The sequence below is a fragment of the Schistocerca gregaria genome, chromosome 3 (assembly GCF_023897955.1).
Source record: "Schistocerca gregaria isolate iqSchGreg1 chromosome 3, iqSchGreg1.2, whole genome shotgun sequence".
NCBI classification, from domain to species: Eukaryota; Metazoa; Arthropoda; class Insecta; order Orthoptera; family Acrididae; genus Schistocerca; species Schistocerca gregaria.
The window spans coordinates 332,243,235-332,315,323 of record NC_064922.1 but is presented as its reverse complement, the minus strand read 5'-3'; the positions used below and the strand labels follow the sequence as shown (position 1 = coordinate 332,315,323).

The 72,089-nt window shown below is 38.6% G+C and overlaps 1 protein-coding gene across 1 annotated transcript; it reads left to right on the top strand.

Moving 5' to 3' along the window:
• The first annotated feature begins 14,434 nt into the window (after positions 1 to 14,434).
• Positions 14,435 to 64,677, top strand: LOC126354857 (cytosolic Fe-S cluster assembly factor nubp1-like). The gene is made up of 9 exons (XM_050004846.1): positions 14,435 to 14,670; positions 26,108 to 26,212; positions 26,313 to 26,449; positions 39,382 to 39,450; positions 41,586 to 41,618; positions 41,856 to 41,946; positions 44,300 to 44,565; positions 49,169 to 49,355; positions 64,413 to 64,677. The coding sequence occupies exons 1-9, from the start codon at positions 14,583 to 14,585 to the stop codon at positions 64,460 to 64,462; spliced, it is 1,026 nt and encodes a 341-aa protein (XP_049860803.1). The 5' UTR covers positions 14,435 to 14,582; the 3' UTR covers positions 64,463 to 64,677.
• The last annotated feature ends 7,412 nt before the right edge of the window (positions 64,678 to 72,089 follow it).

Sequence of the window (72,089 nt, the reverse complement as noted above, 5' to 3'; positions counted from 1 at the left end):
ATTGTAATTATGTCAGAGATAGCAAAGGAATTGGAAGGGCAGTTGATCGGAATGGACAGTGTCTTGAAAGGAGGATATAAGAACAAAAGCAAAAAGAGGATAATGGAATGTAGTCGAATTGGCTCAGATGAAGCTGAGGAAATTAGATTAGGAAATGAGATGCTTAAAGTTGTAAATGAGTTTTGCTATTTGGGGAGCAAAATAACTGATGATGGTCGAAGTAGAGAGGATATAAAATGTAGACTGGCAATGGTAAGGAAAGCGTTTCTGACGAAGAGAAAATTGTTAACATCGAGTATAGATGTGTCAGGAAGCCGTTATTGAAAGTATTTGTATGGAGTGTAGCCTGTATGGAAGTGAAACATGGACGATAAATAGTTTGGACAAGAAGAGAATAGAAGCTTTCGAAATGTGGTGCTACAGAAGAATGCTTAAGATTAGATGGGTAGATCACATAACTAATGAGGAGGTACTGAAGAGAATTGGGGAGAAGAGGAGTTTGTGGCACAACTTGACAAGAAGAAGGGACCGGTTGGTAGGACATGTTCTGAGGCATCAAGGGATCACAAATTTAGCATTGGAGGGCAGCGTGAAGGGTAAAAATCGTAGAGGGAGACCAAGAGATAAATACACTAAGCTGATTCACAAGGATGTAGGTTGCAGTAAGTACTGGGGAATGAAAAAGCTTGCACTGGATAGAGTAGCATGGAGAGCTGCATCAAACCAGTCTCAGGACTGAAGACCACAACAACAACAACTTTAACCAATGTAACACTATTTCCTCTGAAGATATCATGTGGTAAAAGAGATATAATACATGGAAATTACCTCTAAAACTTTGATTGTAATTGCTCAAAAAATCTCAAGCGTCTATGGATAAACTGCAACATATGTTAACTTATATGACTCCTCTTCCACCGAGCATAGTTTTTGGAAATTCGAATTATGTCAAGTGCCATCATGCTCTCCCAACAAGTGAAAAATAACTATGTCCTCCGTGTTTGAATCTCAGGACTGAATTTATTTGATAATGACGCTAAAAAGAGGCAATACACTATGATGTAAAAATGCAGGATCTCACGGCAGTAATGTTGAATTGCATGTTCTCTGGCTTCTAGCTGTTACAAGTGGTTAAATTGTCATTAAATTTCGACCAAGTTCTTCTAAACCATTGTCAAGTGGTATATTTTCAATCTTTCATTCCATCTCTGAGGAATATTGAGGGATGTTCATGTTATCATCGTGTCACTGGATATTTAGAGCATGAAAAATTTTCGTCCCAGTCTGTACACATTGTCTGAAATACAATAGCATAATCAATTGTTTTTCTGTATCACACTGGTAAATTATCCCAATTCTTGTGGCTACCTTTGGTCTGTTGACTATGTCACTGACTTCTTCATCATATTGGTGGAGTGAGTCTGATATGGCTTTTAGAATGATATAGGAAGGGAAAGAGTACTTGAATTTTGGAAAGTTGTAGGATAGTGTTGTAGGGATTCTGTGTGTGTCTGTCATGGATTAGCCTGTTAAGTACAAATCTGAAGCATTGTTTGTTGATTCTTTCCAGTCTGTTTCTGGTGTTAGGAGTTTTGTTTAAAGAATTTTTAGGGACGTCATGACATAGATTTCCAACGATATGCAGCATCCTCCCGTAAGCAGACAAAATTAATTTTCTTGACTTGTTGGAATGATCCATTCTTCAGATCCATATTCGAGAAAGAGACAGACAAAGATTGTATATGCTAGAACAAACGCTGACTGATCAGCTCCATGTGTTCTGTTTTTCATGAATCACGCTAGGTTGGGTCTGCTTTTGGCTTGTTTAATGATCTGTGATACGTTTTTCCGCCAATGTAGAAGTTTGTCTAGATTTCAAGATATTTTACATTAAATTGAAATATATTTTCTTGTCCTGAAAGGAGACTGTTCAGGTTGACTACCAATGGGTAGCTGTAAGTGTCTGTATACACTAGCTGCCAGCTATGGTGTCATTGGTGGTCACAGCATCGCCATAAATGCGCAAATGTTGGCTTGGTATTGGATGGGCTTATTTCAACATCAAAATCACTGGATCCCAAGCTGGGCATAGCCACAGGCTGCTGTCTTTATTAAGGGTGTTGTCAGCAATTTTTATTTCAATAGCTTATTTAATTTCACAGTCCAAGAAGCCATTAGTGCAATCCACAACAGAAGTTTCTTCAAATTAGATTCAGTAACTGTTTTCTAGAACAAGGTCAACTAAAGTGGATTTTTCACAGTAAAGAATGCAATAAAATCTCTCTTCCAGCATTGTTCTACAGTGTGTAATGTTTACTCCAACGAAGGACAGGGCAATGTGACCCAACACTGAGAATAATAAGCAAGACATATGGGCTTCTTAAACACTCTTCGATAAATGACACTGTGGTCACCAATATTCTCACTCTGGCAGCTAAAACACCAATTGCTTAGTCAAAAATTGCCAAAATGTTTTAGCTAGTTTACTATATATTTCTGTAGTTTAACGTTTCATCAACCTGCAAACCTAAGAACTTTGAATTTTTTATCATGATTATTATTTGTTGGAATGGGATTTTTTTGATACTACAAATGTGAATGAGCTGTATTTATTCAATATTTGAGCCATCCCACTAGTACAAAACCAGTCAGTTATTTGATAAAAACATAATTTATTATTTATAATTTCTCTCAAAGTAGATTCTTTACTGTGTCAACAAGTATAATATTCGAAGATCCTAAGAAAAATATGCTAAAGAGCCATGGTGAAAATCATTAGAGGAGAGAGGATGGCTTATATATATTCCACTAATAAAACATTTGTATGCGAAATTCTCTACATGAAGTTCCAAAAGTGATTAAGACAGCTGCTTACTATGCAAAGATGGTCCAAGAGCGAATCCTGGTATGGCAAACATCTTCATTTGTAATGGTACATTCAGTACATAGAACCTAAAGCATTTCTTAATTAATTTCAGTTATGTAATTTAATTTAATTTCATTTGTAGCAGCCCAAGTAATTCCTATCACTTCAGTGAATGCAATTCATTTTTGCAACTGAGTACTGCCTAAAGGTAATGACTTCACTTCTCTTCACTTTATATGACTCCACTTCTCTTATAAAATTTTTCTCTCTTGTAAACGTTTGTGCTATGCTATAACTTTGATGAGCAGCTAGTTAAAGCGAAAAAGAACCTGCATGTTATTGTCTTTCATTACACCTTTTGTGTTATTCTATGCCACTCACTTGACTCGCTATTTTAAGTTGCAATGTCTCTTCTGTTTTGTGACACAGACATCAGTGCAAATATTGCCACAGATGCATGGAATGCAATACACAAGTATATGAGGGGTGCCCAATAAAGAATGATCATATATTTTTTGACAACATACCTTTACTCATCCTCATAATTTTGATAGTCCTTCTCAAAGTAGTGTCCCAGGAATGCGATGCACTTGTCCGAGCGTTTCTGCCAGTCTTCAAATACATGCTGGAAACCATTTTTTGAGAGGTTCTTCAAAAACACCTCTGCAGCCTTCACCATTGTTTCTGGTGATTGGTAATGCCTCCAAATAAACCGTTCCTTCATGTCAGGGAATAGAAAAAGTCACGTGGAGCTAAATCCGGACTATAGAGAGGGTGAGGGGTGCACTCCACTTTGATTTTTGCAAGATATTTAGCAACAACATTGGCAATATGCGACCGCGTATTATCGAGGTGCAGCATCCAGTCTGCTTCACGGAAATGTGGTCTTTTGCGCCTGATAGGGACTAGCAATGTTTTCAAGACATTCCTGTACTATTGTTCAGTTACTGATGTGTGTGCAGGTACAACATGCTGATAAAACACTCCATGAATATCAACAAATGAGATGACCATAACTTTGCCGGCAGAAACAAACACTTTTGCTTTTTTGGGGGTTAGTAATGAAAGAGGTTTCCACACTGGGCTTTGCTGTTTGCTCTCAGCACAAAATGATGTAGCCAAGTTTCATCAGCAGTGATTACATAACATCAACTTTAACTGCAAGCAGACCTGCACGTGAATGTCCTTTTGTTTGGGAATCAGCAGTCCTGGAACCCATCATGCAAAAACACGAGTGATGTGTAATTTTTCTGTCACCAACATGTGGGTGGCACCCAATGAAATGTTCATTATTTCAGAAAGTGAGCTTAAGTTAATTCGTCGATCCTCTCTCACAATGAAAGCAGGAGTGTTGATGTAGTAACTGGAGCACCAGGTTCCCCTTCCTTTGAACTTGATTATCTCCCCTTTTTAAACATTTACTGTAGGGAGAAAGAGACTCTCCATAGGCCTCCTGTAACATTATATAGGCCTCAGCTGAAGATTTATTGAGACGAAAGCAGGATTTCAAAGCCACATATTGTTCCTCGCGAGTTACCTCCACTGCAGCAGTAGGGCATACTGCCTCTCACAGGTGGGAACCAGGAGTTAGAACAACGAAACTACAACGGCGTGTTTGTTGCACATTAAGCTACCAGGATATCATAAGATTAAAATTTAGCGTGATAAATTATGACCATAATAATTATAGATTTACATTATAGACTGTGAACTCATTTTCTCCTTGAGCTTCATATTTCTTTCTTAATTTGCGTGTTGTCTTAATATTAGGTTTATCTCCATAGGAAAGGTACTGGTTTTCTCAACAATTACATTATCCAGAAAGTTTGTATCCAACTATTTATTTTTATGTCTCATTTATCCAGCCATTGAGATATCCAAAACTAACAACTGTAGTGTGATACTATACTATCTCTGACAAATGGTAAATCTAAATTGGATAGCGAGTTGTAAATGTGCCTCTGCATAACTCTAATCAATGACTACACTCTGAGGGTTACTATCATATTTATAATGGGGTGTGCATTCTGTTGTATCAAACATAATTTTCCATTTAAAGAAGGAACAGGGGACTAACAATTATTTGCACTCCTATGGAAGAGTTGTTAAAGGACTAATTATATGCATACTGAACTGAGAAATATTCACAGTTTCCTTCCAGACGTTTAGTCTATAGATTTTAAACAGGTTTACACAAGATACATGACACGTTTCTGCTGAGATCTTGCAGCATTTCTGTTATGGTCTTCCAAACACCAAACATTTCCTGAGGCTATTCATATAACTTCCAATGACTAGGTGCTTGAAATGAGAGAACAACTACATAATATCCTTTGTATAAACTGAATGTCCCCTGTTAATTCATATTAATATGAATATTTCTAAAATGGATAAACAAACACTTTTACAAGTAGTCGCTTCTCTACGTAAACAACAATTTTCCATTATTGTATCAATCAATTGAATCTTAACAATTTGCTGTACCTGCAACAGAACTCATTTGATAGTTGCATGTCATATGAAAGTAACAAGAAAATACAACCCTCTTGGACAGATCAGGCAGTTTTCTCACTGAATCATCTTCTGTCAGTGAAGAATTCATTAATGGTGTTAAATGGGATTCGATATTCTGCCCACTAATGTTCCTACTGTGTGCAAATGACTTACCATCTCATATTGAAACGGTAGAAATAGTTCTATTTACTGATAATTTAAACATAAATATTTCTCTTTAGTGGTGATTCAAGCGTCATAATCTATATATAGTTTGATATCATTTGTGCATAAGAAATCTTGTGTCATATTCCCTACTCAAAATGCTGTCACTCACATATTGATCATACATACGTTAATGATAATATTCCTCAAAGGAAGCATTGTCTTGGCAACTTAGCATTTCGAGGTATCTGATTCCTCTCAGTTCTGTAATGAGCTACCTGATAGTTTAATGTGTTGAGAGGTTTCTAACATATGTGTTAAATTGGAGACATCACTTTTCATTACAATACCCTAAAAACATCCTTTACTGAGAAACAAATGTCATGTTAGGAGAGATTTGTTGTTTAGTAATGCCGTTTTTAATTTCTGCTTACTAACTTCATACTCAAAAGTTGTACATTGTTTTAACAACAGCACACGTAAACATCTAAAGTTCACTGATAGCTTCCCTAATTGTTGTTTTTTATGGTGATATTATTTCAGTATAAAATTATAAAGTGATATAATTTGTTTTCAATACACATTCTGTAAGTTTTGTTACTTGACTATTAATTTGTAATCTGAAGAAAATACTGAAATCACCTTAATCATTATATTCACATGTATTTTTCTCTGGAATATGTGCTACACATATGTACAGTGTTGCAGAACTACTTAACACACATTTTATAACTGTTACAATATATATAAATGACCCAGTAGATAGTGTCGGAAGATCCATGCAGCTTTTTGTGGATTATGCTGTAGTACACAGAGCAGTTGCAGCATTAGAAAATTGCAGCGAAATGCAGGAAGATCTGCAACAGATAGGCATTTGGTGCAGGGAGTGGCAACTGACCCTTAACATAGACAAATGTAATGTATTGCGAATACATTGAAAGAATGATCCTTTATTGTATGATTATATGATAGTGGTACAAACACTGGTAGCAGTTATTTCCGTAAAATATCTGGTAGTATACCTACGAAACGATTTGAAGTAGAATGATCATACAAAATTAATTGTTGGTGAGGTGGGTGCCAGGTTGAGATTCATTGGGAGAGTCCTTAGAAAATGTAGTCCATCAACAAAGGAGGTGGCTTACAATACGTTCGTTCGGCCTATACTTGAGTATTGCTCATCAGTGTGGGATCCGTACCAGATTGGGTTGATGGAGGAGATAGAGAAGATCCAAAGGAGAGCGGCGCGTTTCGTCACGGGATTATTTGGTAACCATGATAGCGTTATGAAGATGTATAGCAAACTCAAGTGGCAGACTCTTCAAGAGAGGCGCTCTGCATCGCGGTGTAGCTTGCTGTCCAGGTTTCGAGAGGGTGAGTTTGTGGATGAGGTATCGAATATATTGCTTCCCCCTACTTATACCTCCTGAGGATATCACGAATGTAAAATTAGAGAGATTCGAGCGCTCACGGAGGCTTTCCGACAGTCGTTCTTCCTGCAAACCAGTGAAACAGGAAAGGGAGGTAATGACAGTGGCACGTAAAGTGCCCTTCGCCACACACCGTTGGGTGGCTTGCGAAGTATAAATGTAGATGTAGATGTTACTGAAAAGATGGGGTTGTCAGGTTCTGTAGATGCTGCTATGGAATACCTCAGACCAGACATTTCAAGTAACCTCCATAATATGATTTTGATCCTCACTACCCCAGCAGAAATAATGTCCATTATACAATCTTTAAAATCAAACTCGTCTAGTGGGTTTGATGAAATATCAACAAAGTTGATTAAAGAATGTGATTCTGAGTTAAGTAACTTATTAAGCTAACTGTGTAACCAGTCGTTTATCAGTGGAATATTTCCTGAATGGTTGAAATATGGCTGTAGTTAAGCCACTGTTTAAGAAGGGAGATAAAGAAATAGCATCAAATTTCCGTCCAATTTCACTTTTGCCAGAATTCTCAAAATTTTTAGAAAAATTAATGTACAATCGGCTTTATAACCATCTTACCTCAAACAACATACTGTCAAGGTCACAGTTCGGGTTTCTAAAGGGTTCTGATACTGAGAAGGCTATCTACACTTAACAGTGAAAATGTCCTTAATTCATTAGACAAAAAATTGTAGGCAACTAGTATATTTTGTGATCTGTCAAAGGCATTTCACTGCGTAAATCACAATATGCTTTTAAGTAAATTAGAATATTATGGTGTAATAGGAAATGCTGCAAAATGGTTCAAATCTTATAACTCTGGCAGTAAACAAAGGATGTTATTAGGAAAGAGACAAGCTATCAGGCATCATCCAACTGGGAACTAATTACATGTGGGGTCCCACAAGGTTCCATTTTAGGGTTCTTACTTTTCCTTGTGTATATCAATGACCTTTCATAAGCAAATTACCAGATACCAAGTTCGTTTTGTTTGTCGATGATACAAACATTGCAATAAATAGCAAATCAAGTGTAGTTGTGACGGTATGTGACATAAAGGACATTTGGAGAAAGGGTAAGGAAGTTCTTGTTGTGCGACTTGTGAATTATAAATTATTTCAAGACTGTATATGTGTGAACGACGTATAAGAAAGATTAAGAAAGTTAAATACTGCCATCAAAAATCATAAACAGCGATGTGATATAAAAGTAAAAGAACAAATTTTTTATGTGTGTAATGAAAATGAACATGACCAGAGACCATTGCTTTATTGAAAGTTCTCCTGTTTTGTTTCATCTAGGAGTGGGCCACTATTGTAGTACTGTCTGATAATTAATGTAAGTTGTATCTGTATTTTGGAAAAATATAATACAAATTGTTATTAGAAAGTGTGTATTATTGACTTTGTTGTCAACTCTCATGATCGCAAGCATTACTTATAATTAATAAAGTTTTTACAGAACGTTGTAGAGTAGGGAGCTCATCGCCCCTAGCAGGATTTAGTCGGCCATTACACTGACGATTCATGTTATTAAATGTAAATGCGAGAGACTTCTCAATTTTGATATTTCGTTAATTTCAAAGTTAAAGACAGTAGTGATAGATTTCATTTACTAAAATCCACAGCACTGAATGAGTTCAGTATGTTTCATTTTGGGCGCCTAACGGCAAGCGAGATTCTCTCCAGTTCTGCCTTACAAATAATGAATAAGAAATAATGAAAATCATTATATTCCGTAATATCTCAGTTAATCTTTATGTAGTTTGGTACATAAATAACCAGTAGCTCCTGAGAATCATAATAATAATTACAGTCAGCGTAAGAATACGCATATTTTCATTTGTAATTAGCAGCGCTCACGCAAACTATTTATTAGAAGGCGGTGAGTCCCGCTTTGTGTTTAAAAAATATTATATCGCACGTACCTCGGGGCAGCCGATGTCTGTACGAGTGTTATCGCGGTATAAGTTAACAAAAAGTCTCATACTAGCACACAATATTTAAAGCCACCCCAACCAAAACCATAAAATATAATTATAAAAACAAAAAATATAATTATCCCGTGATGAAGTGGCCACACACACATACACATATACACTTATACTGTGATATAGTCTTAGAAAGATCGGTTAATAAAATATTTGTGGACATTAGTCACTGGTTCCTAGCCAATTCTTTGTCACTTACCTTTAAAAAAATACACTACTTGCAGTTCAGAACTTGTAAGGTGTGTCCTACGAATATATGCCTAACATACAATGACAAGCAGATAGAAGAAGTGGGCAGTAAAAATTCTTGGGATTACAGCTTGATAATAAATTCAACTGGGAGGAGCACACCACAGAACTGCTGAAGCATCTTAACAAATCTCTGTTTGCAACGCGAATTGTGTCAGACATAGGGGATATAAAAATGAAAAAGCTGGCATACTATGATTACTTTCATTCCATAATGTCATATGGGATTATTTTTTGGGGTTATTCATCAAGCCAAGCCAAAGTTTTCTGGGCACAAAAACGTGCAGTAAGAGTTATATGTGGTGTGAACTCAAGAACATCCTGCAGAAGCCTGTTTAGGGAATTAGCGGTACTAACTACTGCTTCCCAATATACTTATTCCTTAATGAAACTTGTGATTAAAAATATATCACTTTTTCATATCAACAGCTGAATTCATGGAATCAATACAAGGATCTAAAGTCACTTAGTCTTGTACAAAAAGTTGTGCATTATTCAGGAAAACAAATTTTCAATAATTTGCTAGCAGCCATAAATGCTTAACAACCAATAAAATTCAGCTGATGAAAAGCCTAAAGGATTTATTGGTGGCAAACTCCTTCTACCCCATTGATGAATTTCCCAGTAGCACCAACCACTTTTGTGATATATATATATATCACAAAATTTGTTGGTATATATATATATATATATATATATATATATATATATATATATATATATATACTTCTGCACAATTTCAGTGCAGTAATGTGTTCACTGTAAATAAGTATTATAGTAGTTCTATTACGTGTTTATTACCTTATAAATACATAAAAAACTTTTTGATTTTAAATTCAGTGCATTAGTATTTGTAAAATGATTCTTTTATATAGTGTTTATTTTTAAAAAATGATGATCATTCCACTTGGGCCCTGTGGAAAGGTACATCAACTTATTTGTTTGAGTTGTAAATATTTGTCATGTATTATCATTTTTCTGACATGTTCTACATCCTGGAAGGCCTCCTCACTACGAATCAATTGCAATGAAAGTAAATCTAATTTAATCTAATCATAATACTTGCCTGAAGAGGTACTGTAACTGTATTTCTTTATTGACATCTGTGTATCACATGGTACCAGTGCATGAGATGAAGAGAATTCTGCTTATCTTTGTTTAGTTTAATCACATTTATATCTTACTGCGATTGTGAATTTTCTATTTGGTTTAAAAATATAACAAATTTTCTAATTAACTTTGCCTTTATGTGGACCACTTATATGAGCAGCTTTTACATTAACCATATGCTGGATTTGGGTTTATTTACAGGGTGTATACACAAATTATTCTTATGGATAATAAAAGCTGTGAAACAAAAATTATTTCATTTACTGTTTACTGATTCCGTCGGTATCTCTGTTTCGAAAAAGTAGTGGTAAGATATTTTTAGTGCTACTTGCATTCATCTGTTCTGTGTAAGAGTTTGTTAATTCATAAATACTGAAAGTCTCTTTGTTCATGGTGTTGTGTGTGTGTGTGTGTGTTTTATTATTGCTGTGAAACTGTGTCAAGATCTAACGAATTTTGTTAGAGAGTGAATGTTTTAGATCTCTGCTATTAGGATGCCTAGTTCTTCAAATGGGTACATACATGAGGTTTCTTAAAATGACCTATAAATTATTCTTCGTGCAATTTTATATTAAATGACTATTTATGGTCTATGTAGGCAATTTAAGTACAATATTCTTTCATCTGAACTCAGTGAACGCAGCTATGGGAAAGAATGTTTTCACCACAAAAGTCAGTAACCATACACTGCGAAAATGATGCTGTAAGTGAGAATTTGGCAATATCTATAATTTGAGAGTCGCAATTCAAGTTCATGCCAACACATAAATTCAAAATTTTAAGTATTCGGTTTTATGTATTGCCTTTGAACCTTACTTTGTTGTTAGAGATGATGTCACATAATGATATTTTCGTTACTGAATGAGCTTCTTTTAATTATGTTAACTAACAGACCATTTATAGAAACCCTATCAATAATTTTCATGAATACTCTGTATATGTTCCTCATTTTTAGGATATATATCAACAGAGTATGGTATAAAGGAAACATATAAAACTACATACTTAAAAATATATATATAATTTCATTATGATGCTTGAATCACCACTAAAGAGAAATATTTATGTTTAAATTATCAGTAAAGAGAACTATTTCTACCGTTTCAATATGAGATGTTAAGTCATTTGCACACAGCAGAAACATTAGTGGGCACAATATTGAATCCCATTTAACACCAGTAATGAATTCTCCACTGACAGAAGATGATTCAGTGAGGAAACAGCCTGATCTATCTAAGAGGTTTGCATTTTCTTGTTATTTTCATATAAAATGGAACTATCAAATGAGTTCTGTTGCATGTACAGCAAAATGTTGGGCTTCAATTGATTGGTGCAATATTGGAAAATTGCTGTTTACCTAGAGAAGCGACTACTTGTAAAGTGTTTGTTTATACATTTTAGAAATATTCATATTAATATGAATTGACACGGGACATTCAGTTTATACAAAGGATATTATGTAGTTGTTCTCTCATTTCAGGCACCTAGTCATTGGAAGTTATATGATAGCCTCAGGAAATGTTTGGTGTTTGGAAGACCATAACAGAAATGCTGCAAAATCTCAACAGAAACGTGTCATGTATCTTGTGTAAACCTGTTTAAAATCTATCGACTAGACGTCATGAAGGAAACTGTGAATATTTTACAGTTCAGTATGCATAATTAGTCCTTTAACAACTCTCCCTATGTGTGCAAATAATTGTTAGTCCTCTGTTCCTTCTGCAAATGGATAATTATGTTTGATACAACAGTACACACACCCTATTATAAATATGATAGTGACTCTCAGTGAGTAGTCACTGATTGGAGTTATGCAGAAGGACATTTACAACTCGTTATCCAATTTAGATTTACCATTTGTTAGTGATTATATTGTATCACAGTAAAGTTGTTAGTTTTAGCTATATCAATGGCTCTCCAAAAATGGTAATAAGATTCACACTCAATCACATATATAATATTAAAGTATGATGTATGTGGGTCACCTAAGGAAAACAAAAATTTTATATTGACTGATTACAAGAATAAAACGATGAAACTTTATAACCTGTACATATATTAACGATCTTTTAGCAGCAATTTAACATGATAATAAGTTATTGTTACATAATTCTTATTTTTAAGGTTATAAACAAGTGGCCAATGTTTAGCACACAAGGTCCATTTAATCCATCAAATTCCAGACTTTTTCCAAGTTATGAAGCCCGGTTAAGATTTATCCACCGTGATACAGTCAATCAACAGTGTATTAAACCTGTCACCTGACAAATAGTGATGTTCTATTTAGAGGAGAAGGCAAGTTCAATAACATAAAGCAGAGGTGAACTAATCTATGAGTTTCAAATATTCGGAAGGCAATATGCATGTAAAAATGTATACTTTTTTTCTAATCTGATGCCTGAGAATCACCACATTTAGTACATGTAATTACAACCCATTACTATTGTAAGTATGCAATCTCATGTTTAATCAATCACAAACTGATTAAACTATGAGACAATAGCAAGGCCTAAATTTGTGAGGACTGTAATAGTTGTTGCAGTAGTAGAATTATTAGTAGTAGTAGAACCAGTAGTTTGGAGAAGACTCAATACCAGCAACACACAACCCAATGTCAGAGAGCGGAGAATTACAAGTTCTACCAATGGCTAGGAGACCGAAACGAGAGAACAAATAAATAATAACGCAAAATGTTATACCAACATTACATGTGGAAAGACATGATTCTGGGTAAATACTGTACCATATACTAACAGGAATATTGTTCAAACGTTGTAGTAAGTAAACATGCTGCAGAAACTCAGTAATATCAATATAAAAAGAATAAAAGGCTAAATAAAACAAAATCAAGAGAAGTTAAATCAGAACTATTATCTAAGTGCATATCTGTAAATTAACGTAAGTTGAAATCAGTCTGGAAATGCTTTACTATTTTTAAAGACGACAAGTAACAATACTAACTATGGCTATTTAGACGCTTTACTATTTTTAAAGACGACAAGTAACAATACTAACTATGGCTATTTAGACCTTGCGCAATAGTGCAACAGGAAGTAATAATGGGGGGAAATGTTTGCTACTATTTTCCTGAATGAAATCAATGGAATACTGTGAGAAACACTATTAAATTTTAGTTGTGATAGTAGACAACTGTAAAGTGTTTCTCAAGTTGTATGAAAACATCGAAGCTACAAAAGATTTTCATTTCGTGTGAGGAGCAGCTCATGATGTTACAATACAAAGAGTAATCTGCAGAAAATGTAGAAATGTACTGCAAGAAACTATGTGCACTACAGTATTTCAAAATATAATTAAATAGTAACACCAACACAGTTGACAAAATATTTCTGGAAGCACTATTCTCTCCTTATGACATGAAGCAAAATTATATATCTCCGTAATGGTCCTAATGGATCACTCTCTTCCTCCTCAAAATTATTTCTTTAGTGGTGTCCCCAACACTAAATTAATGTTACTACCACTGTTTACTGTATGTAAAACTACTAAGTGGTTGACATTTTATTTTTCTTAATGAAAAACTTGATGTGTTATCCAGTTCACTTACTGCTCACGAGTTTTTATGTTTGTATGTACAAGTTTGGCTTCACAGCAAGGAGATTTGGGTACTGTAACATTCCAGTGGAAATGGGTCTGCCAGAATACACATAGGCGGTTTCATTTTACATTAAAGTGTGTAATTTAAATACCCCAATATTATAATAATGTGTGGCCTTTATGTGTGTCGTTGCAGTACGATTCACAGACATTGCACACCTTCTCAACTAAAAATTCTGATTTAAAAAGCTCGATTTTTGCTCCATTATTGGTCATCTTATGCGCAGGCTATAATTTGCTACATTATAAAGAGAAAGAAACAAATTCCTTGTCTTCACACTGAATTCCATCCCGACGTCCACTACCACCACTGCATCGTTTATGGACCATGTGTGTTCCAGTTGGAAAAAGAACGGTTAAGATTTCTTTGGAGATTTCTATTTATAGATTGAATTAAATTGGAGTCTTATACGAAACAGGCATTTCTATTATGAATATGTGTTATTAACAGCAACGTAACAGCAATTTAAGTTCGGTATGATCATTTTTTACATGCGGATATAGATATAAAACCTTAGTACTTACACTGACATTACGCGAACTTGCCCGGAACAGAAAATGAGTTGTTACTTGTCAGCGGTTTCTGCTATTAATAGTGCCATTATTTGGTTGCCATGGCAGCAGCTACTGTTGGAGCGATCTTGTGCCACAACATTGATATCGAATGAAAACTAATCATCTTTGTGTGGTTAGTGGTGCCGGGTGCGGTAGTACGGTAGAAATGGCAGACGTTCCTGCGGAAGCTCCCGAGCGTAAGTTTGCAGGGAAGAATTTGGGAATATCGTACATATTTGTGTCGTTAAATAAAACAGTATTTCGATTCACGGTTGTCACTTTGATGGCGCTGCGACAGCGTGACGAAAAGGTTACTGTCATAAACAGTGTATCCGCAATAAGAACTCGTAAGAGTATTGAGAAGGAAGGAACATGAATCGACACAAAATGCGACCTTCATTCCCCTACTTGAATGCACAATTTTCATGCTCATTGCTGTAACATTTAAAAGTAAAGAAGGAAAGTGACACCATAGTAGCATGCAGAATATTTGTTACAGTTCTTAAATTGTGGTTCTTTATCGGGTGTTTTCAATCAGTTGTCACGAATTGAAACGTCAGTAGTATGGAATTAGAAAACAAATACCGACGAAGCATTGCCCGTACCAATTTGCCTTGACTCCTGACTATTAATTAGGTGATACCAGTCACTAATTGGAGATAATAATGGTTGTGTCATTGGGACTATATCCTCCATTACCGATATTGGAAAGAAATGCGAACGAAAATTGTTGACCGTATCCAAAATCGCACAACAGTAGTAGACACATAGCGAGAGTGGACTCGGAAATCGTTTTTTATATTGATTAGGTAGGATCCTCCTGTGTCAATCAATGTTATTTTAATTAAACGTCACCTCTTACATGTGTTTAATATCACCATTAATTACCTTAGCAATGTTGCTTGCTCGAATCGGGCACTGTGGAGAAATTCAAGGCTAATCAGTGTACCCTGATATCTGCAAAAGAATTTTTCATGGTTTTTATAACTTGATGTGGTATGGAATGGTACAGTATGTTGTTGACTGATGTGTCCCTAATTCACACCTATAAACTTGAACCATAGAACAAAACATTTATTTTACTCGCTCCATGTAATTGAGTACTGTATGGTGTATGGAAACAAAATAAACTAATTGGTGGAATAATCTCTGCAAAATTGTGCCAGAGTGCCTCTCAGCTCTTCAGCGTAATTGAAGCCTTTAATACTCTTTTGTCACTTAACAAAACATTTGTCATTCACCTAGTCTATATGTCATGCTACACTACTGATCACTGGAATCACAACAAAAATTTTGTAGGCCTATGTACACTGATTTGCATCACCAATTCAAATCCGTACTGTCAGCTTTAAACCTATGCTACACCTTGTACTAAAGAACAGAAAATAAGTTTTCAATGTTCCATCATCTTTCTGTTTGCACACACATTGTTACACATAATTACTTCATGAGTAAAAGCCATCTGATATTGATAGGTTCAATTGACCCAACTCTTTGGCATACTATGAACAGGTTACCAAGCTGGTATCAATTTTTATATCTTCCCTATTAACAATTTATTGAATCTGAAGCCAACAGATATTAATCTTTGTTATTGGTCAAGTAAGCATGAGTGAGTGACTTTAATAATAGACAGTCTGTTGTGGAGTTTGCTCACCAGGAATGAATAACAGTGTAATTTTTCAGCTATCGGAAATTCTTGCAGGAAATTCATTACACTTTATTTAAGGGTTCTGCAATACATATAGGCCTATTTGGTATCACCAGCTGCCGGTTAAGTATTTCCTAACTATTCAGAATAATGCAAACCATTCACATCCAAAGTGGAATGAACGTAGTTGCAAATTTAACATTTATAGGTGAAAGTTGTGTTTAAAATTTTGTATAACATCAGCCCAAGACAACAAAGTATGAAAGCATGACTCTGAGCATGCCCAAAATAGATTTGCAGCAGAACAGAAACTGGCCATATTTAAGGTGAAAGCAGTTTCCTTGTTGGCGGAGGAACATTTCATGTCATTCCAAGCCACCAAACACAAGGCTACCCAACTTCTTTAGCCATGTTACGACAGCCAATTTGACACTGGCAGCTCAAAGAATTACACATATGTGTCAGCCAAGAATTCCTGGCCAGTCGTCCATACACAGCCACATCAAGACAAGGGAAAAGTACTGTAATTGTCTTGGTCTCTGCAGACTTCGTGTAGTAGTCAGACTTCTTTTTGTCTTCTGAAATGAACTTCTCATACTTCTGGTGTGTGGAGAAGAGCTGAAAAGCAATCTGAGGTACACTGACAGGAATCAAAAGTGTTACACGGTGAAGCACCAGTCCGATATTTATCAAACTTTATGGAGATGTTGATCATGTAAGTGTTATTTAATGATTAAACGTTTATTCCATTTGAAACTGATGTCTATCATCAACATCAGTTTGTGATGATTCACCACAGGCACAAATACACACTTGCGTTCATTGTGGCATGGTTTAATGTCATCTTGGGGCATTTCTTACCACGCTTCAAGCATGCTGTGTTGATTCATCAATCAAGTTACTTGTGCGACTGTTTCTAGCATATTGCTCAAGTGTGTGGAACCCCTACCAGCTAGTCGTAACAGGTGATATTAAACGTATACAGAGAAGGGCAGCATGAATGGTCACAAATTTGTTTAATCTGTAGGAGAGTGTCACAAAGACACTGGAGGAACTAAATGGGAAGACTGCTGAAGATAGATGTAAACTGTGTATATTAACAAAGTTTCAAGAACCAGCTGTAAATGATTACACTAGGAATATACTACAACCTCCCTACATATCACTCACATAGGGGTTGTGAGGATAAGATTAGAATAATTACTGCATGCACAGAGGCATTCGAACAATCGTTCTTCCTGCACTCTGTATGTGGCTGGAACAGGGAGAAACACTTGTAAATGTTACAATGGGATGTACCCTCTGCAATGCACATCACAGTGGTTTGCAGAGTATAGATGTAGATGTAGAAGATTGTCTCTGCATACATTTTGATCAACTGCAGTTTCATGTGGAAACCGTGGTAAATAATACAGTTCAAGCTAATATTGATGTACCAGGCATTGGTGAAAGTGACAGCAAGGTTGCAGGCATTCAAATTCCAGAATGAAATTCTCACTCTACAGTGGCGTGTAGACTGGTATGGAATTTGCTGTCAGATGAAATCTGTGTGTTGGGCTGAGACTCAAACTCAGGACCTTTACCTTTTGTGACTAAGCTACCCAAGCATGACTCATTACCTGTCCTTACAGCTTTACTTCTGCTGATACCTCATCTCTGACCTACCAAACTTCACAGAAGTTCTCCCACAAAACTTTCAGAGCCCTTGCGTGAGAAAGGCGAAGGTCTTGAATTCTAATCTCAGTCTGGGCACACAGTTTTAATCTGCCAGTAAATTTCATGCCAGCACACATTCCACTGCAGAGTGAAAATTTCATTTCATTCTGGGAACATCCAAAAGTGCTAGTCCTGCAAGTCTCATGGAAGAACTTTGTGAAGTTTGGAAGGTAGGAGATGATGTAAAGCTATGAGGACGGGTTGTGAGTTATGCTTGGGTAGCTCAGATGGTAGAGCAATTGCCCATGAAAGGAAAATTCTGTCTGACACACAGTTTTAACCTGACAGTAAGTTTCGCTCAGATTTGTTTGCCTGTTACCAAAAAGGAGGAGACTGATGATAATAGGTTGGTTGAAGCATCAAAACAAAAGTACCACAATAAGAGATGATGATTAAAGCACCCAAGAATCTAATCAACATAGACTGGTTTTGATTTCGCTGCTGTAAGATTAAAAAAAGAATTCAGGAATGTGATAGTGTTTCTACATAAATGGAAAAAAATTATGTAATAAAAAGAAGTGCAGATGTTTCAACTGGAAACTTACCTCTTTAAATTTGGTCTGTATCACATAGCTGTAGATGTAAAGCACAGCCAAATTATGAACCAGCAACCTCAAGTGGTGGGCAATATCTCCATGGATATTCAACTCATCCAAATCATTTAGCAGAAGTCTAGGGCTATGGCAAAGTTGCCATGAATATTTTGCACTTGTTCCAGACAGACATGACTTTTAAGAAGAGTAGTCATAAAGTTTTAAACATCACATCTAAAAAAGAAAGTTACAAAGTTATTATTTGATTGTAGGTAAATGTCAGCAGTCCTGATGCACATTATCACCGCAACACTGTGACTTGGACCATGGTTAGAGTAGCCAAAACGAAATGGCACATCCCATTTGTGAAATAGAGATGGGAGTGGCATGCTACAGAACTGTGGTGCATGGATTTTAGTGTGTACTGGGACTGCAGATGTACCTGCAAAGAAATGAAAGGTTAATTACATAACTTTATTTTTGCAAGGTAAAACTTCGACTACCAATGTATGAGGGGGCATGTTTTATCACAGACAGAATTAATTACTTCAAAAATGACTCAGATGTCAGAAATATTAGGTCTGTTTCTGAATCAGTGCAGCAACAAATAATTGTAAGGAGTGTGAGAAATTCATTAATAACATTGTTAAATTAAGTATAAAATTGTTTTGTACACTCATCTCAAAGTAATTACCAGTTTTTCTTCCTGGAGTTATACAAGCATACATAGAAGTATTTGTACTCAAAATTGAATGTTATATGTTTTCTAGTAGATTACTGAATTATTGCTCTCACATTCTTGTATAGTTAAAAATAATAATATTAATAAAAATCATCTGAGTAATTTCAAAGATTCTTGAGGTAAGTTTGGCATGTGCCCTTTGAGTGCTGCTCTAGAAAAAGATGGTGACTCCAGTTTTTTGACGCAACAGGTAAACAATTGCATTACTTCCACATCCACTTCAAACTGCTTACTCACATTTCGACTGTCCACCAGCTGGCTGCTTGGAACTGGTTGTTCAAAATTTTGATTATTGCAGCTAGCCTGCCAAGTGTATAGACATAGTGACTATTAATACTTTACAGCAAGATTGGAGTAAATCATCACATTCAGAGCTGTCTTTAATTTGACAAATTTTAGAAAAGAGAGCACTTCAGACCTGATTTTTAGATCTTTCTGTTATAGCGTTTTAGATGAACACTATAGTTTTAACGAAGCTCAAAACAGGATGACACTGTGAGCTGCTCAATGGTTTTCTGTTACTGTGTCATCAGGATTTGCATACCATATATGTCATCATGATTTCCACATCAGATATTTTCATGCTAAACTGGGATTATCTTGAAGGCACTGGAGCAGAATATATGGGAAGAAGTTTTCATGTGCTTAGTGCTCATCAGGCCTTTCAACCAAATGTTCCCAACAGAGAAAACTAACCAAAACATACAACAATAATTTCTGATACAAAGCTTGGTTGGTTTGTGGGATTAAAGGGACCAGACTGCTACGGTCATCGGTCCCTTGGGGAAAAATAAGGAGTTTACATTCCACTGGGCACTGAGACACAGGGAATTAGAGTAAATGAGCAAGCTTGTAGTGCAGCCATGAAGGTTTAATCAGGTCACAAGAGTTAGTAGCATATCAAGAAGTTCAGCATAAGCTAGACCACACACTTACAGATATTGACAGGGAAAACTGTAATGGCTAATGTCTTGTGGTGACATACTGTTCCTATGTACACTCATTTCTTAGGTATGGGATTCTTTTCTGGGTCTCAAGGCACAAAACTGAGACAGTTTTTAAACCACAGAAAAGTTCATATTAATAATAATAGTAGTAGTAGTAGTAGTAGTAATAAGTGAAAAGGCTCGTTGTAAGGAACTGTTTAGAAACTGGATATCCTTAGTGCTCCAAGTGAGTGTATTTACCAATGTGTATATCAAGGAAAACATTAGTAAGTATTTCACTAATAGTTGTATACATAATCACGGAATTGGTCAATTTGCGAAAAACAAATAAAAAAACTCAATACTCCATTTTCTATCAGAGTAGGGAGGGGGTGAGTCTTAGAAGACAAAAAATGACACAGTCAAATAGTATATCCAAGTTTAACTAATTACACATACTAAAAGCTCTTGTGCAATAAGAATTAATGGTTTTCTAGAGTCACTAATGTGTCAGTAAATCAAATCCACTTATGTTTTCACTAAAAAGACAATATTCCAAGTATTTATGAATTGTGTTGGTATGGCTACAAGTGTTGAGGGAGCGGGGTATGTAGGCACAAATGTGCTTGGTTTTGCTGTGGGAGGAATGACCAGGACGCAGATGACTAATAATCAAACACCATGTGACAATCACTTACAGTCAGGTGTGGGTATAATAATAAAGTTATAGTCAGTCTGAGTGTCAAGAGGAATTGCTATGAAGAGTGTTCAAGACAGTTCATCAATACTTTCTTTGAAAAAGGCAAAAGAATGATTGTAAGTAAATGTTTGATACAAAAGTATGCCAATTTCCTCAATTTTACTATTGCAGTGTGTTCTGTGTGTAATGCAACATTTTTTTCCCCCTGGAAGCAGTTTGGCTTTATTCAGGATTCCAAAACACCGTATTATTTCCCACTGTTTTTTTGGCTACAATACCCTATTTTTGACACAATCTCTATTCAGTGTGATGGCCCCTTATAATCTTACTGGGAGGGCATGTATGCCCACATGGTACCACTCTACCTTTTGATTGAGAGTTACATCTTGCTGCAGAAATACCTCGCCATCATCCACTTACTGCTTCCCATGGAGTGTGTGCTTTATTGGATCAGACAGACAGAAGTCTGAAGAAGTGAGATCTGAGCTGTAGGGTGGATGAGGAATCACAGTCAAATGAAGCTTCATGTGCTCCTCTTGGTTGCACAGACTTGGGTGGGACTCTGCATTGTCTTGGAGAAGTAGAAGTTTGTTTACATTTTTGTGGCAACGAGCAAGCTGAAGTCATTTCTTCAATTCTCTGAATGTAGCACAATACACTTCTTAGTTGATCATTACACCACGAGGGAGGACATCAAACAGAATAATCCTCCCAGAGAATAATCCTTCCAGAGTCCCATAAGACCATCACCATGACTTTACTGACTGAGGGTGGAGCTTTGAACTACTTCTTCAGAGGAGAGGTGGTGTGGTGCCACTCCCTGGATTGCCCTTTTTTCCACCAAATTTGAAGTGATGAAACCTGTGTTTCTTCGCCTGTGATGACATTCACGATCAGCCTCACAACAACCAACAAACTCTGCACGGGTGGTTGTTCGTTGCTCTTTATGGTCTTATGTTAGGCAGCGAGAAACCCAGTGGGCACACAACTTTGAGTTCCCCAACTGGTGGATGAATGTGTCACCACTACCAACCGAGATGTCCAGTTGTGCAGCGAGGTTTTTGTTTGTGATCCATCGATCACCTCGAATATGGGTGTCTGCACATTCCAACATTGTTGGAGTCACAGCTGTGTGTGGCGGCTGCCACGTGGCAGATTGGACAGGTTTGTGCAACCTTGCTGCATTGATGACAGGCACCCCGCCCAATTACTCAATGTGCTTTTGTTCATTGCCAGGTCTCAGTAGATATACAGTAAATGCCAACGAATATATGGGATTCTGTGGTTTTTGCAGTAAAAGAAACTCAGTGCAAACACTCTGCTTGCAATACACATCCATTACATGCGACACTTCGAAGGCTATGTGTAGCATTGCCATCTATCAGAATGTCATGAAACTGTATGGCCTGAAGGGGAATATCCAGGATGTTCCATAACAAATTCTGCATTTTTTCAGCCAAAATTGCCCAAGAAAAAGAAAAAAAGTGTTGTATTACTATTGAACGCCCCTCATAGTAGAACACCCACATTGTAGGAATTTATTGACTGTTTTCTAAGCTGATGTAAGTATAGCCTATTCTCTATATATTATTTCCCCTTAATTCTTCCCTGCAAAATGGTGTGGAACATATTACATAAGTCACAACACACTGTTTATAAATTTAGTTGTTAATATTGTATAACTTTTATACTCAGTAGTCACAAAATACATTTTAATCCATGCTTAAACTGGCACACTTTAGGAGTTTTAAGTGCCATTGACATGTGTGGTTTGAGGCATCTGTAATGTTGCAAATAGTAGTTTTAGGTTCTAATTTTTTCAACATCTTTCAAGATCCCCTTACGATCTATACCTTATCTATTGAGTCCCCTCCCTCCTACCCCGCAGTAATTTAGTGGTGGTGACACCTGCACCTGAAGGGAAGATTTTGAATTGACAACATTTTTACTTTAATATGGCTAATTGCAAAGAGACTGGAAAGGAATCTGAGTGCCCATTTAGTATACACAGCTCTCGAGAAGGAGTATGACAAAGTGCCTCTGAAGATACTGCTTATAATCATTAGGGGGAGTGAACATGAAATACATATGTTAGAAGTATATGCAACCTTTAAAAGTGTGCAGAATGTGTGATCAAAGTGGAGAATAAAATTTCATCACAACCTTTTAGAATTGCAAAAGAATTAAAACAGTGATGTTGCTTATCTCCTATGTTATTCAAGATATACGTCCAGAAAGCCTTAGACCTGCTGAGTCGAAAATGTTCAGGAATGGGCATGCATATAACAAGGATCAATGTTTGTACAGCATGTACTTTGCAGATGATCAGGTAGTGGTGCTCAGTGAAGAAGATAATACATGCTATGCTGATAAAATATTATGTACAAGAACATGATGAGTGGCGAATAAAAGTAAATTTTAAAAAGATTGAATACTCATGCAGTGGAGAAAATGTAGGAATAGTAATAGTAGCACATAAAGGCTTGTAAAAAAATGTAAATATTTGTGTAGTATTTCATTGGCAGATGGAACAAGTAATTTGGAAATACAGTAATGAGTAGCCTATCAGAAAGCAGCAATCCAGAAGCTAAACCCTCTGTAATGGCCTTCACAGATAAGTTGGAGAGTAAAGAAGATGCTTGTACTGGTCTGTGGATGTCAGTGTTGCGAGCTTACTGCAGAAAATAAAAACAAGTTGGGGACTAGCTTAGAAGTTTGTGTAGAATATCTCGGCGAGACATTATAAGAAATACAATGATTAGAGAAATGAACCAGACCCAAGAAAACATCACAGATAGAATAGAAGTTTGGTAGCTTGCCTGGTATGGACATAAAGTGTGAATGCCAGATGAGAATATGATCTTGACTTACTGTCCTCAGGGAGGAAAGCGAAGAGGAAGATCAAAGGTTGCCTTATTAAAGATGCCATGAGAGAAAGGGAAGTAAAAGAAAGTGAGGAAACATGCGGAGACAGAAGCTTATGGTGACAGATATGTAGGGCAAGGAAGTTAAATTCAGAAAAAGGAATCCTGGCTTATTAGAACCTTAGGAAAAACTTCTAGAAGACCTAAGGCAAACTAATATGAAATTTTTAGAAAATCAAGAATGTTATTAAATTCGTGCAGTGGCTGATTCCTTCTATTAGACTACGGTAAAGTACAGAATCAAAAGTATTTGCTGGATACCTATCTGAAAGAAATGTATATTGCTTACAAAACAGAAATTGACCTGTAGTCAAATTTTCAAAGTTTTAAGTTCAAGGGGGTGTGTGACTGTAGGTGCAGTAGGTTTACTCCTTATGTAAAACACATTAGAAAGTGGCATGATTGGCTGTGGTACCGCCACCATAGACCAACACGAATAATGTCATTATTTTTTTCCCCCTTTTTCTTTTCAAATGGCAAAAAGCCAAATTTTTGCTTGTTAGCTCACATGAATCCCAAATGAAAATAGTGTTTCTGGTAAAAACACACATTTATGAACCTTCAGAAATGGACTCATAAGATTTAAATTTATAAGTTTAGCCTTTTATAAATATGAAAAATGGATGGTAAATGGTTCAGACAAAAAGAGAATAGAAACTTTCGAAATATGATGCTACAGGAGGATGGTGGATATTAGATGGGTATATCAGATTACTAGTGAGGTAGCACTGAATTGAACTGGGGAGAAAAAAAAAAGTGACACAACTTGATTAAAAGAAAGAATCAGTTGGTAAGGCACATACTAAGGCATCAAGGAATGGTCAATTTGGTTATGAAGGGAAGTGAAGGGGATAAATATTGTGAAGGGACACCAAGGTTTGTCTTCAGGTTCAAGTGGATGTAGGTTGCAGCAGAGATGAAGAGGCAGACCATGCACAGGGTCGACTGGTGTGAAGAACTGCATCAAACCAGTCTCTGGATGAAAGACCACAACAGTTATAAAATTTAGTTTTTATGTTAAAGATTTGCAAAATTTAGTACATAAGTTATTTTTGGTAACTTAAAAGGCTGCAACCATAGTGAATGTATTTGTAGGGAAGTTCATAATTCACTGAGTGGTAAAAAATAAAAACTTTCAAGTTGCCAGTACTTTTCACTCACCTTTATTCCATATTAACACATGGGGAAAATTCATGACAAAATTTTTCAGCCATTTTAAAGAGAGATTGTGCCAAGGCTATTGTTTTGCGATTTTTGTTTATGTTGCTTCTATATTCTGTGCAGAAAATAATGTCAGGATGGTAAATTGTAGGATCTTATCTCTTATTAATTCAGAAACAATGCCTTGCTGAACATGAATGATTATTTTTTATGTTTTTATTTCTGAAGAAAGTGAACCTTCTGAAAATGGCTCTAGTTCCTACATGAAGTTACAAATGTAATTGAAACTTACCAGAAGTTCATGCCTGCCCCTTATGTACACTTGGTACATATTTCATTGAAATTGAAGATGGTGAGCTAGGGCATCTTCCAGGTTGGGTCACTTGACACAGAATGACCCAGCAGTAAATTTAACTGAGAATCTGACCCCTATTTAAACTAACAAGAAGACAGATGTTATGCTTAACTGACAAAGCTATGCTTTGTCTGATAAGTGTAAGATTTTAGATTGTAGGTTTGCAGAGAGGCTGGTTAACAAATTTTTCTAATAAATGATATGACGGCAACTTATTACTATTGTAATTTTTAGCATAGCTTTGTTCACCATTGTTCAATATGTGCATATATGTGTGTTTTACAAATTTAAGTGGAAAATTTAGTTTCTTATTTTTTTTATCACACTCACCTGGAAAGAAGATCAATATCCTTATGGTGATCTGTTCGTATAGGTCACACAGTGCATTAGAATGCAAGACAGGAAAGTATTTCAGATCCACACTGTGGATTAACAATCATTGGTCTGGTACTCTGGACAGCCTAAGTATGGTTTTTATGAGTGTGCATTTGCATTTAGTAAATGCTGTGCTGGTCCACAATCTCTCCCTCAGAAAATATGATAATACACAGAACGAAGTTTACATGATCCACATACAGGTGATGAACACAACCTCCCTGCCTTAGATTAATTCATGACTATGGCAGCAGCAAGGGCACCCAGCCCCAAAGAAATTTGCCAAAACATGAACACAACAAATCCTGTGCCAGGGGATAATGTGCAAGGAAAGAGGGAGATAAAGATCCCTTTGTTGGGTGCCCAAAATCATAATATCTGATAATGACTGACATGATTTTTGTATTTGAATTGGAAAGTAGTGTTCTGATTTACAGTTATTGATCAGAATAGGAAAGAGGAATGTCTTCCAGCATTAATAAACTTTAGTTGTAGTTCTTTATAATGTTCAATCTTGAAATTATTTAATGATCTCTTTTGTTTTGTGACAGACTGTCCTGGGACACAAAGTGAATCTGCAGGCAAAGAATCGGCCTGCCAGGGTTGTCCCAATCAACAGATATGTGCGTCTGGTGCAGCAAGGCAGCCTGATCCAGGTTATTAATGATCTTTTGCTACATATCAATAAGTTCCACAGATGAGTTACAAGTTTTAAAATGTTTTTAGAATATAACACATTTCTTTATATTACATCAGGTATTGAACTGGTTAAATCGAGATTGTCATCAGTGAAACACAAGATTTTGGTGCTGTCTGGAAAAGGAGGAGTTGGAAAGACAACATTCACATCATTGTTGTCTCGGGGTCTAGCAGTAACTAACCCTGATAGGAATGTAAGTTTTATTGAAGCTCCAAAAGTGCTTTGATAAATAACATGTTGCCACTTCCATTGTAATGCTTATTTATCCCATTCCTTTTTTTAAACAGTAAAGATGTTGTTATCATGTTACATTTTCATGCTTTGTATGAAATATTTTCCTTAAGCTGTTGAATACATGTTGCTGAGAGATGGATATATTTTTTATGTACAACCTTAAATTCCTGTTGCTTGACTTATGGCTGCCAGTAATTTCACCGTGGCTTATGAAAGTCATAATTGAATGATCAGCCACAGTTATACCTTATCTCCCATAGGATCAATGCGAATTTTGCTGGTAGTAATTTTTAAATAAGTAAGTGTTAACAAACTGTGGCTCTAAATGGTATTCAACTACATTGGTCTTGGAAATGTTAATATCTTATAATAGTAAATGATGATATGTGAATTCAGCATTTCGACTTTTATAAAAATGAATTTTTAAGTCTTCATTTTGTGCAGGATAAGTGTTAGCAATCTGCATTTTCATTTTTCGTTTGCTTCTTTTTTATAAAACATTTCAAACCATTTTAATTTCTGCAGATTTTTTTTTGAAATAATTAACAGACAAGAAAACTTCATACGTTTTGTTGTGGTCTTATGTAACTCTACGATTTAGCTTCTTATGTGTACTAGAGTGGAAGAAGTGTCTATGGGATATTGAAGAATGTTGGACACAGCACGACAATTAGCAAAAGAAGTTTATAGAAAAATAGAATAAGAAAAGAAGAGTTCTACTGTTGAATAGTAGGTATGGGAAGGGTGAAGACCAGTAGCTATAAGAAACATATTGTTTGGGCGAGCAGTTCACAAATTATGTGAAACCAGTTGGTAGTCTTTGCCGGTTAGCAGAAAACTTATTTAGAGCTTATGTGCTATGGCTTTATTCACTGTGATTGATAAGTTTCTCTGAACTGGTCCAGAGGAGATAAGTATGATTTGTGTGACACAGTTTCAAATGCATATGATGTAAGTTGTTAGTTGGAAGTAGTATGAGGTGATTAGCTGACATTTGTAAAAGAAAAGGAAACAACAGCTTTGTGTGACCAGTAACAGTTTCGTTTGCAAGTTTCGACAGTTGAGCATATCAAAACCTGATTGGTAAATAACTTTCACATCATCACATAATACTTCTTTATTTTTGACAATCCATTTTTACAGACTTTGCTGTCATCATCTGGGTTAAAATGTGGTGCACATACATGGAAAAATCTCCTATTTTGGCTTTATGCTGTAATTCTTGAGAAAAAAATGTTGTGTTTGAGATTACAAGAAATGGAAAAGGAAAGTGTTCATTGTAATGTCAAACAAATATTTTTTTCTCGAACATTATGTCATAAAATCATGAAAGGAGATGTATTCCATGTGTGTGCACTATGTTACAGACCAGAGGATGAGAGTAAAGTCTATCGAAGTTGGTTGTCAAAAATGAAGAAGTATTTATGTGACCTTGGCTATAGAAAGTCTTTTACCAAGTAAATCAGATCACTCCTTGTTCCTCAACAGAGAAAATTCAGTCAAAACCTAATTGGATTAAGTTTAGACAAAGTACACATTGATGTTAATATCTGGCTTAATGAGTTTAAATATGGTCATGGAAGTTGAAATTTGTATCTGCTGGACAGTTGAAATCATCAGAAAGAAAACATTTGAAAAGTTCAGGATGTGGCTGTGGAAGATAACAGAATGAATGGTCACCAGATAACATAGGCATCTGAGCAAAAAATCCAGTAAAAGTTATGTATTAGACCTCCCTTGCTTTTTCAATCTGGCACAGATGTTAGCATTAAACTTCATTACCAGTCAATTTATTACCAGAAACAGATTTTCTGCTTTCACATTTGTTGGTTCACCAACTCACAATCAAATTGTCACCTTCTTATCTAACCTAGACCTTGGGCTGTGCAACAGATCAGTCTGTCTGCACAACCAAGATTTCAGGAGGAGTCCAATATGTAAATTTGACCCAATTTTTTCATATAGTGCTGACTTGAAAAAGCTGCAGGTATACTTGGTACCATGACTACTGATCAATGACTAAAAAGGCTGTGTATGCCATTTCTTACTCCCAAAGACAAGGGAGGGAAGTGTCACATTCTCTGGTACATGGACAGATGGGACTTTAGGGAAATCAGTTGCATACTTGAGTGAAAGAGGCACGCAGGTTACTAGAGATTTCTGGAACTTATATTCAATCGGAAGACTGTCATGGAGTTGTTAAATCTTCTTATCAAAGAATTTTGGGTAGTACCTTCAGTGATGGAATTACACTGGTGATAGGTGCCCTTAGAACTACTGATATACTCATCGTACACATAGAAGCTGTAAAACACCACTTTCCACCTGGCAGAAATTGCTTTTTATGTGACATAATTATAAGGTTGAGTTATTCCTACTTTCCACCATCTTGAATCTCATTACTTGAACGCCATCAGAGCATGTATTTATAAGCTGCAGAACAGTAATATTGTGGGTTAGTACTGGGCTACAATCCAAAAGTCCAGGGTTGAGATCTTACCCAGGTTTAAGCTTCTTTCTGACACCTATTACTTCTTTCACCTCTGATGATGGTTAGTTTACATGGAAAGTGCCTAGTTGCACCATGGCTCAGGGTTTACATTACTGTCCTAGAGCTGTGTGGGTGTATCAAAGCAAAGGTAGGAGGGAGCTGGGGTGATATCTCCACTAAAATGACTGTGTCTAAAAGAGCACTGTGATGAAACTTCCTGACAGATTAAAACAATGTGCCGGACCAAGACACGAACTCAGGACCTTTGCCTTTTGCGGGCAAGTGCTGTACTGACTGAGCTACACAAGCACAACTCATGACCCATCCTCACCGCTTCAATTCAGCCAGTACCTCATCTTCTACGTTCCAAACTTCACAGAAGCTATCCTGTGAACCTTGCAGAACTATCACTCCTGGAAGAAGGGATATTGTGGAGACATGGCTCAGCCACAGCCTGGGGGATGTTTCCAGAATGAGATTTTCATTCTGCAGCGGAGTGTGTGCTGATATGAAACTTCCTGGCAGATTACCTGTGAAAAGCAAAGGTCCCTAGTTCGAATCTCAGTCCGGCACACAGTTTTAATCTGCCAGGAAGTTTCATATCAGCACACACTCTGCTGCAGAGTGAAAATCTCATTCTGGAGAGCACTGTGATGGTCAACCAACCTTGGTGCTCGAGGACAGATTTACATTATAACAGTAGTGAGCCCTTTTGGGATGAGAGCAAAGAAGCATCTCTCAAATCTAGATGCAGGGAACTTGAATGTTTTACCTTAGGCCTGTAATAAATACTTATCTTGATTATTTGAGGGACCCAGGATTCTTTTAAATTTGTCTGAATGCAAGAAGTCTTTCACTCCAAATTATGCTTTAGACTTGTGCCTTCAATTACAGAACAAAATTAAAAGTTTAGGTTCATTTGTATTGATGAGCATGGTGATGAGAGACAGTTGGCTGCTCAACCGGTTTTCCACAATAGTATCTTCCAAATACACCCTCCAAGGGAATGCACACTATTCTGTACACAGTTTTACTCAGATGCCAGATGTACTTGGGGGGGGGGGACTTACTATATCGCAGTAAACCATTCCATTGCATGTTATTACCTCACAGCTTAGAAGAATGCCCAACCCCCTTCACTGATCAAATGTTTTGAAAAGAGTTTCGCACTAGCTATCTCTGTACAGCCACAATTAAGCGCATTCCAGACACTTACTTTAAAAGTGTGAGTTGTGCAGAAAAAATAAGTTTACATTAGTATATCACTATTCTTCCACTTCACATAGTGTTAGGACTGCTTTCTCAATTGTCATTCAGTGTATATCAGATCGGCTCACTCGCCTTGTTGTTTGCAAGTGCGGTGTGTGTTTGTGTGTGTGTGTGTGTGTGTGTGTGTGTGTGTGTGAGAATATTGTTAAGTATTAACAATGGTTAGTTACTGTTCTCCCCTCCCCCCCCCCCCCCCCCCAATCTTTGCCTTCCCCCCCCCCCCCCTCCCCCAAATATAATATGAAGAGAAATGTTCACAGTTATGCAGGTATCTGCAAAAGGAATTATTCTCCAGTAGAACATTTATAATTATGAAAATAAGGTGTTCTGTATTGTCATTGTAGTTATGTATTACCCTTCTGTTTGGTGTATATCTGTGTGAGATAGCAATCTTCCTGTCAGGAGGCAAGTTGTGTGTGCAGTACCACCCAGTACCAATCTCAAGCAAAGGTGCTTGTGTCACCATGTCCCATCTCCTGGCTCTTATCTTATTGATCTGCTGCTGTTTGTGGCTCTGACAGCCTTGGCCTCTGCCTATGAAACCATATTTCCTGGTTGTTATTGATCTGGTGCTCTCTGATGTTTAGTACACATTTGAAAGGTTCTTTTTGTTTTAATTAAACTTTATGCAATCATTCTGCCATTTCTTCATTTTATTTCTTTTTTAAAAAGTGCTTCATTTTGTCATAACACACAAGCATTTGATCATTCAGCTAAGCACACAGCAGTATTAACTCAAAGATTTTTTTTTCGAAGTAGTAAAGAAAGAGAGAAATATACATAAAATGCTGTAATTTTCACTTGGTCTGTATTGAAATGCTATTTAAAGTTTTTAGGATCAGTAAGTTATCAACATAGAAAGAAACAAGGCATCAGAAAACAAATCATAAAAAAACTTTAAGGATTAATGGAGAATCTAAAAAAACTCATCTGCATTTTTCATTTGTATGGCATATTTTTCTGAAAAAGAAAAATTTGATACCTTCAGATATAAATTTGTTATGAAGTTTTATCTGAAAGTACTTGTCTGGAGAGTGTAGCCTAGTATGGAAGTGAAACTGCAGACAAGAAGAAAATAGAAGTTTTTGAAATGTTGAAGATTAGATGGGTAAATTGAATAACTAATGGAGAGATACTGAGTCAGAAAGAAGAGCTTCATAGTCATGACTTGATTACAAAAAGAAATAGATTGAGATGATACTTTCAGAGGGATCAAGGAATATTTAATTTTGTAATGGAGGAAGATGTTTTATGGGGGTGGGGGGAGGGGAGGGGGTTGGGGGGGGGGGGAAGAAGGGAGGATATTGTGCCGAGATTAAGAGGCTTAAACAGAATAGACTAGTGTCGAGAGCTGCACAAAACCAGCCTTTAGACTGACAACCACTTCTGACAGCTGATGTTTTTGCAATGACACTCATTATTACGGTGTTTGATTTGAAATATAACATTTGATATTAAGAGTAGTTCCTCTCGCCAATGACCAAGATGTTCTATAGCAACTGCAGTAATTAATTAATGCTCTCTGACATTTTTGAAATTTTTGTTGTAATTTTGTTAATCTTTTTGATTGGTGCATTCAAGTATGCAATAGTTGTAACAAAGTTTTGCATATTTTCTTTTCTTTTTCTTGCAGTGACATGTGGATGTCATTTGTCACTGAGAGTTACTGACATGCGTGTTGCAGTAACTAATTGCCTCTGTAATGTTAGCCAGTCACCTAAGCGTGTGTTAGCATTCTGGCAGGTCTTTTTATTTTTATTTTTGGATTAGTTGATCTTAAGTCACAAGAGCAGAAGGGATGGCAGCAGACAATTCAATTGCTAATCATAATATCACTGGTTGTTTATTCATCCAAAAACCATTTTACAGTTTGAAGTTTCATTATAAGGGATACCAGTTTGTCTTCCTTTGCCTGTAGTGGCTATTTCCTCTCTAACAAAGAAAAAAAAGTCTAATGTCTCTGAGAATTTCTTTTTAGTTGGGGTCTGTGGTGACAGAAGAATATTACTCTATCTGTCAAAATCAATTGCTCTTTGGTAAAAGCCACCATATTAAGTCCTTCATGAAATATCTCTATGCACTAATTACCATATTTACTCGAATTTAAGCCGCACTCGAATCTAAGCCGCACCCGAAAAATGAGACTCAAAATCAAGGAAAAGAAATTTTTCCGAATCTTACGCTGCACCTGAAATTTGAGACTCGAAATTCAAGGAGAGAGAAAAGCTTTAGGCCGCACCACCAAATCGAAACAAAGTTGGTCCATTGTAATATGAGACACAATTTAGGCCGAATGAATGACTATACAGCTACAGTAGTTTGGTTTGAGTCGTAAGCTTAGCAGTTCAGCTTTACCAGGTAGCCATTGCTATGCGTCAGGTGCTCCATCCGTATTTATACAGGTACTCTTCCTTTTTCACGTGCTTTGTCTTGTTTGAATTGATTGCTTATTTTTCTTTCATTTGATAAGTGCCATTCTCTTGGTTATAGGTGTTTACGTCACTCTCAGCTGAAAATGCTTTACTGTACTGTGTCATGCATTGTTTGTCAGATTCTGATAATGGGTGTTTACAGCCTGTCGCCGCTCGCAGCATGGCTTGCTTTTGTGCCCGCTACCACCACTTACAATTAAAAAAAATAGGGAGGAATCGTCTCATTAGTGAAACAATGGCAAGAGACTGCTATTTGTTGTTACTTACATTGTTGCTTTCTTTGATAATGATCAACAAGAACCAAATAGTAGACTGTGTATGATAGACGATGTTCTGAATGAGAGTTTAGCAAAAATTTTTTTCTGTTTGAAAATCTTTGCAGACGCCTCTTTAGTACATTACATTCTGCACAGAAATTAGTCATCTTAGACTTAAAGATCTAGTCAGTGTCCTTGCTTCATTTCTGACTGTATCACTATTAGGCATAAGAATAATACGAATATAAACATGACACAATATGTATATTCTTCCGCGTTTGCTGTTGTCTCACTCTAGTTTTGCAGTTTATTAGGATGACAGGATTTAAACGAGATAGCAGCAAACATGAAAGAATACATGGCAAAATGTTTATATTCATATTATACTTATAGTGAAGGGAATACTGCATGTGATTCACAATACATAAAAGTTCATATTAGCAACCATCTCTTCTCATAGGTGGCAAAAAATACAGAACATAGAATTGGCCATATTGACAAACATCCCAAACCGTCTTTCCAGTCGGATTTTTGTAGTACATTGAAATGCTGCTACATTGGAAAATTAACAACACAGAATTTGTATTTACTTCGTTGGATAATGTATTTTTTTCTTTTTAATTTTTTTACTGGCGCGGAGGTTTTGGCGCCAGTATTTATCTTTGTTCCTGCAAAGCATGCCTGTGTAGCGCTACATATATTCGACGGCAGAAGTTAGTTGTGGCGGCACCCACCAGCATTTTTCAGAACTCCCGCTTACTTTACACTCATTTCTAAGCTGCAGGCTGTTTTTTGGATACAAAAACCAGAAAAAAAGTGCGGCTTAGATTCGAGTAAATACGGTAGTTGTAGTTTTCATGAAAGCAACACGCTGATCAACTATCTGCCTTCTTACATAATGTTAACTATGAATAATTTTTTTGCACTTCATTCGATAGTTGAGAATGTATTGTTTAGTACAATTTTTTTCCCTTTAATTAAAAATGAATATTTACTAGTTATTTTTACTTCAGGTCTCTCAGCTATAATGATAAAAAATACTTTTTTTTCTTTTCTTTTTACAATACTGTAGTTGAACTAGAATGATAAGGAATGCAGTTTTATTTTGTACCTTGTCTGTGAATCTCTCACCTTGTTTCCACACTTTCTTAAATGCAAAATCCAGTTCTTGGAGTACTTTAGTAACTCAGCAGTGTAGGAAAAGAAGACATGTCAAGTTGGAGACAGGCACGATTAAAAGACACTCACATATAGCTTTCAATCACAGCCTTCGCCAGTAAAGAGAGAGAGGGACGAGCACATGCGCATGCCTCCCCCCCCCCCCCCCCCCCCCCCCCCACACACACACACACACAAACACACACAAGCGCGCGCGCGTGACTGCCAACCCCGACATTGTTGATATTCCTATCTTTAGTTTCCATTGTTTGGTTTAGTTTAGTCCCCGACATTTGTCGCCCTAACCGCCGTCTGATTCACGTCTGCTGTGCAGCGAGCTACCTTAATTTAAGTATTATCTGTATTTTTCTTACTTGTCACTTCTTCTTCTGCGTGTTTTTGCTTTTAGGAAGCTTTAATAGTAGAGTGCTATTAAGTGTTCCATAGATCTCGTGTTTGTTTTGAATACAGTCAGAGAGAGTCCCTTTAGTCAGCCATAGTGCCAGTAGTGTCAGTGTCGCCCTAACCGCCGTCTGCTTCACGTCTGCTGTGCAGCGAGCTACCTTAATTTAAGTATTATCTGTATTTTTCTTACTTGTCACTTCTTCTTCTGCGTGTTTTTGCTTTTAGGAAGCTTTAATAGTAGAGTGCTATTAAGTGTTCCATAGATCTCGTGTTTGTTTTGAATACAGTCAGAGAGAGTCCCTTTAGTCAGCCATAGTGCCAGTAGTGTCAGTGTCGCCCTAACCGCCGTCTGCTTCACGTCTGCTGTGCAGCGAGCTACCTTAATTTAAGTATTATCTGTATTTTTCTTTCTTGTCACTTCTTCTTCTGCGTGTTTTTGCTTTTAGGAAGCTTTAATAGTAGAGTGCTATTAAGTGTTCCATAGATCTCGTGTGTGTTTCGAATACAGTCAGAGAGTCCCTTTAGTCAGCCATAGTGCTCGTAGTGCTAGTGTTTGTTTTCAATACCGTCCAGAGACAGGTAGTGCTATTTTCATTGTTTTCTACAAGAAGTGGTTAGCAATCACAGTTTAGTCAATAATCAACCGCCTTTAGTGAATTAGCAGTCTAGTTAAAAGCTGATTAACACTCTATAGTAAATTGATTTCTTAGGATGGTGAGGATGTGTGGCTGCTGTGTATGGACGCAGGAGGAGCTGGCCACTCTTCGCGAACAGCTGAGCGTGTTGATGGCCGCGGTCAGCCGTCTTCAGGCTGCTGCCTCGGAGTGTAGCGGCAGTGGGGAGTCTGGTGCGTCGCATGGTGCACCCCAGGTGTTAGATGCTTCACCCACTGTCCCTGCTGTCGAGACATCTTCGTGGGTACCGGGCGCGGTTGGGCCACCCTCTCCCCAAGGGGAGTAGCGGGTTCAGCGGCGTTCGCGGCGCACGAGGCGGAGGGTCAATGTGGAGGCTGGCCATGTGGCATCGCCCGCTCTGCCTGTGAGTGGACATGTGGCCGCTCCTTCAGCAAGGTCCGAGCAGGCACACGGGGGGAGGGGTTTATTAGTTATTGGGAGCTCCAACGTTAGGCGGGTGATGGAGCCCCTTAGGGAAATAGCGGAAAGGTCGGGGAAGAAGGCCAGTGTTCACTCTGTCTGCTTGCCGGGGGGTCTCATCCGAGATGTGGAGGAGGCCCTACCGGCAGCGATAGAGAGCACTGGGTGCACCCGATTGCAAATTGTTGCTCATGTCGGCACCAATGACTCTTGCCGTCTGGGTTCAGAGGTCATCCTCAGTTCGTACAGGCGGTTGGCGGAGTTGGTGAAGGTGGAAAGCCTCGCTCGCGGGGTGGAATCAGAGCTAACTATTTGTAGTATCGTTCCGAGAACCGATCGCGGTCCTCTGGTTTGGAGCCGAGTGGAAGGCTTAAACCAGAGGCTCAGACGATTCTGCGGAGAGCTGGGGTGCAAATTTCTCGACCTCCGCTATCGGGTGGAGAAATGTAGGGTCCCCCTGAATAGGTCAGGCGTGCACTACACGCCGGAAGCGGCTACGAGGGTAGCGGAGTACGTGTGGAGTGCACATGGGGTTTTTTTAGGTTAGAGAATTCCCTCCCTAGGCCCGACAAGACGCCTCCTGAGACGCGGCAAGGCAGGAGTAGGCAAAATGCAACAAGGAATAACAATATTAATGTGCTAATAGTAAACTGCAGAAGCGTCTATAGAAAGGTCCCAGAACTGCTCTCATTAATAAATGGTCACAACGCCCATATAGTACTGGGAACAGAAAGTTGGCTGAAACCAGACGTAAACAGTAATGAAATCCTAAACTCTGATTGGAATGTATACCGCAGAGATAGGCTGGACAGTGAAGGGGGAGGCGTGTTTATAGCGATAAGAAGTGCAATAGTATCGAAGGAAATTGACGGAGATTCGAATTGTGAAATGATTTGGGTGAAGGTCACGGTTAAAGCAGGCTCAGACATGGTAATTGGATGTCTCTATAGGCCCCCGGGCTCAGCAGGTGTTGTGGCTCAGCACCTGAAGAATAATTTGGAAAATATTTCGAGTAGATTTCCCCACCATGTTATAGTTCTGGGTGGAGATTTTAATTTGCCGGATATAGACTGGGAGACTCAAACGTTCATAACGGGTGGCAGGGACAAAGAATCCAGTGAAATATTTTTAAGTGCTTTATCTGAAAACTACCTTGAGCAGTTAAACAGAAAACCGACTCGTGGCGATAATATATTAGACCTTCTGGTGACAAACAGACCCGAACTGTTTGAATCAGTTAATGCAGAACAGGGAATCAGCGATCATAAAGCGGTTACTGCGTCGATGATTTCAGCCGTAAATAGAAATATTAAAAAAGGTAGGAAGATTTTTCTGTTTAGCAAAAGTGACAAAAAGCAGATTACAGAGTACCTGACGGCTCAACACAAAAGTTTTGTCTCAAGTGCAGATAGTGTTGAGGATCAGTGGACAAAGTTCAAAACCATGGTACAATATGCGTTAGATGAGTATGTGCCAAGCAAGATCGTAAGAGATGGAAAAGAGCCACCGTGGTACAACAACCGAGTTAGAAAACTGCTGCGGAAGCAAAGGGAACTTCACAGCAAACATAAACATAGCCAAAGCCTTGCAGACAAACAAAAATTACGCGAAGCGAAATGTAGTGTGAGGAGGGCTATGCGAGAGGCTTTCAATGAATTCGAAAGTAACGTTCTATGTACTGACTTGGCAGAAAATCCTAAGAAATTTTGGTCCTATGTCAAAGCGGTAGGTGGATCAAAACAAAATGTCCAGACACTCTGTGACCAAAATGGTACTGAAACAGAGGATGACAGACTAAAGGCCGAATTACTAAATGTCTTCTTCCAAAGCTGTTTCACAGAGGAAGACTGCACTGTGCTTCCTTCTCTAGATTGTCGCACAGTTGACAAAATGGTAGATATCGAAGTAGACGACAGAGGGATAGAGAAACAATTAAAATCGCTCAAAAGAGGAAAGGCCGCTGGTCCTGATGGGATACCAGTTCGATTTTACACAGAGTACGCGAAGGAACTTGCCCCCCTTCTTGCAGCGGTGTACCGTAGGTCTCTAGAAGAGCGAAGCGTTCCAAAGGATTGGAAAAGGGCACAGGTCATCCCCGTTCTCAAGAAGGGACGTCGAACAGATGTGCAGAACTATAGACCTATATCTCTAACGTCGATCAGTTGTAGAATTTTGGAACACGTATTATGTTCGAGTATCATGTCTTTTCTGGAGACTAGAAATCTACTCTGTAGGAATCAGCATGGGTTTCGAAAAAGACGATCGTGTGAAACCCAGCTCGCGCTATTCGTCCACGAGACTCAGAGGGCCTTAGACACGGGTTCACAGGTAGATGCCGTGTTTCTTGACTTCCGCAAGGCGTTTGACACAGTTCCCCATAGTCGTTTAATGAACAAAGTAAGAGCATACGGACTATCAGATCAATTGTGTGATTGGATTGAGGAGTTCCTAGATAACAGAACGCAGCACGTCATTCTCAATGGAGAGAAGTCTTCCGAAGTAAGAGTGATTTCAGGTGTGCCGCAGGGGAGTGTCATAGGACCGTTGCTATTCACAATATACATAAATGACCTGGTGGATGACATCGGAAGTTCACTGAGGCTTTTTGCAGATGATGCTGTGGTGTATCGAGAGGTTGCAACAATGGAAAATTGTACTGAAATGCAGGAGGATCTGCAGCGAATTGACGCATGGTGCACGGAATGGCAATTGAATCTCAATGTAGCGAAGTGTAATGTGATGCGAATACATAGAAAGATAGGTCCCTTATCATTTAGCTACAAAATAGCAGGTCAGCAACTGGAAGCAGTTAATTCCATAAATTATCTGGGAGTACGCATTAGGAGTGATTTAAAATGGAATGATCATATAAAGTGGATCGTCGGTAAAGCAGATGCCAGACTGAGATTCATTGGAAGAATCCTAAGGAAATGCAATCCGACAACAAAGGAAGTAGGTTACAGTACGCTTGTTCGCCCAATGCTTGAATACTGCTCAGCAGTGTGGGATCCGCACCAGGTAGGGTTGATAGAAGAGATAGAGAAGATCCAACGGAGAGCAGCGCGCTTCGTTACAGGATCATTTAGTAATTGCGAAAGCGTTACGGAGATGATAGATAAACTCCAGTGGAAGACTCTGCAGGAGAGACGCTCAGTAGCTCGGTACGGGCTTTTGTTGAAGTTTCGAGAACATACCTTCACCGAAGAGTCAAGCAGTATATTGCTCCCTCCTACGTATATCTCGCGAAGAGACCATGAGGATAAAATCAGAGAGATTAGAGCCCACACAGAAGCATACCGACAATCCTTCTTTCCACGTACAATACGAGACTGGAATAGAAGGGAGAACCGATAGAGGTACTCAGGGTACCCTCCGCCACACACCGTCAGGTGGCTTGCGGAGTACGGATGTAGATGTAGATGTAGATATTCCTATCTGGAGTTTTCATTGTTGGTTTACTTTAGTAACTCTTATTTCATGGAATGTACTTTGGTTGGTAAGGTTGCTGTTAATAACTTTCATGTTCTCTTGTACATGCTAGTATCTTTTTCTGTATGATTTTGCACTAAATGTAGTTGTGATCGTGATACCTAGGAAGAAAATGGAACAGGGCATAATGTTGAAATAATTCATTCCTTAACTATTGAAAATGCAGGTTCAGAAGTTCAGACTTTTACATATCTTTACTCACAGTAGACAGTTTTCTTGGTGACATACTATTCATCTATTACATTATCATACATCATCTACAAACATAATCAAAACAAAATTTCATTGATTTACAGGTTGCTGTGTTGGATATAGATATCTGCGGACCTTCCATTCCTCGAATAATGGGGGTGCTTGGGGAACAGGTAAGTTTCGACTTTGTTTCGTCAATGGTTCTCTACTTATATATCACAGGACGTGGCTCACGAACTCTAGTGAACTAATTGGGTAAGGGAAAGTATAGACATTATGAAGGAGGAAGATAGATATGAAATAACAGATGTTATGAATAGGTATGAAATAACAGATATTAATTAGTAAAATTCAGAAGTTTGTCTCTCTAGCTTCGTTGGTGTAAAATTTAGTTTTTACAAGTAGCATAACTAACACCAAATAGTTACTACAGCTATGAAATTTAATACTGGGTGTCTAGTTTTTTACACAGTGTCCCATAATCAGAATATAATTAATAGTATAATGTGAATTACAATATAACAATAAAATTTAACAGGAGCATGTTTGGTGTTGATAAAAGGTGTAATGTATTGCAAGATTTATTAGGGATTTGCCACCCAGTCAGCACTGTTTCACTTATCTTAGCCACAGTTTTTGTCATTGTTTGTGTACTAAATATTTGTATTGGGATTTGTGATAAAGGATATGTGAAACTTGTAAGCCGATACATATAGTTTTTCAAAGAAATTTGGTACATCAAGACTACACTTAGTGATACTCCATTATCCTCCATATACATAGACCATGTTCACTGGCTGCCACAGCAAGCTTGTTGTTAATATCTGTCTTTTGAATTCTGAAGACTCATTGGTTAAACAACAGAAGCACTGCAGTACAGCTTGACTTGTTGATTTTGTTAGTACCTTTTGTTGCACATTTCCATATCATATATCACTAAACAAATGCTTATGAGCAACATAACTTCTCTATGAATATTGTCAGAGAACACATTTGAAAGAGCAATTCTAACATCAAAAACAAGAATTCACCAGGCCAAGACAACAGTCTATGAAAGTTCACCTGCAAGAATTCGGATGGAAGTGCTGCAGGTGCACAATGGCAGTCGCCACCCATATCCTCCTGCATTATTTACACAGCAACTGTCACATCCCACATTGTTGATAGAAATGGATATGGTATCATGCACTATTACAACTATGGCGATTAAGCTACATATTTTGCAACTTGATTAAGATGTAATGGATGTCAGGGGATGTTGATGGTAAACAATTACGTATTTGAAAATCTGAATAAACTTTAGGATGCAAGTAACTTCATTCTAATAAGATTTATCTTAAGGTGTGTCTTTGCTCTGTGTGTTTGTAAATCACTTTGATATATGGAAGTTTCCAGTGCTTGTTTCCAATGGGACAGATAGAAAGACAGCTCACATGAGATGGCATTGTTAAAGTTCTCTGATGACCATGTCATTTTGAAGATACTTCTGTTGCTGTAAAAGCATAGTGGCATCCTGCCTGCTTATAAAGACTATGAAACGAGAGTATTTATGCTGTCAAATCAGTAATGATTTGGTATTTCAAAAGCAGAGATTCATGAAGTTGCTAAGGCTGTGACATCAAACGCTTAGGTAGGATGTTCAAAATATGACATGGTGAGTTTATTGCTGTACCTTTCTGACTGTAAGAAACCTCTATATGTAACTGTTTGGACTATGGAAACAATGTCGGCATAGAACATGATTATGTAAGAGGTCCCTCCATCTACCTTCTCTTTGCCCTCCCACCTCTTCGCACCCCCTCCCTCCCCCTCCAACTTCCTTACATCGCATAACGTTCCTCAGAAGGGACATGATGTCCTTCCCATTCCTTCCCTAACCTGACCTAGTGCTGTATCTCGTATGACCTCACCATGGCTGAGATGTTAAATCTAGTCATCTTCCCTTCCTATACATTCTCTCCCCTACTCACACTCATAAACTACTTTTATCTGTAAATTGCATCACACTGCTTTTTTAAGGCATCTTCTACATTCTTTACACTTTGGAGACTACAACTTTATCAAAATAACTTCGTGACTGATGTTTCAATGTGCCGAGTGGAGTGCTAACTGTATTGCCTGTTTTGTTGCCATGTGCAGAACCATGTCAGGTGTTGCTGGCTGCATGTCAACAATGCAGCCCTCAATCACTGCATTCTCTCCATCACAATGTTTTTTTTATTCCAGGCGCAGGAAATATTTTACTATATTCAGATGTATTTTAATTTTTATTTGCCAGTGATACAGCATTTGTTCCTTTTGTTTATAGGTTCATCAGAGCCTCTCTGGGTGGTCACCTGTGGTGAGTATTCTTCTGTGTACAACGTAAATGGATTGTTAGATATGCACTAAGTTATTAATGTCTTAAATGTTTATACTGTTGATTGACATGAAGCAGAGTGGAACTAATAAATTTCACTCATTTCTTTCTTTCATGTTTTTAAAGAAAAAAGGAAAAAGTTTTAATTTTTGTGCCTGAAATTGATGTGCACATGTACAGTGTTTCTTGTATGACTCTGATGCATTTACATTTTTTCAGTTTGTAGATGATAATTTGTCTGTCATGTCTATTGGATTCCTTTTGGAGAGTCCAGAATCAGCCATCATATGGAGAGGTCCAAAGAAGAATGGTGAGTTTAACATGTTTGGCATAAAAGTAGAACTGGGATAAATGCAGGAAACTGGTTATTGAGTAATATGTGAAGCTGATTTGATATAGACTGTGGGTTTGTAATTGAAAATAGGTAGCTAATATAAATAATTTTTGATTTACCAGAATCAGTTATTCTCATGCGATTGGCAACATTTCAGTATGAAACAGGTATGCAGGAAATAAGTGGAAAAGCATTCAACCAGTAAGCAAGAACCTATCATGTGAATGTCGATTGCCACCTGTAATTTTGTTAATTAAATGTTTTTTTTTTTATAGAAATCAATCAAAATGTGTCAGAAAAGAATAGAAAATAATTCACGTTTCAGGTTTAGCTGTAAGCTGTTTGAGATCAGATATGCCAAGATTGTTTACACCTCACATCTTGGCAAAATTGCACATTCCTGGCACATAACTGTATTGCTCATGGTTTCTCTGTCTCGTTACATGAGATACATTATTCTTTTCCATAGACCTATAGCAAGGAGATCCTTGTGAATGTCTAACATGTCAAAAAGCCTTAACATGGATTAGGTATTTCACTTGAGATTTAGTCTTCATTTCACATATCGATAGTGAAGTGGTCCTTGAGGGTGTGTAACAAATAAAAAATATTGAAATCTCAATTTCATGAATAACAACACCTTGCCGCCCCCCCTTCCCCTCCCAGACAACAGTATCTTTTAGTGTTCACTTACTGCACTTAAGATGTACAAAAGCTGAAAATTATAGTTAAAAACTTCTAGGACTTGTAGAAGGGAGCGAGTAGGTAATATTTTGAACTGGAACCCATGTCTGGAAACATATCGTTTCCATGCTACTACCATTTGAAAAACATGTTGGTAATGGAACCACTTTTATAAGTAATTGATAAGGCATGACCTACTACATCACTTGTTTTGCATTGTATACTTGTTGTAGTATGCCCTTTTTCTATTCGGGTGTGTCGTGTCTCGTTGGAGCACCAGAGCCATGCATGATGACAATGAGGGTACTCTTTCTCGAAGCCATTGCGTAATTATGGTGAAAAGGGTATGCATTGGACGTGTACATTGTTGAGAATGATCTTGATAAAGCGACAAGCAACTTTTACTTTACCATGAGCTTCGCCATTCATAAGGATTACATCAGTGTGTTATGCAAACATGTACTTGATGATGTTGCCCTAACACTCACAGACATGTGAACCAGACTCGAACCAGGTCAGAGAGGTAGGAAAGATGTCAAATGACAATCAGCCAGTCTGACGTAACCACATCCCACCATGACTACGCTGTTGCTTAGCTACCTAGCAAACACATTTTGGAATGACCTTAGTGTGGAAACGGTACACTTCCGGATGTGGGTTCCTATTCAAAATGTTATGTACTCACTCCAGTCTAAGTTCTAGGAGTTTGCAATGGTAATTTCTGAACACTCTGTGTACACATCAAAGTTAAAATGTCAATGAATTGGTTATGAACCATTTATTAATCTCTTTTTTTTCCTTTAATAAGACTCCACAAAATTGTAAGAGCTTCCTTTCCTGCTACTATGTATGTCACTGAACAACTAGCAAATGCATTGTTTCTGTGGTCAGTTGCTAATTCACTTTCTATGTCTGATGAGATTTTGCTACCTAAAGCATTTTACTACTGCCTGTAGCTAAATAAATACGTTCTTTAAAGTCTTAGCCTTTTTTTGTTCATAATTACAAAGGACATGGCTTGTTTGTTGGCAGTTTTAGTACCACTAGATCAATTAAAAACTGAACATGTCAAATGCATCATCTTTTTGTGACAAGATTTTGGCATTTAATGGTGCCTGAATGGAATGTACTGAGCAAGGGGGCTCAGTAGTTAAGAAACTGGAGAGGATTGGAATTCAAATCCTGTCTGGCTAGCCAGATTTAAATTTTGTGTGGTTTCTAAATAGACGAAATGTGGATATTGGCATGGTACCTTCGAACAGGACGTCTCAAATTTGTTTCCACATTCTTGCCCATCTGGAGTGTGTGCTCTAATGCCCTCATTGTCAACGAGCTGTTAAACTCTTAATCTTTCTTCTTTTTTCTTAATATAATGTGTGGTGTTGTAGTCATTTTCGTGATATTCATGTATCTGAAAACATTGAAAACATAGTTCAGAGCTAAGCAACACTTTTAAAAAAGTAAAATAGTTTAGCGCACAAACTTTGGCTTTGGGTATTGAAATAATTTTGTTGTTGTGTTTAGTCAGTGGAATTGTCTGTTGTGAAAAGGTATCCACAATTGTGTTTGGTCAGTTACATTTCCATAACAGTTTTAGTTCAGTTTGGTGCAAAAGCTTATTTAACATCACTTTTTCTGGTTCTAGGCATGATACGGCAGTTTCTCAGTGATGTTGACTGGGGTGAGTTGGATTATCTTGTGATTGATACTCCACCTGGTACATCAGATGAACATTTATCAGCTGCTCAGTATTTAAGTAATGCTGGGCTAACGGGAGCTGTAATTGTTACAACACCTCAAGAAGTTGCTTTACTGGATGTCCGAAAGGAGATTGATTTCTGCAGGAAAGTCCAAATTCCTGTTTTAGGTGTTGTAGAGAATATGGCTGCATTTGTCTGTCCAAAATGCAAGGTACACAAGTGCATAAGTAAATTTTCAACTATCTGTTATTGCCTTAGACATACTGTTATAAGGTAGCAGGTGTGTGTGCATGTGTGTCTATATATTTGTCATTAAAAATAGCATGTTGATATGATATGATACAGATCAGAGAAAATTAAATAACACAGAAAATGAGGATAAGAAACTATAAAGACATGAAATAAAATATTTAACGATTTATAGATAAGCCTTGAGCTATTATTGAAAAACAAATCTTAAGCTTTTGTTTACTGCAGATTTCTTTATCAGGATTTTACTGAAAACTAGATAGAGGAAAAAGTGTAGAAACATTGAGATATATTTTGGGGGATCATGTTCTCCCATGAGCACAATTATGAGGAATTTTATCTTTTCATTTGTTGATACTGCCACAGTATTTTATTATCATCCATTCTTGCACCTTGTAATATACACTAACCTTCATGAAAGTTGCATGGCCTGTAAAGAGTAGCCTGAATGAAACCCATCTTGTAAGATGTGTAGAACATTGTGACAGTAGTAAGTTATTAACATACAGAGAGGTGGCATTGGTGTAGGCCGATCAGTGCCCTCCCTTGCGTGACCACTAAGCACCAGTGTTACACTACACTGTGTCAAATGAAGTGAAAAATTAAAGGAAGAGCCTGGTATGCTTCATCAAGGTTGTGAGGTACAGTATCAGAATGTAACTTGAGTTTAAGCAGCAGATGATTGTTGCCTGCAAAATGGGTAAAATACTGATTGACAAAATATACTTTTGGGCAAGTTGAGCTTGAGTTTGGCCTACAGCAATGGCGACATATGTATTATCTGCATATGTGGTGACCAAAATCTGGTAAGTTCCCTGGTTGGGCATCATAACATAGAAAATCCAAGTATTACAGTTTGGGGTGATATCAAATACAACGTGCAGTCTTGACTTATACGTAATGAAGGTAGTCTGAATAGCAACTGCTACATCAAGGATGCAACATGTACATATCAGATATGATATATAGGGTATTTGGAAATTCCTGTTACAAACTTCTAGGATGTGTAGAGGGGAGTGAGTAAATAATATTTTGAATAGGAACCCATGTCCAGAAACATACCGTTTCAACACAGATGTTTAACTGATCCACTTCTGCTTGAGGAATGGGATTAGGCATGACACAGTACAATTATTATGTAACTGTCCAAAGGAAACTAAAGAAACATCCGCTTATCATTAAAGTGTGTTTGTTTTCATTAAAATTTAAACATTGCATGTTTACTTTATTCCAAAGCAAAAAAGAACCCACCATACTGTACATACAGTCAGCAGTACTAATGCAGAACAACAATGACTCGATGTGGCGACTACTGCCATTGTTACAGACACTGTATCAACGAAGTATGTTCTGGTACACACTCTCCATCCCAGCTGGTGTCTCTTCATTTTCCAGTGCAGCTGTCAGAATTGATGCCAGCTGATCTTCCTCTGTCTCTGCAGGAGTCTTGTAAATTAAGCTTTGCATAAAACTATGATAAGTGGATGTTTCATTATGTTTCCTTTTGATTTGTTACCTAAAACTTGTACTGCATCATGCCTAATTAAGTTCCTCAAGCAGAAGTGGATGTGTTAAACATCTGAACTGAAACCATCATAGAATGAAAATTGTATATTTCCAGACATGGATTCCTGCACAAAGTATTATGTACTCACTCCCCTCTACAAGTCCTTGAAGTTCATAATGGGAATTTCCGAACACCCTGTATAATTCTGTAATTTTAATCTTTTGTGTTATCACATTCTTAATTTGTAGTATTAGGTTCATTTCATGTTACTGTAAGGCCTTCTAAAAACTAAAACCCAGAATATGTTGTTCCCTGTTCATCAGTGCAGTTTCTTGCATCCCAACTAAACCAATTGAAGGGTCAATGGAAGAACGTGTTAACCCTCAGTTAGATTATAGTAGCCCCTTTATCAGTTGTATTTTCAAAAGTATCACATGCTGGTACTGATTAGTACCACATACACCAATAGGAAATGCTATTATATAAATTATTTTGTCACATAATATTTAGGTTCTAGTCTTTGAATTCAATTGATCATATAATATGGTGACTCAAAATATTCTCTTGTTAGGAAGCCTCATTATTTGTCTATTGGAGTTCTAATCTCTGATTTTATAATTTGATATAAATATAACTGAATACATGAAAAGATAGGAAGAGGAGGACGGAAAAGCCTATAAGAAATGAGGCAGCAAAAGAGGAGAGGTGAACAAAGGCTAAGAAATGGAAGAAGTATGAAAAATGTGTGAAGTTAAAACAAATAGAAGAAAAAGGTAGAAATGAAACATAAGCAAACACCTTAATGTAACAGAGTGATGTAGTGTACTAGTTTGGTCCCATATTGCAAGTGATACTTGTGTATTTATCTACAAAATCTTAAGACATAACACTAGATGGAAAAACTCTGTCTTGTTCATAACAAAATACAACCAGTTTCAAAGTGACCCTTGTAGTGAAATAATAAGTATGTCTCTGGTCATGTTGCTGCTAAATACATATTCTCTTTGTTAGTGTCTTAATTGCTAATGTCAGTGATGATTTCAGTTGAGGTTACCTTTTCTTGTAATTTAATGTTATTCTTCTATGAATTTGTATTCTTACTCCATGTTCATACTGGCGATGTGTGATATTTTGTTTCAATTGTGAAATAACTTTGAACATTTTATGTGGGAGTTACTCAGTAAGGTCAGGAGGGGAAATACTCCATTTTATCCCTATGATTATCAGTATGGCAGTTCGGCAAAAATATGGAAACGCTGTGAAAAATGCATGCTTCAACATAAATGCTGATACTAGCTGAGCCTGTAGGTTGGGCTCTTGTATTTGACCATGAGTGACACCTGTACAATGTCCTCAATACATTTCAAGTTTCAATCATGGTCAGAAAAGTATTCTGTGTAGTTGTGGGTGCATTGTGTCGAAGTTAATTGAATTCGAATGTGGTCAAGGATTATGTGGCCAACTTGGCTGATCATGTCCATCCCATGGTACAGTATTTGTTTCCAAAAGTGATGCTGTGTTCCAAGACAACAGCTCCCTTGATCACACAACTTGTTGTCCAGGACTGGTTTTGTGAGCATGAAGCTGAACTGTCACATTTCCCCAGGCCACCACATTTACCAGATCCCTATGTTATTGAGCCTTTTTGATCTACATTGGAGAGAAGAGTGCGTGTTTGCTAACCACCTCCATCACCGTTTCTGAACTTGCCATTATTTTGCGGGAAGAATGATATAAGTTTCCCGTGAAACCATGCAGGACCTGTGTATCCATTTCGAGATGACTTGAATCTGTTTTGAATGCCAACAGTTTTCCTATGCCATATTAGGCATGGCAATGTGTTGTGTTTTTGATATTTTCATATTTTTGTTCACTCTGTGTGTATTTCTCAAACTAATGGTGATGATTAGATATTTGTTGATCATTTCACATTTTACATAAAATAAAGGGAAGGGAACAAATCACCTACAGAAAGGGATAGGAAAAAATTGTTTTATGGCCAAATTTGGTGCTATTCTTTGCCGATTTTGGTGTTATTTTTTGTTAATGTCGTCGTTTCTGCCAAATTCAGTGTCCTTTTTCGCCAGTTTCAGTGTTTCTTTTGCCAAATTAGGTGACCTCTTTTGCCAGTGTCACTGTTATTTTTTTGCTGTTTTTTGTGTTTTTCCTTTTGCCAATTTCGGTTCTAATTTTGACGTCACATCGTAGTTCACTACACGGGAAATGAAATGTCATATTAAGATTATAAATGAACCTCAATTTTGAGGCAAACATCTTTAAATGGAAAAATGACAAATTTCACAAAACTTCATAAAAATCATCTATTTTGCATTATTTCACGAAAACTGCCAATTTCACATTATTTTTTGCATTAGGGTTTTTGTGAAATTTTCCTGCCCTTATCTAAAGCTGACTGATGTGTGGCAGATATAAACAAGCAACGGGAAACAATAGCTTTAGAGCTCTTGCTCTCTCTTTGCTGGAGGCATAGGCATTCATGCCTACAACAACACAGACAATCAGAAGGCACACGCCTATGACCGTGGAGAGTCAGCATCGCTGTGAACATGGATGTGTATGTTTGGGTATCTGTGTGGTTTTGTGTGTGTGAATATGTGTGTTTCTACTAGAGAAAGAGCAAGAACTTAAAATCTTGTACACACAATTTTCTGCTGAGTGTTAGGTGCCACACATCAGTCAGCTGTAGGTGAGTGGTAGCCTCCTCATAATTGATGTGATGAGTTATAGACTTTTTTGTGTGGAATGAGTAGTTGTTAATGAGACTTTTCTGATTGACACCACAAGTTCATGTATTACTTATTTGAATAGTTTGTGCTGTGTATACATTACCAAATTTTTTTTTTAAAAAAAGAAAGTGGACTGTCTGTGAGAACATTAAAATTTTGCAGTAAAGTTTTTTTTAAAATGTATTAATTATCATTATAGATAGTTTTGAATTTTCTATATGTTAATACGATTTTCCTAGTCTTATATATTTTTAATTTTTGAGAACACATATGTGATTTTATCTTATAAGACTTATTAATCATGTTTACAGGTGCAGTCAGAGATATTTCCAGCAGCAACTGGAGGCGCAAGGAAAATGGCAGCTGACTTGAATGTTCCATTCTTAGGCAGTCTTCCATTAGATCCTCTTCTTGCTCGTGCCTGTGATGAAGGCAAGAACTTTCTCACTGAGGTCCCCCAATCCCCTGCTGCAGTTGCATTTGCTTCTATACTGCATGGTGAGTAAATATTGATCATAGTGCTGCAGGCTCTCACTTTTACAGGGTGCTTCAAAAATGACCGGTATATTTGAAACGGCAATACAAACTAAACGAGCAGCGATAGAAATACACCGTTTGTTGCAATATGCTGGGGACAACAGTACATTTTCAGGCAGACAAACTTTCGAAATTACAGTAGTTACAATTGTCAACAACAGATGGTGCTGCGGTCTGGGAAACTCTATAGTACGATATTTTCCACATATCCACTATGCGTAGCAATAATATGGCGTAGTCTCTGAATGAAATTACCCGAAACCTTTGACAATGTGTCTGGCGGAATGGCTTCACATGCAGATGAGATGTACTGCTTAAGCTGTTCAATTGTTTCTGGATTCTGGTGGTACACCTGGTCTTTCAAGTGTCCCCACAGAAAGAAGTCATGAGGGTTCATGTCTGGCGAATAGGGAGGGCAATCCACGCCGCCTCCTGTATGTTTCGGATAGCCCAAAGCAATCACACGATCATCGAAATATTCATTCAGGAAATTAAAGACGTCGGCCGTGCAATGTGGCCGGGCACCATCTTGCATAAACCACGAGGTGTTCGCAGTGTCGTCTAAGGCAGTTTGTACCGCCACAAATTCACGAAGAATGTCCAGACAGCGTGATGCAGTAATCGTTTCGGATCTGAAAAATGGGCCAATGATTCATTTGGAAGAAATGGCGGCCCAGACCAGTACTTTTTGAGGATGCAGGGACGATGGGACTGCAGCATGGGGCTTTTCGGTTCCCCATATGCGCGAGTTCTGTTTATTGACGAAGCCGTCCAGGTAAAAATAAGCTTCGTCAGTAAACCAAATGCTGCCCACATGCATATCGCCGTCATCAATCCTGTGCACTATATCATTAGCGAATGTCTCTCGTGCAGCAATGGTAGTGGCGCTGAGGGGTTGCTGCGTTTGAATTTTGTATGGATAGAGGTGTAAACTCTGGTGCATGAGACGATATGTGGACGTTGGCGTCATTTGGGCTGCAGCTGCAACACGTCGAACGGAAACCCGAGGCCGCTGTTGGATCATCTGCTGCACTAGCTGCGCGTTGCCCTCTGTGGTTGCCGTACGCGGCCGCCCTACCTTTCCAGCACGTTCATCCGTCACGTTCCCAGTCTGTTGAAATTTTTTAAACAAATCCTTTATTGTATCGCTTTTCGGTCCTTTGGTTACATTAAACCTCCGTTGAAAACTTCGTCTTGTTGCAACAACACTGTGTTCTAGGCGGTGGAATTTCAACACCAGAAAAATCCTCTGTTCTAAGGAATAAACCATGTTGTCCACAGCACACTTGCACGTTGTGAACAGCACACGCTTACAGCAGAAAGACGACGTACAGAATGGCGCACCCACAGACTGCGTTGTCTTCTATATCTTTCACATCACTTGCAGCGCCATCTGTTGTTGAAAATTGTAACTACTGTAATTTCGAATGTTTGTCCGCCTGAAAATGTACTGTTGTCCCAAGCATATTGCAACAAACGGTGTATTTCTATCGCTGCTCGTTGAGTTTTTATTGCCGTTTCAAATATACCGGTCATTTTTGAAACACCCTGTATATGAGATCTGTTCAAAAAATTCTATAACTTTGTGCACAAAATTTTTCTACACTTACCTTTTGCTTACTGTGCATAGTCTCCTTCGAAATACTCTCTTCCACAATTTATACTCTGCTCCCAAAGCTGTCTTGGTACGCCTCTTGTTGGATTATGTGAAGTGCCGTCTATGAATTTTCTTTTATCTCATCTATTGTTGCAAATCTTCATCCTTTCAATGGGGTTTTCAACTTTGGAAATAGATAAAAGTCCACAGGGGCCAGGTCTGGAGAGTGCGAAGGATGATGCAGCACACAGATTTTGCTCTTTGTTCAGTAGTCATACACCAACAGGGATGAATGTGCTGGTGCATTATCATGTTGCAAGAGTCATGAATTGTCTTGCCACATTTCAGGCCATTTCCTTCTCAATTTTCACACAGGCATCACAACATTTCCTGTTAGCACCATTGATTAACAGTTTGTCCATGTGACATGAATTCGTAATTAACCAGTCCTTCAAAGGCAAAGAAAACTATCTGCATGGCTTTGACATTTGAGCTCACCTGACAACCTTTTTATTGGTTGTGGGGGATATTTCCCAACCCATTGTGAAGACTGAACCTTGGTCGTAACATCATAACCGTAGACCAACATCTCATCACCAGTTATGATTCTCTTAAGAAACGCCTTGTTCTCATTTGCGTGATCCAAACGCTCTTCACAGATTGTGAGGTGAAGGTTTTCCGCTGTGGTACGAATGTCGCAGTAACACAAAGCATTCCTAGGTGATGTGTCAGGATTGCATTACATGATACAACTGAAATGTTACATTCTACTGCAAGCGCTTAGGTAGTCAGTCTTTGATTAGCATGAATAGTTTCCTTGATGTTTGGACATGAGCATCATTCGTAGATGTCAAAGGGCATCCTGAATGTGGGTCATCTTTAACTTCCATCTGACCATGAAGACTGGTTTGATGCACCATATTTTATTAAGTGTATGAAGCAAGACTTTTCTTTTCGATTACAAGAGATGGGATATTTAGATTGATACTTAGTGTTGGGTCATGTAGCTGAGACCTTTTTTTCAGTTTTTATCCTCTTCATTATGGAAAAGTAGTTCACGAGAGTATGGTGAGAGATACATAGATACAATGTTAGCTGCATTCCTATGTAATTTCGACAACTCTTCTGAATGAACATCATAATAACATCTTAACAAAGGAGACAATAGAACCTGCTTTGAAAACTGGAAAACTGTGAGAAATGGCAGTTAAAGAACAATGTGCTATAGAAGTAAAAAACTGTTTTTAGGCCCTAGAAACATTAGAATCAAGAGAGAACATGGAGGGAAAGTGGAAAGACATTAAGTCCATGGTACTAAGTATGACGGAGGATACATTTGGAAGAAAGAAGAGAATGAAGAAGAGAAAAAGGTTCAGCAGGATATTTCAGAAGGCTACAGAAAAGACAAGAAAGCTGGGTGAGAATTGACTGGATGACAGTGCGAATGAGCAGAAAAAGGAACATTTTTTCGACAATAGAAAGGAGATGAAGTGAATCTTGAGAACAGAGAAGAGAATATGAGGTGGTACCCAAAAGGAACTGATTTTTATTTTTTTATTTTTAAACTTATTTATTCACATTTTAACCATGAACCTTCAACCCATTCAAAGTGCTCTCTGCTTGCTTTATTCCATTTTTCAAAACATTGTTTAAATTCATCTCCCACATGTGCCATCTCCCACATGTGCACAAGATGAGATACAATAAACATCAGTATCATACTCCCAGTGTTTTTCAAACAATTTTCTTAAGAATAAAAATGCAATCTATTGTCGATTGGTTTGGTCAAAAGCCAGTTTGGTATTCCTTTATGTTGTTGTCTGTGAATGGTTGTAATTTTCTTGGTATTGATAGACAGTACCCTGTAGGTTATTTCCAGCAAGTTGATGATACCGTTGTAGTTACCACATCCCACTTTGCTTCCCTTCTTGTCTATCAGTCGTATTATGACCAATTTCCATTCTTGTGGTTATGTCTCATTCTTCCATACCAACTAGATCAGTTGGTATCCAAGTGTAATCTCTCACCTCTCCCTTTGATTAATTTGCCTGTAATTCTGTCCTCCATTGGGGCTATTTTGTTTCTGAGTCTTTTGATTGAAATCTTCACATCTTCTTCAGTTGTCTCTCACTCTTCTTCATCTTTTTTTCCTGCATTGTCTGCAGGTAATATCTCATTGAAGTCTGTGCAATTCAAGAGTTATGTTCTTCCCATTATGACAGGAGTATCATCATCATCATCATCATCATCATCATCATCATCATCATCATCCCTCCATGATCCCCTATTCAGTGCTAACATTGGTGCCTCTTCTGGTGTTAAACTTATTACTTCAAAATCATTCTTAACCGAATCCAGGTACCTTCTCCTTGGTCTGCCCTGACTCCTCCTACCCTCTACTGCTGAACCCATGAGTCTCTTGGGGAACCTTGCTTCTCCCATGCGTGTAACATGACTCCACCATCTAAGCCTGTTCGCCCTGACTGCTACATCTATAGAGTTCATTCCCAGTTTTTCTTTGATTTCCTCATTGTGGACACCCTCCTGCCATTATTCCCATCTACTAGTACCTGCAATCATCCTAGCTACTTTCATATCCGTAACCTCAACCTTGTTGATAAGGTAACCTGAATCCACCCAGCTTTCGCTCCCATACAACAAAGTTGGTCGAAAGATTGAACGGTGCACAGCTAACTTAGTCTTGGTACTGACTTCCTTCTTGCAGAAGAGAGTAGATCGTAGCTGACCGCTCACTGCATTAGCTTTGCTACACCTCGATTCCAGTTCTTTCACTATGTTGCCATCCTGTGAGAATATGCATCCTAAGTACTTGAAACCGTCCACCTGTTCTAACTTTGTTCCTCCTATTTGGCACTCAATCTGTTTATATTTCTTTCCCACTGACATTACTTTCGTTTTGGAGATGCTAATCTTCATACAATAGTCCTTACATTTCTGATCTAGCTCTGAAATATTACTTTGCAAACTTTCAATCGAATCTGCCATCACAACTAAGTCATCCGCATATGCAAGACTACTTATTTTGTGTTCACATATCTTAATCTCACCCAGCCAGTCTATTGTTTTCAACATATGACCCATAAATAATATGAACAACAGTGGCCAGGTTGCAGCCTTGTCTTACCCCTGAAACTACTCTGAACCATGAACTCAATTTACCGTCAAGTCTAACTGCTGCCTGACTATCCATGTAAAGACCTTTAATTGCTTGCAAAAGTTTGCCTCCTATTCCATAATCTCGTAGAACAGACAATAACTTCCTCCTAGGAACCCAGTCATATGCCTTTTCTAGATCTATAAAGCATAGATACAAATCCCTGTTCCACTCATAACACTTCTCCATTATTTGCCATAAGCTAAAGATCTGGTCCTGACAACCTCTAAGAGGCCTAAACCCACACTGATTTTCATCCAATTGGTCCTCAACTAATACTCGCTCTTAACTTTCAACAATACCTGAGAAGATTTTACCCACAACGCTGATTAAAGAGATACCTCTGTAGTTGTTACAATCTTTTCTGTTTGCATGTTTAAAGATTGGTGTGACTACTGCTTTTGTCCAGTCTGATGGAACCTGTCCCGACTCCCAGGCCATTTCAATTATCCTGTGTAGCCATTTAAGACCTGACATTCCACTGTATTTGATGAGTTCCGACTTAATTTCATCCACCCCAGCTGCTTTATTGCACTGCAATCTATTGACCATTTTCTCCACTTCCTCAAATGTGTTCCTATTTCCATCATCATTCCTATCCCATTCTACCTCGAAATCTGAAACATTACTGATCGTATTTTAACCTACATTGAGCAACTCTCCAAAATATTCCCTCCATCTGCCCAAGGCATCCACAGGATTCACCAGCAGTTTTCCTGACCTGTCCAAAGTACTTGTCATTTCCTTCTTACCTCCCTTTCAAAGACTGCTAATTACACTCCAGAATGGTTTTCCAGCAGCTTGACCCATAGTCTCCAACCTGTTTCCAAAGTCTTCCCAAGATTTCTTCTTGGATGCTGCAATTATCTGTTTGGCTTTGTTTCTTTCTTCAACATAACTTTCTCTGTGTACCTGAGTTCTAGTATGTAGCCATTTTTGATACACCTTCTTTTTCCTTTTACAGGCTGCCTTGACTGTGTCATTCCACGAAGCTGTTTGCTTCTTCCTGCTTTTACACACTACTGTTCCAAGACATTCTTTAGCCACTTCTAGTACTGTGTCCCTGTACCTTGCCCATTCCTTTTCCAATGACTGTAATTGACTACATTCAACTAACTGGTACCTTTCTGAGATTGCTGTTATGTACTTGTGCCTGATTTCCTTATCCTGAAGTTTCTCCACTCTTATCCTCATACATATGGACCTGACCACCTGCACTTTCGGCCTCACAATCCCAATTTCACTGCAGATTAAATAATGATCAGTGCCATCAAAGAATCCCCTGAATACACGTGTGTCCCTCACAGCCTTCCTGAATTCCTGATCTGTTATTATATAGTCAATGACAGATCTGGTTCCCCTGCCTTCCCAAGTATACCGGTGAATGTTCTTATGTTTAAAAAAGGAGTTTGTGATTACTAAGCCCATACTGGCACAGAAATCCAAGAGTTGTTTCCCGTTCCTGTTGGCCTCCATACCCCCTCCAAATTTACCCATAACTTTTTCATACCCTTCTGTTCAATTTCCTATCCTGGCGTTAAAATCACCCATGAGCAGAACACTGTCCTTGTCCTTTACTCTAACAACTAAATCACCGAGTGCCTCATAAAAACTATCCATCTTATCTTGATCTGTCCCTTCACAATGCGAATATACTGACACAATCCTAATTTTCTTGCTAGACACTGTCAAATCTATCCACATCAGTCGTTCTTTTACATACCTTATTGCAACTACGCTGGGTTCCATTTCTTTCCTGATGTAAAGCCCTACACCCCATTGTGCTATTCCTGCTTTGACTCCTGACAGGTAGACCTTGTATTCTCCCACTTCCTCTTCTTTCCCACCCCTTACCCGAATGTCACTAACAGCTAAAACATCCAGCCCCATCTTACTTGCAGCCTCTGCCAGCTCTACCTTCTTCCCAGAGTAGCCCCCATTGATATTAATAGCTCCCCATCTCATTACCATTTGTTTGCCAAGTCGTATCTTAGGAGTCCCTGGTTTGTCAATTAGAGGTGGGACTCCGTCACCTCCAAAGGTCCGAGGCATTTTGCTCTGATTGTTGTCAGCATCATATTTAAAGTACCAGGCAAGCAGGTTGCTAGCCTTACTTGCCCTGAGACCCATTGGGTATTACCCCTAACGGTTGAGGGACTAACCGGTGGATTTGGTAGTCTTTGCCGTATGAGCACAAAGGTGACCACGACTCAGAATATGTCCGAGATGCCCTGCCTTATTCCAAAGTAACTGGTATCCCGACTGTCGGGACCACTTACTTGGCCACTTATATGTTGCCCGTGGTTCATGAACTAGGACATGACAACAGGAGCATGGAGCACTATAAACACAGAAAATTATCTTTTACTCTAAGTACAGATGACATTAAAAAAACAATGAATACATATCTTTCTGGTAGCAGTTGACTATAGAAGTTCTTTGTTAAGACAAATTCAGAAGTTATGAATTTTCCAGTCAGGCTTCACATTATGAATGATAATTACAAAGTTCAAAATCCTGGCCAACAAATACTTGAGGACATTGAATAGGAAGTACAAGAACAGTAACAAGTGAGTAGGACAGAAGCTGCTCTCATAACTTAAATACATCTGCTGCAGGACTTTGTAGTGCGTGCTTACTCACAGATGATTGATGGTGGCATAACGGTGGCATAACAGCACTGAAGCAGCACCCCTTGGCCATGGCAGTGGTTTTGAGAAGTGCAGTGGTGACTAGTGCCATGTGTATTTGGATGTGCAGTTGATAGGCAGTGGTCGATACCACAATATCTATAGTCTGTTCTTCATTTTTTACAATGTTTATGACAGCATCCACAGGAAAGCCTATACAATGCTCTGTGTGACTTTAGAATCCTGGAGAATCTAGTAAGAATGGTGCAAACTTGTGTGGATGGATGAAGGTAAGCAGTGCATTTCTAAGAGGTCACATAAGAAATGTTCAGATTGAGATGGGCCTCAGACCAAAAGATACTCTGTCATATGTTCTGTTCAGCCTCATATTAGAGAAAGTAGTGAAGGAATGTAAGCAACAGGAGTGGGCTGAAGTACACATTGATGATGATTTCAATTGTCTTCCATACACAAATGATATGGTACTGCTAAGTGAATCAAACCATGAGTTGAAAGAAATGTACCAGAAAATGGACAACTATGTACCAGAGGCTGGGCTAAAGGTGAATCATCACAAAACAGAGTGCAGCAGAAAATGGTATGCTAAATAAATTTAATTCATTTTGTAGGCTACACAGTTCTGTAAACCTTGTCTTGTTAGATTGATGGAGTTGCGCAGTATTTTGTTTGTAAGTCTTGAAGGTAACTGTAGCAACGAAATGCTTTTGATAAATGCTAGGTTTACTGTAGTGAGCTGCCTTTCACATAGACAGTGTTTCTCCATGAATGCAATTAGGAAGAAGTCAAGAGCAGGAAGAATTTTTTGCGTAGATGGCATGAGGTTTAAGATAGTTCACCAGTGCAAATACTTGGAATCTTGGTTTACCAGTGACAAAAGCATAGAAACAGACATCAAGGAAAGAACAGGAGGGGATACAAAATGCATGTATTTCCTAAGAGAGATTCTCTACTTAGATTCAGTATCAGCAGACTCGAAGATGAGACACCTGGAGGAAATGAGCACAAGACAGAAAGGAATGGAGGTATTTTGTGGTGGCAAAGTGCAGGGCCTGTGACTGCTTTATACGTATGTATGTATGAGCAGATTTCAGTCCTGCGAACCTGTTAGTTATAATTGCATTTCCAAAGACCCAGTATCTGGTGCAGCAGAAAATGGTATGCTAAATAAATTTAATTCATTTTGTAGGCTACACAGTTCTGTAAACCTTGTCTTGTTAGATTGATGGAGTTGCGCAGTATTTTGTTTGTAAGTCTTGAAGGTAACTGTAGCAATGAAATGCTTTTGATAAATGTTAGGTTTACTGTAGTGAGCTGCCTTTCACATAGACAGTGTTTCTCCATGAATGCATACATTTTGCCATATACGTTAGGTAGGAATAAGCAGAGCCTCTCCTTGAACTGACAGATTTAAGGAAGGAAGGCCAAGTCCGCAACCCATTTCTTGTCACTGTGTCTCTACTAATTGCCAGCCACTGTAACATACAAGGTAAATCAGCACCATATGCTGTTTCCAGATCTTCCAAAAATCCCTTGAACTGGCAGTGATTGACACCATGGTGCCTTACAAAATTCATACATTGTACCATGACCTTTGTGATGTCACCACACTGCACATTTTCTGCACAAAGGGCTTCCTGGTGGGTAAAACAGTTGTCTTTCTCAGATTTGGTCTTGATTTGTTTCTTACAAGAGACAAAACCTCGTTGACTCAGAACTATGTGTGGTGCACCATCTGTCACCACAGAATAGAGCTTGACCCATGGCAAACACATTTTCGATAGATTCACACACCACCTAAAATATATTTTGACCTGCAGTTGTGGAATCCATAGCTACATCATCTAAAAGTTCCTAGAAAACTTGTAGCTCTGAGTCAACACACTGCACAAATATTGCAAGCTACACGTAGTCTGGTGTAATTCTTGAAGTTTTCCCGGCTCACTGAATGTTCTGCGAGGTTTTGAGGTTGCAGCTGGATCGTGTTGACTTCTTGCCACAATATTTCGGCTAGCAACTGTTCAGTCATCTTAATGCGAGTGTCTACCTCTGGAGACTGCTAGTTCACGCTGTTGGCTTTCACTCCTGGCACTAAAAACAAACGTCAGATTTTGCCAGCTTGCCTTTCACAGCCCAGTAAGTCAGCCGTAGCTGAGCATTGTATTATCACAGGACACTCTATGGACTATTCTGCCACAAAAATGTTGGCCCTAGCAAGATTGTATTGGGATTCAGTGATTAAAGAATTTTTGGAAATACGTCTAGCACAAGATCTTGTAAATCATGAAGGTGACTTTCAACTGGACAATACTTGGAGTCCAGTGGTCTCTTTAATTTCTTCTTAGAGAAAACATTTTATTCATAAAGACACGTCTGGCGACATGTGACATTTATTTTTAGCACCACGAGTGCATTCTAACACAGGGTGGACATTTAGTTTCATTTTTACGTATGTGCCTGCATGTCACAGAAGGAACAGTATTTGCAGATTATGTGGATTTTGGTAGAGGACACTCCTGAGATGGCCTCTAATGTGCATGCGTCTCCGCATCAGTTTTTGCTTTGAAGCTGACATTTGTGAACTAGCAGTCTCCAGTGGCTGATTCTCACCTGAAAATGGTGACTGAATGGTTGCCAACCGAAATATTGTCAATATGATCCAGCTGCAATCCCGAACATCATAGAATAGAATTACATCAGAGGTTTCATCAAGTGCTAATGAGTAAGAAACAAAATTCTGACCTTTCTCCTTCAGTTGGTCTTCCATATAGGCACACATGCCTCAAATCAGGCAATAAAGTATTTGTTTGGACAGGCAAAAGCCTTCAAACTTCATTATCTCTCCTCATGGAGCAATCGAGACTGATGCACATGAAGAACATGCACCAAGTCTATGATATGGATTTTTTCTGTCTCAAATTACCTGTTTCTGTACTTTGCCCTTCAGTGTGGCAATAAGTTGCTTCCTTGCACTGCCGACCGGCTCTTCAAAATGTGTGATGTGATGGCATATGTTGTAACAGAGAATATTGTACTTCTTGATTGTATTAAGTATTTTATAGCACACTAGGCACTGAGGCAGCCCACTTTTACCAACAAGTAAGAATAGTGCTTACCAATGGATGGAAAATGGCAGTGGGATTTTTTGAGAAGACATCATTATAGTTATGTTTGCTATGAAGTGCAAAGTTTTAACATATGATGCCATGAATTGGGTGTCCATCCAAGTGTGCCCACAGAGCAATGCACAAACACAGCATAATAGGACTACCTGGTGGGCTGCCTATCCACCTGGGCCTGCCCATGGGTGAGATGAGGAGTGCATGCAAACATACCATGCATGATGGGGCAGCATTGGAATAGCCTAGTTTAAGTGCCTCTGTGCACATTGTAATTAGTCTAATCTTTTGCTTAGGTTCCTATGGGAGCAATATGTATGGGGCTGAAGCATATCCCTTGCTATTATTCCAAAAGAAGTGCCCAAATGTGTGAGAATTGTAATTAAGTTGTTTAAGCATTACTATTAGTTACAGCCTAACCATCACTTCAGAAATCGCTACGTATTCCGACAAAACCATAGTTGTACACCACTTGATAACGTCTTCTTTCAAAACCTACTCGCTGTATAGTTATTGTTAGGATGGCATTGTTAGAAGACAAAGTAGTAGTAGCACAAATTGCTCAAACTTTTAACATCCCCTACCAATTCAGAATTAGGCAAACCAAAGCTCAAGGAAGTTTATTGCCTAATGGTTATAAATATTGTGGTTCTAAGCATTACTTGAAAGTCAACACCTTCCCAATGACATTGTATTTCCACTAAACATTTTTTCAACAGTCATGTTGTTTTATTAAATGTAAATGGTGGAAATCAATAATTACAGTACTGCAGAAGCAAGATTCTGAACATTGATAATTTGAAGGGACCAATAAAAATTATAATAAACTGTCTGTTTAAGCCAAACTGTATAGCAAAGTGTGGGTACAGAAGTCCTTGCGCACACCCAGTGGCCTACAGTATTGTTAAGTCCAAGGTGACATACAAATAAAGAGAATTAATGTTGCCACTCACTGCACAGTTGAGGTGTGCAACAATCAACAGGCACATAATCAAGATCAGAATTATTGCTAAGCTTTTGGGCAAGTCCCTTCCTCTTTCTTTCTGTCTTTATCTCTGCCTTTGACAACTATGTTGTACTGATCGTGGTGCTGTTGCCCAACTGGAGTGAGAAGTTGTGTCATGTGGGGAGAGTGAGAGGACTTGGAGGAGAAGGGGAGCAGGAGAGGTGGAGGGAAGGCAAGCTGACAGTTGGGATGGAGAGGCAGGAAGGGAATGGGTTAGGATTGTGGCACTGGTTACCTGAAAATAGTTCAGAAAGAGTATGTTGCCTGTAGAACATGATGAAGTGAGTTATGAGGAGGGATAGGGTGCAGATGAAACAGGAAGAGAGAACTGTGTGGAGGACACTGCAGGTGTAGATTATAGGAGTGAAGTGGGAGACATGAGGACAGGGTGGTGGAGAGTGTGGGACAGGGCATAGTGGAGATCATGAGGCCAAGAGGACTGCAGGATCTAAACATGGGTTGTAAGAACTGTTCCCATTTACCATAACTCAGAGGAGCTAGCATTGCAGGGGAGGATCCAGGTGATACATGTTGCTGAAGTGGGTATTGAAGTGGAACATCTGCTCAGTGTCAAGTATGCCACTGGCTTGTCCATTGCTGTTTGACACAGTTTTGGTGTGTCCATTCGCTCAAGGGGATAATTGGTTGGGGGTTGCATCCACATAAAAGGCTGTTCAGCTTAGTGTGTGGCACTGTAACAATGAGTGAAATATTATTTATGAGCCTTGCTCAGCGTGTTAATACAGTGAATAGTTACCTTTACTCCTTCCATTGTTTGTATTCTACTCAGGACTTCCTAGCATCATGTTAACACTTTTTACTATTTTTTGAAAAAAAAGGTGAAACTTTGGTAATGACATAGGACATTAATGGATGTGGATTATGAAACAGTTGTCGGAATGTTTTGGAGGAAGTTTTTGCAAGATGTTTAGAACTAACATCAAATCCTACAGCAAACTTCTATATTCTTGAAATATTATCCCCATAAATTGACAATTTGAGTTTCTCCAAAAATGATTTTGTAACTCTTTAGTGAATATAAATATGCCGAATAAACTAGTTTATTCATTTTTAAATCACATATAACAATAATCATGCATACTTCACATGTAACTTAACTAAAGCACTATATTAATTCTAAGGTTTGGTTGTCCAACTAAGGTTGTGATCTATGTCTAATGCCGGAAACTTTTCATTATCTACTTTTCATATTTCACTAAACAATGGAAAGTCCAAGATAGAGTAGCAACAGTATGGAAAGTATAGATTGCTACTCACCATGTAGAGAAGGTGCTGAGTTTGTCATGCACAATTAAAAGGCTGCTAAACATTTGCCAAAAATGTCCTTCTTCCAAAATAGAGCATGCGTGCATGCATGCGCGCGCACACACACACACACACACACACACACACACACACACACACACACACACCAGCACAAGTAAAACACACACACATACACACGCACACACACACACACACACACACACACACACACACACACACACACACACACACACACACGGTTACTGTCTCTGGCTGCTGGGTCCTGACTACAGACTGCATCTGCTTCTGATGTATGCAGCAATCTAGGGCGGGCAGTGGGGATAGAAGGTGGTATGGGACATGAAGTGGGAGTGATGGTAGGGTAGGTTAGGGGTGAGGGAGGATGTTGTGCTGTTTGTGGGAGCATGCAGGGATGTTGTGGAGGAAAGGCTGTTAGGTACAGAGTTGGGAGACTGTGCTTTTTTTGGGGGGGGGGGGGGGGGGTGATAGATATAATGGAGGGAAAAGACTTTAGTGTGTTGGTGGAATAGAAGGTGTGTGTAATGCTGAAGTGGGAACGGGGCAGGTTAAAGATAGAGAGAGGACAGAGGTTAGTGAAGATTGAGGCCAGAAGGTTACGGGAATGAGGGATATGTTGTAGGGAAATTTCCTGCCTGCGCAATTCAGGAAAGCTGGTGTTGGTAGGAAGGATCCAGATGGTGTCAGCTGTGAAACAGACATTGAAGTGATGCACATTGTTTTGAGCAGCATGTCCAGCAACTGGATGATCGAGCTGTCTCTTGGCCATAGTTTGGCAGTGGCCACTCAAGTGAACAGACAGCTAGTTAGTTGTCATGCCCACATAGAAAGCAGGACAGTGATAGCAGCTTAGTTTCTGTATCGGATCACAGCTTTCACAGGTAGCCTTGGACTTGATGGAATAGGAGATGCCTGTGACAGGATTGGAGGAGGTGATAGTGGGAGGATGTATGGGACAGGTCTTGCATCTAGGTCTATTGGAGAGGTATGAGCCATGAAGGAAGGGTTTGGGAGCAGGTGTGGTACAGGGATGGACAAGGATATGCGTAGGTTCAGTTGGTGGTGAAGTACCCTTATGGAAGGGGTGGGGAGCATGCTGGTTAGGCTTCTCCCCACTTTAGGGCAGAACCCTACTACCCTTACCATTCCCTGCTACTTACTGCCTCCTTACCCACACCACTCAGTTCAGACAGCTTTATGGATCAGACACAGCTTACTGCCTCCTCACCCTCACCAACCAGTTCAGATAGCTTTATGGATCAGACACAGGTGCAGTCCATGTGTGTGTGTGTGTGTGTTTGTGTGTGTGTGTGTGTGTGTGTGTGTGTGTGTGTGTGGTCACACTCTATTTTGGAAGAAGCACCTTTTTCTTCAAAAGCTTAAATGTTCAGCAAGTTTTTCATTGAGCCTAACTGCAACTCAGCTTCTCCATGTGGTAAGTAGCAATCTACCCTTTCCATATATTTCTCATGTTTCATCATTTCAGATGATGATTTTTATATCTCGTGAGATCTACGAAAAGTACTGAATTGCATGTGCTGAGTCGCGTCAAAATCATGGTAATCCATTAGCCTTTAACCATTTGTTCTTTTCAAGTACTTCAATATTAGCAATTTCAGTGGGAGGTCTTGGTTTCACGTCCAGAAGGAATAAACTGATAGATCTAAAATGAATGTGATAGGCGTCTAAAGCATGTAATTGACTTTTGAGTCACTTCGTTGCATGGACATAAAGGAAACACTCTTCACTTCAGATCATCATGTGTACTTGACTACTTTGCTTTCACCCCTCTTCTCCTTTTACTGTCGTAAGATCCACCAACTGACATCTTGCCTTTATCTAATTAATTGGAGTACATTGGATCATTCATTATCTCCTCCTAGCAGAAATCTTAAGTACGGGTGTAACTCCAGGACATGATAATATACTTTTGTGATTTGCTTGCGTAGTAGGCACTATGCTTGATAGTTCATTTCATGTAGTTCTCTCATTCGAGCCAAACTTAAATGAAATGCTCATTTGCAGTTTTGAGTAGTAGCTACGACCTCTGTGAAAATGTACATACTTAAAATATGCAATGTGAACAGTAGTTATGTGTTTAATATATAGCATAAAATGATATTTTCCACTAAATGAATTCGATTTTATTCATTGTTTCATTGTTGCAGGCATCACAACAGCATGTGAAAGTAAGCCAAGTGCCATGGATATTGGCTAACAATTTTCACGAACAAAATCTCGAAGAAGTTATACGTATCTGTGATAAACATTACATATGTATATAATATTTTTTATTCATAGCATCGTGCATAGGTACAATTTCACTGGCTGTCACTTGCTCATACGTGTTTGAAATTGAGTTAATGCAATTTTGAATCCTGATTTTTCATGTATTTGTTTTGCATTTGTTTGAGAATAGAAATATTTTGAGTACATATGAGTTTTCTTTTGTAAAAATCCTAGATTTTATATGTATAGAAAGAGGAGCTACCTTACTGAAGGAAAAAAATGAAGATTTATGGTGAGTACATCAAAGGCTCTTCATATTTCAGTCCCATGGGTTCATACCAATTGCTTTCCAACTTACATAAACTTTAGTCCATAACAGATTTGTAAAACCCACAGCTAGAGTACGTTTTGATAGAATTGGTGAGCACCAGATACGTAAGAATCAAAGACATTACTTATTCTCTGTTGTACTATGCGAGGGTTGGAACTTTAATAGTGGAAACTATTTATTTACAGCTCATACAAAATAGATATGTGTTTCAAAGTTTTACTGACCTTCAAAGTAGTCACCAGCATTCTGTATAACCCATTGCCAGTGATGTGGAAGTCGTAGGATACTCTTAGCAGTGCCATTTGCATTGACAGCTCGAGTGGCGCAGTCTATTGTCCAACAAATTTGTAGTAGTTCTGAATCAAATGCCGGAAATGCCTTTGATGTCATAAAACTCTGGGGAATACCAATTTTCCTTGTTGGGCATGAGCAGTTGCAGTCATATGGTACATTCTGAAGACACTGATGATTATTGGATTAGGCTCTAGACACGTGCCGCCTAGAGTGTTGTTACCAGTTTTTGCTCTTTGTTACCTTGGACAGAGACATGTGATGACATGCATGATAAAACCCTACCATTCTAAATTGGGGTGTGCAACTGTTCTGGACAACCTGATGGATGCTGCAAGCCACATTTGACATCGCCGTGTGGTGCAAAGATTTGCAATCATAGTACTTTGTCATCTTGACTGAATCCTCATGAATGCAATGATCTCTCTGATTTATAGTGAAAGTTTTCTGCCAACAGTATCTGCAGTATAATGGTTAAACTGAGCTTCTACAGTTTCAGCAGGTTGTCTGCCAAACTGTAACCGTAACTTGTTTACTAATTCATTAATAGTGCCTGTTTCCCTTTGAGTGCCAGTGTATTATTTCTGGTTGTGTGCAACGAATTCTTGGCGGAGCTAGATTACTGGTGGTACCTGCAAAACACTCACTACACTCTTGAACCCACACCAAGATACCGTATCCTCTTTACAAATTTGACCTAAATTTCTAGGAATGCGAAAGGAACTCAACTGTGATACAAGGGACGCTGCATTCATTGAGGCATTAGCAGTGCAGCATTAGTCTCCTGTCAATATTTTCGACGGCATGTTTGGAAATAGTATACACCAGTGGCAGTGCACAAGAAAACCCCACTTGGACCATTTGTTGAAGAAATATTCTTTTAGCTGAAGTACACAAGTTATATATGGAGCTCAAAGCGATTTTATTGCAATATTCTGTTTTATAGCATTATCATTTGTACACATAATTATGTTATTAAAAATAAATAAATAAAAAAATGTAGACACGTGAAATCTTATCACATAGGGAGTATTTTTGAGAGTAGTTATGGGCAACGACTGAAGAGGTATAGTTGTTTTCTTTCTTTTTTAATGTGGGTTTATGGTAGCAGTGACAAGTAGGGGTAGATTTGATTTTAGTTTCTTTTTCACTTTGGGGATTAAAGTTAGTTAGTTAAGGAGATAGGTCCATGACACAAAAAAGTAGCATCTTTGATTAGTAATCAAACGTCCTTGGTCCTGGGTTTGAACCCCACCACCGCTTAAATTTTGAATAAATCAGCTTTGGCAGCAGAAGACTTCTGGCAAAAGAAGTCATCCCCACTCTGGCAACCGCGTTATCAAAGAGAGCGGAGGTGCGGACAGAGTTTCCCGCCCCTAAAGGCAGAAGAATCAGCAATGAGCAACAGCACGAGGCTGGTAAGGCAATGGAGACCACTGCATTAAGGATACACAATGTGTTTCCACTGGACATGTGGCCTGAAATTGAAAAAGTTTAATGATGATCTCCTCATTGTCAAAAGATTCTGGAATAGTCTCCCGTTTGGAACTCTGGAAGGAGCTGTCAAGGGGGAGGTGATATGAGAACAAGATTCCATAACCAACAAAAGGACAACATTCTACATGTAGGGGCGTGGAGCGTCAAAAGTTTGAATGTGACAGGGAAGCTGGAAAATCTGATAAGGGAAATGCAGAGATTCAGTCTAGATGTAATGAAGATTATCGAAGTGAAATGGAAAAAAGACAGCACTTTCTGAGCAGATCACAATTTAGTAGCAATGAAGAGTAAGCTGTAGTTTAAGAGACTAGTCAGGAATATGCAAAGAAGTAGGATACCCAAGTATTAAGGAAGGGAGAGATATGGTTGAAGTTCACTAAGGCTATAGATACAGTGGTAATCAATAGCTCACTAGACAGTTCAGTTGAAGAGGAATGGATATTTCTAAAAAGGGAAATCACAGTTGTTGGAAAGAAAAACACAGGTACAAAGAAGGTAAGTGTGAATAAGCCATGGGTAAGAGAAGAAATGAAATAAATAGAACGTGGAGGGAAGTTAAAACGAAAGTGATTTCTTCCGCTGTTTAGATGCGATTTTTGACGACCATCTTCCACAGTGCTCGATGGTGTCTGTTCGTGAGTACATGGGCTCTGCCTGGTGTTGGTCTAGCTATGGTTATTCCTCGGCGTTTTCACTTCACAGTCTCTTGGGCAGTTGTAGAAAGGCTGAAATGTCGCTGAACGATTTGTTACTCAGGTTACATCCAATGACTAGCCCACGTTCGAAGTCACTGAACTCTCCCGACCGATCTGTTCTGTTGTTACTGCTTCTCTACTGAAAGCACTATAGTCCATGCCTCCTTCTATACTGGCGGGTGCGCCTTTCGTGGTGCCTCAAGGACAATTCCACTTTTCGCGATATGTAGTGGATATTTGTGCTATACATAGGGGCTCTTGTTGTCAGATAGTGTATTTTTGTATTGTTACCTTGTAATAGCAGAAGATGCCTTGCAACTGTATGAATGAGGTAGACCATATTTCGCCTCATTCCCCGTAAACTGTTTACATTAGAAGTTTATACTGCAAACTTTTAGAGTCCTCCATGCACTGCGGTGCGGCCGAGTATTATGCGTGACGAACGCCTGAGTGTGATGAGCAAGTGGAGAAGCACATCTATAGGTAGTTGTAGTACTCCCTTCGTTGGTCAGCAGCATGGTCATCGTCTGAGATCAATTAATTACTCATGCCACTGACTGCACCAGTATGGCTAGCTGAAATAATTGCATAAATATCGTCTCCACATTAATGTAACACTACTAAATGCGAATAAACCATGGGTAACAGAAGAAATGAAATAAATAGAAAGTGGAGGGAAGTTAAAACGAAATGCCTGCATGGAAAATGTGAATAAATCGAAAAAGAAATGACCGTTGGGAGGACTGAGTCAACATATAGAACAGTTAAAACAACCTTCGGTGCCATTAAAAGCAAGTGAAATAACCTTAAGAGTGCAGTGGGTACTCCACTGTTAAATGCGCAGGAGAGAGCGGATATGTGGAAAGAGTAGGTCTACAGTGAAAGCCTGTATGAGGGGCATGTGATTGAAGAAGAAACAGGAGTCGATAGGGAACAGATAGGAGATCCAGTATTAGAATCAGGATTTAAAAGAGCGTTGGAAGACTTAAGATCAAATAAGACAGAAGGGATAGACAACATTCCATCAGAATTTCTAAAATAAGTGGGGCCAAACAACGACTTGACAAGTTGGTGTGTAGAATGTAGGTGATACACAATCCGATTTATTTCGGAAAATTATCGTCCACAAGATCTGACAACTCCGAGAATTTTCGCGCTCATGCATCCAATTTGATGTCAAGAATAATATACAGACGAATGGAAAAGAAAATTGAGTGCCTGTTAGATGACGATCAGTTTCGCTTTAGGAAAGGTAAAGGCACCTGAGAGACTGCTGACGTTGGAGATGATAATGAAAACTTAGTAAAGAAAAATCGAGACACGTTCATAGCATTTACCGAACAGGAAAAAGCGTTCGACAGTGTCAAATTATACAAGATGTTCGAAATTCTGAGGAAAACAGGGAAAGCTGCAGGGAGAGATGGGTAATATGCAATTTGTACAAGAGCCAAGATGGGTGCTAGGATTAAAAAGGGTGTAGGAGAGGGATGTAGTCTTTCGAACCTACTGTCCGATTTATATAGCTCAGAAACAATGATGGTAATAAAAGAAAGGTTCCGGAATGGAATTAAAATTGAAGGTGAAAGGATATCAGTGACGAGATTCGCAGATGACATTGCTTTCCTCAATGAAAGTGAAGGAGAATTACAGGATTTGCTAAATGTATTGAACAGTCTACTGAGTAAAGAATATGGATAGAGAGTAAATCGAAGAAAGACGAAAGTAAAGAGAAATAACAGAAATGAGAACAGCGAGGATCTAGTGATATAATTTCTTAGTAGGGCACATCATGGACAGAAAAATCATTTCGAATTTGTCGTATACATATGTTACCATTCCGTTGTTACCTATGAAAATATTGTCAATCAAGTTTGAGTAGTTCTTTGTCAGTGTGGGGAAGTCAATAATGAGTATCTATTTAAGGTATGTACATTTAAGGATGTCTGTGCACTGCACACCATTCGTAGCCAGTTCCCAGCGGCAGAGGTAACATGTACATTAATTTGATAAATGCTCAGGTACTTCATTCTCCGACATACTGTCACTGGATTAGCGACGTAGGCGAAGGGCAGAGAAGCGGAAAGCTCCCTTAAATTATGCAATATCTCGCGGTTACATAATGGCATACACACAGACAGCAGCTTAAAGTTGCACTTTAATCGTGGACTGACTGAACCCACCATTTAGTAACCGAAAGAGGCAAATATTGCATAAGTATTTTTATTGCGTTGGTTGACTGTTGTGCACCATTTCCACGTTGCGCATGATACTTATAAAGTAATAGTAAAAGAATTATAAGAAAAAGAAACAAACTACAGAAAGGTTTTCTGAAATACTACATACTATCTGATCAAAAGCATCCGGACACCTGTGAGTCGACATTAATATGACGCGTGTCCAAGTTTAGCGGCTGTGACGGCTGGAGCTCTGTTGGGTGCAATTTCAGTGAGGTGTCTGGATGTCTGTGGAGGAATGGCAGACTTTTTACCTCAAGAACTGAAACCAGAGAAGGTAGTGATATTGGGTGCTCGCGTCTGGAGCAAAATCGACGGTGTAGCTCATGCTGACGGAGTTCCTTTGGGTCACGTCGGTACTCTGGGGAGGCCACGCCTTGTCCACAATGAAATTTGTCCTAAATAATTTATCTCTTTTTCCAACAAACAGCTCAGTTCATACATACAATACCAGGAACAAAAATGATCTGCACAAGGACTTAAAAGCACTTACTTTAGTTCATAAAGGGGTCCACTACTCAGGATCACTCATCTTCAACAATTTGTCAGAAAACATAAAAAATTAGTTACAAATAAAGATCAGTTTAAAAGGAGCCTGAAAGACTTACTAAAAAAAATTGACATGTTCCACATCCACGAGGATCTCCTCAGCACGGATCTATGGAACGAAGAACTAATCTAACCTAATCTAATCTTGTCTCACAGGTGTTGCTTTACGACGGGGTGCACTATCATGCTGACGCAATCATTGTCTCCGGCCTGTTCCTCTGTTATACTCAGTACGCTATTCTGTAAAATGTATTCATATACTTCCGAATTTAATATTTTTAAGTGCAATACGGGGAGCTCACGCTAACCACGAAAAACACCCACCTACAGTATCGCTACATCTTGCGTACTGCACTGTTGGCACTATACGTGACCGACTGAGGTAGCTCAGTGGTTAGCACACTGGCCTCGCATTCGGGAGGACTAATGTTCAAACATGCGTTGGCCATCCTGATTTAGGTTTTCCGTGGTTTCCCTAAATCGCTTCAGGCAAATGCCGGGATGGCTCCTTTGAAAGGGCCGACTTCTTTCTCCATCCTTCCCTAATCCAACTGGACCTCGCTGTCTGGACCCTTTCCCAAATCAAACAACCAACCACTACACATGATTGTAGGCAACATTCTTCAGTCATTCCCCAAACTGAAACCCTTCCAGTGGATTACCACATGGTATACCCTAATCCACCACTCTAAATTACTCGTTTTCACTTATCAACTGTCCAGAAGCCTCGCTCTTTAAATCACTTCAACGTCACTTAGCAATGGCTGCAGAAATATGTGGAGCTGAAGAACTGCTCGACCATTGTACGCCACTTTTTTAACTCCCTATTCAGTCTTTGTGCTAGCTGGACTGCTGGCGGCACTTTGGAATTGACGAGTGATTTCTTCCGCTGTTTAGATGCGATTTTTGACGACCATCTTCCACAGTGCTCGATGGTGTCTGTTCGTGAGTACATGGGCTCTGCCTGGTGTTGGTCTAGCTATGGTTATTCCTCGGCGTTTTCACTTCACAGTCTCTTGGGCAGTTGTAGAAAGGTTGAAATGTCGCTGAACGATTTGTTACTCAGGTTACATCCAATGACTAGCCCACGTTCGAAGTCACTGAACTCTCCCGACCGATCTGTTCTGTTGTTACTGCTTCTCTACTGAAAGCACTATAGTCCATGCCTCCTTCTATACTGGCTGGTGCGCCTCTCGTGGTGCCTCAAGGGCAATTCCGCTTTTCGCGACATGTAGTGGATATTTGTGCTATACATAGGGGTTCTTGTTGTCAGATAGTGTATTTTCGTATTGTTACCTTGTAATACCAGAAGATGCCTTGCAACTGTATGAATGAGGTAGACCATATTTCGCCTCATTCCCCGTAAACTGTTTACATTAGAAGTTTATACTGCAAACTTTTAGTCCTCCTTGCACCGCGGCGCGGCCGAGTATTATGCGTGACAAACGCCTGAGTGTGATGAGCAAGTGGCGTAGCACATCTATAGGTAGTTGTAGTACTCCCTTCGTTGGTCAGCAGCATGGTCATCGTCTGAGATCAATTAATTACTCATGCCACTGACTGCATCAGTATGGCTAGCTGAAATAATTGCATAAATATCGTCTCCACATTAATGTAACACTACGATTCCTGCGAAAGTGTAAGCTCGCACATTAATCGAAATGCACTGGAATGCTAAAATAGCTCGATGAAACTCGGACAATACATAGAACGAACTGTTACACTATAGAACAAAAGATAACTGGAAGAAATCTTCAGTGAGGCGCAGAACTTTTATTCGAAGACAATAATTACACTGAAGTCACTGGGGTTCACAAAGGACCCTTGGCCATTACCAAAGATGGGGCACGGTTCTTAATAGATTGTGTGATTACTACGGACGGCGGTAGAGAATACTCTGCAACACGCTCTCATGCTGGCCACAAAGTTGGTAAGGATTTTTTATGGTAGGGTTCCTCCTCCAGAGCGGTTGACAACTGCCGGTAGCCACTGATGCAAATGGACTTGGTGCAGTACGCC

Bases quoted from the DNA above. Each gene is read 5' to 3' on its own strand.
- LOC126354857 (XM_050004846.1), top strand. From the start codon at position 14,583: ATGAAAACTAATCATCTTTGTGTGGTTAGTGGTGCCGGGTGCGGTAGT. The intron at 14,671-26,107 runs GTAAGTTTGCAG...GTTTTGTGACAG, and splicing joins TCCTGCGGAAGCTCCCGAGC to ACTGTCCTGGGACACAAAGT. The intron at 39,451-41,585 runs GTAAGTTTCGAC...TTTTGTTTATAG, and splicing joins TGGGGGTGCTTGGGGAACAG to GTTCATCAGAGCCTCTCTGG.